We start from the raw sequence: 65,517 nt of genomic DNA, 5'->3' as shown, positions 1-65,517 counted from the left end.
TGTGCCAGTCACTCCTTTCTGTTGTTCAACACACTGTCATTTGTTCTTCAACACCTTCATTAAAGCAACAACAGGAAATATTTGAACAGCTGATTAACTGTCATTACCAATACAGACAAGAAAGGCCAAGATGGTCGACCCAATCATTTTTAACAAAAGAAAGTCGACCACAGTGTTGAACTGATACAGGATCACTATTTAAATGCATTAAACATCATAGTTTGATGAATTTTTCAGCTTAGCTGAGAACTGAATTTTTGACATTGTTTGTTAATGATGACCTAAGCAAATGATAAGTCGGGTAAGGCTAGATTTCTAGGGATATTCTTGGCAATTTTAACATTATGGATGTGACAATTTGAGTTATGTATGCAACATAGAAATGGAGAGAATGTTTTTGTTACCAATATACTGAACCATCTGTTTATATTTTACTAAAGTTTTGTTATTAGTCTAAAAATCTGAAAAATATCAGTCTCGGCTGAAAAGTTTTCTATTTTAAAAAAGAGAAAGAAACGTTATGTATGTGACAAACAATGACGCCGTTTTGAGAGTCGACAAATTGATAAGAGATTTATACAACATTAAATAGCTACATTTCACTTTCATGTGTCCATTTTCATATTGATTGTTATGGATGTGACAATCCTGAAAACGGCACTAACAGTACCTGACTATGGAAAATCATCCACTAAAAATAGAAAGACCTCGTGGCCATCATAACCACCAAATTTTGCCATCTGTGCTATCAGTATAGTAAAAAACCTCTGCTACAGACTTTTTTCATGTTAAGGTTGACATTTGCATGGAATTACCCTCCTGTAAGATATGCTGGAATCAATATTTAGCTTTAATTGGGCCATTTGTTTAGTGATGAGATTCTCCTTTTAAGGTTTTTAAAATATTAATGAGATTACTTGGATTTGTGGGATGTGAATGGAGATATTGCATGCAATCAGGAAGACTGTTTTCGACTTTTTTGTACTGAACATAGAACATCATATCTATTTATTTATTTCATTATTGTCTGTCAGAATTAGTTAAAAAAAGAATGAACAGAAATGTTGGGTAATAAATGATCTTTTCTGGGTTGTTTCAACCCAAAATGCTAGGTTGTTTTAACCCATGGATAGGTCCAATAAGATCATTTTAGATTTTTAACCCAATGGTTGGGTTTGTCCCTTTTGTGACCAAAGGCTGGGTTGAAAATAACCTAGCCTTTTTTTAAGGGTTGCCTATCTGTACTCAAAAATATCTGTCATCATCTACTCACTCTCTTTTCAATTGAAACCTGTATGTATTTTTTCTTCCACAGAACAAAAAAATATATATTTTAAAAAATGTTGTTAACTGGACCCCGTTCACTTGCATTGGGTTTGTGTCCGTACAATACAGGTCAATGGGGGCCAGTGCGGTTACCAACTTTCTTCTAAATATATTTTTTGGTCATAAAGGTTTGAAAATGACAATAGGTGAAGTAAATGATGACAGAATTTTTGGGTGAACTATCCCTTTAATCATGTTAAAGCTAAATTGAATTTGTTAAACAGCAAGAAAACGTAATCAACTATACATAAATCAATCTTCCATGAAATATAGCGTATCTTGAAAGATAAAACAGCGTGCACTGAACAAAGTAAATTAATTGTTAAGTGAGTGGTATTTTTAACATATTTTCTTTGGGGCTCTGGCTGATGGTGTGGGTCTCCATCACACATCTCCAGATGTACTGCCTGACATCCTGGTTTGATAGCGATACATCACACCCTCAGCTTTCAGCGAGGCACTGTTTTCTCAGTGCAGATGGAAAGCATTTGATTATCACATGCTTTTCAACAGCGTTTTCAGAAGCTTCCTAATCAACTCCGCCGTGTTGAAGCGAATTTTAAAAAGGCTGCTTGTCTATGGTACGAATTATGCAGCGATAAAACATTTACTTTGTAACGTATGAGATCATGACTCATTCATTGCTCAAAGTCCCCGAACTGGTATACCATTGTAAAAAGATTGAAAGAAAAATCTCAAAAAATTCTTGCAAGCGTCTTGCAGCGAGCCGATGCGTTTTAGTATAGTATACTCAGTGTTTTGCATCATATTTAGCCAACCTATCCATTATGTATTCTATAAAATGTGGGTTGTATCAACTCATGGTTGCATAAATTTAATTATAACCCAACAATTTTTATGTTGGGTTTTGTCCATTTTTTTAACGTATTGTTTCATCCTTTTTTATCATAAATAGTTTTTGGAAAGACTTGAGTGGCATATCGCTGAAAACTGCATAAATATTTGCAGACAATTTAGAATGAAGTTGTTTTGTCAGCCTTTGTAAAAGTGCGCTGCTGGAACACGCTCTGAGACTCGATGAGCATCTCGTACTGACTTTTAAGTGCTGTTTAGAGATTTGACTGTTACAATGGTCACTTTTATGCTTTAAGATCAGCCTGTTTTTATCACCTTTGTCCATCTAAACATACTGAACAATGACGACATAATGAGATTTTTTAGTAGCTTATTTTTAACCCAGCATTGCATCAAAAAGAGACAAACCAAACCACTGGGTTATAAATGATCATGCTGTGATGGGTTTTTCATCCCACTGTGCTGGGTTATTTTAACCCATTGTTGGGTCTCATACAGAATAAACCTTTTCTTGGATAATATAAGCTTGCTTAAAGTTTTAAGTTAAATTATAATAATTTATAGTGTAGTTCACCCCCCCCCAAAAAATTTTTTTAATTTAGAAATACCACAGAATAACGCTAAAAACAGACTGATTTGAATGAACTGTAAAGATCTAACACCACAGAAGCACAAATGTGGATGGAAGCTGCTCACCTCCATCCAATAATAACATGAACATCAAAGAGCAAACATTATTTCACCAGAACACTTACATCTCTGCTTACTGACCTAAATAAGACCTAGATGTCATTATATTCTACTGGCACTGCAATACACCCACAGGGAACATACAAAATCCATATCCACATTTAAAATCTCTTTCATTTCAATCTTTTTATGTTTTTAGACCAATTTGACTCCACTAACACTGCGCACAGTAAAGAGTGGTCATTGAAAAACATGCCCCAAACCATTTACAAGATACAATTACCCACCCCAAAATGACTGTGCAAAGCCCCATGTTGGGATGTTAAAAGTGTGACTATGTAAAAGCGATTTCAGAACTCCTTGTTAATGATCATTGAGGATATGTAGAAACTGTAGAAATTTGTTTTAGTTTAAGGACGACGAAATAATGCAGTTGTGCAGTTTTACCATGAGATCATAGCAAAACAAACCGACTATGTATTTTGTATGCTTAAGTGAACATGTGATGTGGAAAAATGTGCTTGGCCTGCCTGAATGTCACGCTGCTGTTCCTGATAACACCAGATAATGCAGCCGATCAATATTTAAATTCATGGAAATCATTCAAAAACCTGGAATTATCTTTTCCTCCCCCTCAAAGTATACAAGCCCTACAGCTTATGCACCGGGTTGTATTTGACTGTAAGTAGATTTGATCGATGATCATGATTTGGAACTTTTCTCTGCATAATCTCTTGGCAGGAAATCCAACACTGTCATAAAATCCTTCACAATGTCTTTATCTTTCTCATGACACCTCTGCACTGCCATGCTCAGCACTCCTTGAAAACACCAGCACTGAATATCAAACAGTTTGCAAACACTGAGAAAAATGAGGATGATAAATTTAAACCTGCTGTAACCTACGGCATAAATTTTGATGTCCAGGACTTTTTATATTGAGTTCTATATGTAGGTGAGACGGGAGGCGGGTTCATTTCTTGTAAATACTTGGATGTTGTGACAAAACTGTGAATGTTTGCCCACTTGACCCGACATTCATTGATTGTAGCAATGTTTTTAGATTAAAGTCTGTTGGGGTGAGACAACACTCCCATTCTTCTGTGTCAAAACAACCATTACCCTAGATGAAATGGTATAAACATAATTTAGAGAATGAATTTTTAACATGTCCATGTTAGTTAAAAGTCATGGCAAGCAATTCTATTTGGAAGTCAGTCAGGTGGTATTATTTATGAAACATAGGCTACATTATGAAAACAGTGGAGATGGATGGAACATTGAGTTTATTATAAAAAATTATAAATCTTTACCAGATCTGAATATTTACCTATGCAAAGTCAGACACACTGACTGTACCTAGTCACTGTTCCAGATGTTTAGTAAAAAATGAAAACTTCAACAACCAGTTCCTGTCTTGCAGAGATTTAAGAATACTGCACCACGTTCGACTACATTGCATCTTTTATTTGTACCTGCTAGAACAGGGGTTTTCAACTTTATTTAACAATTTTCAAAGGCACCATCTCACTTTCTCACAATTTGTACTTATATTTGTACTCTCACAATTTTAGAGCTTGACATTAACTGCAAACATGTTAATCATCAGAAAAATGGCAAATAATAAGTATACCCATTGAAAGTCAGCTGGGGACCCCTTTTGGCAACGCCCCCCCCCCCCCCCCCTGTTGAGAAAAACTGTGTCAGAATATCTCTTAATATTAATATATAAAGGTTATAATAATGTGCAGTATAGCAGAGATGATTGAAAATAGTTTAGTTGTCTGAACATCTGTACATCTGGCACTATGGCAATATTTAAACATAGCTTGAAGTCCAATTTGTCTGCAAAATAAATTTTCTGTTTTAATTACTGAGATATGTACATGTAATATGTGAAATAATTAAATATCAAACAGGTAAAGCAAAAGATAACTCCTATGGCTGTCTTTTTTAGAAAATGACAATGTACATTAATTAATTAGACAAGTTGTGCATGATGAAATAACTGTGAGAACTGTGGTTATAAACGGACCCCAATTACCCCATCAACCTCTTATGTAATAGGAACGTATATTCTTTCAGACAAGCTCTACTTTTTCCCATAATTTCTTTTCAAGACAGTCGGGACATTTAGAGAAAATTTTAGTGCTCTAACAAACAACATTATTGCAAAACTGTTGCTTTGTTAGTCTTCGTAAACTGGAAGTCGTGGTCAAAAGCATTGTGACATATGTTTGAGTGAATTGGTATATTGAATGATATTTTGATTTTATGTTAAGGTTAATCTTCTTACCTCATCGACTTCTAATTCTATTGAGGTTAATCGTGCTTCACTTCCTCGCAAGTTGAACTATTTAACCACTAAATAAAAACAAAAAACAGTTACTATAGACTACTTCGGATGACTTGAGCAATGCTGGAACTTCCTGAACGTCCTGTTTCAGTTTTTATAACACTACACAAACATTTAAACAGGACATTTATAACAGAATCAAAATATTAAACAAATATCTTTAGATTTGTATTATATGCATGTATTTAAACTAAAAAACGGAAGTCCTGCTGGACCAGTGTTTACATTTTTCGTCTTGGTCCATAGTAAGGTATCCACAACTTTACCATGGTTTTAGTACAGTAACCATTTATCCATGGTATATGTAGTAGAACAGTGGCTATGCAAATGGAAATCCATCTGCAAAAAAAGATATGATTTCTACACTTTTACTATAGTAAATTCATAGTTAATTTGTACACTTCAAGAAGATTTACATATTAGAAGAAATACATTTTCCTCTCACGTTTCTTACTTGTATAGAATAGATATTGTATTCAACAGTAATGCACAGTTACCAAAATGCATTTGGTATGGCTGATAAAGGTGATTAACAACTGTATGTATTTCCAGCAGCACATCTAGAGCGGTTTGTGCACCTGTAATGGGAGCCAGCCGTGATGAATCAAACAGCTTTAGAAGAAGTGCACTGCAGCAACAGTGCAAACACGAGAGGGTCAGTCGTTTTTTTACAAGCTTGCTGTGTAAAAACAATTTATCCTTCAGAATCAAGTGCTGGCCTTGTGCTGGTTGCTATAAATAACATTGTAATGGGGAAATAAATCAACTCTCTGCTCAAACCCAATACATACATGAGTGGATGTTATTACGGCGTATTTCATTATAACCAATGTATGTGCAATGTCAGAATCCCACGATTAGAATAAAACTGCAAACAGGAAGCAGATTGTGACGTCAAACACCCAATTATATCTGGTTACGTTTTGGTAGATGTCATCTTGAAAAATAACACATTTGTGTGGGTTTTGTTGGTCTGCTTTTGTTTCTGCTTAGTCAGAGATTCTAATAAAGCAATAAGCCACAAGAGGCAGTAGTGATTTCTTATTTGTGATCGTAGGCATGACGTGAGTTAGAAATATTGCTGTATAAAGTGAACTTTTAAAGTTACTTCATATATTTTCTATACTCATCGGAATGAAGTATATTCTTGTCCTTTAGGATATTTGTGGTTGCCAACTTGGCACATTAATATAGAATGCTTGGTCACAGGTGTGCATTTATCACTATTGTATTTTAAATGCAGGAAAGTGCACTGTCAGTGTTTAAGACTGCTATTTACTTAATAGGCCACAACTTTGTACTTGTTATTAATGATGGTAAAATTATTTACAGTCCCAAAAGGTGTGGCATATACACGTAGAGTGTGTTGCACCCTCAACAAGCTACAAGATTTTGCAATTTACAAAATAAATTGAGGACAAAGTGTGTTTTGGGGCATGTTTAATCTTTAACTAATTTACATACATTAATCCCTTTAGTAAATCAGGTGCTAAAACAATATAGACAGCTAATGCGAACAACATTATCAGCAGGTAAAGTTTATGCTTTTTCTTTAGCCCAACACTTATTGGATTGCTGGTCAATGTAGTTTGCACACACTGCTTATGAGCTGCATTTTAATGCGTCTCTGTCCCGCTGCGTGGCTCTTTGGCACCAGCATGTTTCCGCCTATCAAGGTGATTTGTTGTATAATGATCCCTCAGGTGTTAATGTGTGTCACACATAATTCACTCATGTTTATGCAAGTCAGCAGCACTTGCGATGAGCAATCGGCCAATGGGGTGGCTTAAAGTAATGCAGCTAAAAGAATACATTTTTGGCTCATGACAGAGAGCCAGGGAGCACATCAACCTCTCCTAAATGTCTTGTTGACTAAAACGGTTTGGTGTTGAATTGATTTAGTTCTGCTGTCGTAAAGAATCATGACAGAGGTCTTTACCATCTAGGGACACAGAGTTTTTAAATGACATACAGCAAACACAATTGTTTAAATGGGTGAATTTGGAAATTAAGGATTTTTTTTATTGCACAAGTGACATCCAAGAATAAGCTTGCTGGAAAATCGACAAACTGGACCAGGCTGCCTCCATGAGAGAGAAATCCAATAAACACGAGCAAAATTATCGCTTTAATGCATTAACATTATTGAAACACCCACTGCATCATCAAAATACACTTTCAAATGACATCTGACACATTGTTTGTAATTTAGAATGCCTTGTTCGGAAAGTAAAACATCCCATTTCACTGATTAAGATGGTTGTACTTAACTCACTGTTGTCTGTAATAGGGGAGCTGACGGTATCTTCAGCCTGTAATTAGGCAAATGGAGCCGCTGTTAGTGCCCTTATATGGGGTCACGATTCATTATTTCAAATGACACCGACTACCATTTGTGAGATGCATGTCTTTGGCACTGTAGTGCTCAAATATTTAATCAATTTGACTCCTCGCCAAGATACAGCATGAAAACAATGATGGACAGAGATTAACAGGTGATGTAAGCCACCAGTGTACGACAGACCTCTGCAATGATGTCATTCTTTTTAGAGAAAAGGTCACAGGTCTTCATTACGGGCATTGCTGCTCAGACTAAAGCAGGGCCACCTACAGCTTGAGGCTGTCAAAGTAGGCTGAGTCTGCAGAGATGGAAACATGTATTGGCATTTTTGGACTGGTTATGGGAATTTCACAGTGGAAGACAGTAAATGCAATAAGTGCAATAGCTTGGCAGTTTTTTCGGAGCAAAAGACAGACGTTATGGGATACAGATAGGCAGGCCCTTAAAGCCAAGCGATCGATGAGGGCTGTCGAACCCAGTCGAGCCACTGGATTAACATGTTCTTATTAAGCAGTAAAATGAAGTCACGGAATCAAGTGAAGTGAGAGATCGGATTGTGCTGACACAGGAAAGCTGTCCTTGAAAAGATGTCATAGTCTATTTGGAGAACACAAATGATCCTTAACATTTTGATAAAGGCAGTGCATGCTCACGCATGACTAATAAAAAGAAAATTCTGTCATTTTTCATATTTCAGTTTTATTCCTCGGTTGATACTAAAAACATATGTTAAAATGTAAAACATTAAGACAAATGCCTTTTTGTGGGCTGTGGATATTTGGAATGCACATGCTCGTAATATGCGTAGTTTATATGGACTGTAAGTTGCTTTGGGTGAAAGGCCTCCGCTAAACGTTAAAAAAGACTGCGGTTTGAAAGTAAATGTCTGAATGTTCTTGAATGTCATGTCAAAATGCCTTTGAATCAACTATTTGACTCACATGGTTCAAATGAAAGAGCATTTGTGTTCAGTCTAACCAAACAAACTAACATCTGAGAACAGCACATGCTACAAGAGCTTCAGAATTGCCTATTAGACTAAACAACTATAACAACATGTATCAGCCCGTATGCATGTGGATGACCCGTTCCTGCTTGAGGAGGGTAATTCAATGTCCTTAGAAGACTTTGACTGTATCCATATGGTTGGGATGCGGGAAGCTGCTCAATGTCATCCGTGTCAATATGGCATCAGTACATCAAGTATCATTAACATCAGAGGGAAACATGCGGCTCTGTTCTCATCAGCACGAAGAATGTTTCTCACAGCGGTTTCCTCAGACTGGGTGGAGAATGATGTGGAGGACCCTTATATCACATACAATTACAACATCTTTAATGACTACCTATTCTTAGATGCAGTCAAATATATAAGTGTTATAAAATATTTACTTGGATTGCCAAAATAATTTACTAAAATGACTATGTGCAGATAATTATGGCAGCCCCTTCGACCTGCATCATTTTGGTAAAAACATGGTAAACTAACATTTACACTGTGAAGTTCTCAGACATCTTACAGACTGGATAAACACTCCTGATCCAATGTCATGGTGGGCCGATTTGTATATCTGGAATGCCCTTCCTTTTATTGACATCTCTCTTTGAGAACTGTATGAACTCCCATTCCAACCAACGTAAATAATAAAACAAAAGAAAAGCAATTCAAAGGCTCTTACTGGAAAGATAGCCTCTACGATGACATATACCTAAGCTCTCATACTGCCTTGTTGTTTATATGCTGTGCAAATTGCCCCAAAACAGATTTCTTGTCAAAAAATGACAGATTGTATTTATTTTGCACAGCAGGAAATCTTCAGTTTGGAGCAAAACTTTTGCAACTATATTTTGAAAGTTCCATTCAAAAACTAGCACATTTTGAGATCGCATCCATGAGTTTTGCATGGTTGTTTCGTGTCTGTCAAAGCATGTCTGGTGCATTCACAACATACTTAACAAGAGGCAAAAATTCTTCAGCGTTTCAGAATCGAATGGTGTGTTTTTATAGCTTTGTAGCTTTGGCATTGCTAAAGGCAGAGCTAGATGTCGTTTTGGGTCATTCTCCTTTATCATCTATTTTTCCGCACTCTCCAGCACAAGTAGCCTAAAGTCTGGGTTTCCTTTTTGTCTTGTTTCTAACTTTCTTGTGCCTGATCACTCAGTGAGTAGGATCTGTTCCCACAGTTAGCCGACCGACAATGGAAGCGCTGTCTGAGGCCAGTTCTTCTGTTTCCAAGTACATTAGGAGACTTAACATTCCCCTGACCACTCTGGCTGCCTTGTCAAAAAGGCAGTGTTTGTTTAGGAACAATGGCAGGACAAGGGAACAGAAGACGTTTGTTTGCACTGTTGGAAGTCAGTGGGTGATAGCTTCTGAGGTCCCTCAGGGACCGCCTGAGATCGGTGCCCTGTGGTTTATCCTCTGCCAATACCTCAAACATCCATTTGGCCAGTATAATTAGAAGGCTTTTCATCTACTCTTAGACATTTTTATCCTTAATGGGAAAGCAGTGTTGAAAAGACTTTTGTAATGTTCTGGGTTTGTGCCACATGTCCATCTTAATTTCTGTATTTTTTGTAAATTTTATATTTAACATATTTCATTATTTAACAAATTATTTCTACAATGTTGTAATTCAATGGGAACATTGGAACAAACTGTTCTTTTAACCATTATCTAGTTTAATTGCTTAACAGCAGGCCGCTTAACTGTGCATCTTAATGCAGGTGTGCATTTTATTTTATACATTTCCTCATCAAATCCAAATTTACTGTTATTATAAATTCAGATATACAGTTACGCTTTCAAAAATAAATAAATACCTAACCAATGTTACATGAAAAATGGTTTCTAAAGACGAAGAATAAGTAGTATGTTGCAGAGCAACACATGAAAACAGGGGCTTGGTTTACGAGATCTGTGCAATTTCCACTTTTTCTTCTCAATTATTTTATGTCAAGCTCATTTATTTTGAAGCACAAAATCTTCCTTTAAGCATAAAAGCCCATTATTTAGATGCATGATTATTTTGGTACTGTTTGGAGCTGAAGGCCTTTTATACTGCACTAGCTATACAAATGCATTGTTCCCCCTGCATTCAGAATCTCCCAGCTTTTACCACAATGGAATGGGAGTACCTGTAAACTACAACCATACTGTAAGTGTTCCTGCACACTTTATTATAAATTGATACAATCTCATTTGTATGTGTTATGCAAGTTTATAAATCTTTTCATGGCTGTTGTCCTGTTCTTAAATGTATTTCAAATACAATATTGTTGAAAGCTTATTTAAATCATTTATTTCAGTATTTTTAAATTATGTGTCCATTGGTAGACTCTTTTATCCAAAGATTTACAGAACATTCTAGGTACATTTTATCACATCATGTGTGTTTTCCTGGAAATCGATGCCATGAATTCTGTGCTGCTAAATGTAATGCTCTACCAACTGAATGAAGACAATAACAATCTTTGCTAATTAAAATAAACACATCCTCATCTTTAAATTCTTTGTCTATGTCTATGGTCTGGGAAGACACATATACTCCAAAAGAGGCCTGGTATAAGTTTCTTTCAAAGAAGAGTCTGGCTCATTAACAAGCAAATATCTTGGCTGAAGGATTGACAGTTGGCCAGAAATAAAATGGGTTACACAGAGCCCACTCGTTTCTTAATGAATGCTGGAAAAGCGTCTTGTCACAGAACTGCAAAGCAGTTTTAAATCCCATTTTCTCGTAAAAAGAAAACAAAAAGAAAACACGCAGTGTGGTTTCTTCACAGGGTCAAATCAAGTGTTATTCCTTTAAAAAAAGCAGCACAATTGCAAGGTAGAAAAGAGTAAGACAGTTTCACAAGAGTAGGTTATCTGTGATTACCTCATCTGAAAGTCAAACACAATAAATTCCTGACCGGACATTTTAATGTGGGTTGTGAGGAAAAGGTGTAACATCTAGATACTAAAACTGCTTCCAGGCTGAAGTAAGAGGGATTAAATGTTGCGTACATCCCTCTAGCCCCCGAAAGAGCCACATCGGGTGACCCCGACGCCCTCGCGACAAGAGTTGTTAAATGCTGTTAGAAGTTCCTCTGGGACACACAGAATAACGGAGTGGGAGTCCGTGGAGCTGAGACGTACTGAGTTATTACACAGACCACATTATGTTACTACATCTTTGAACTTGACATGCTCCATAAGAAATGCATGGTGCAAATTACATTTCATAGAATGTACAAAGGAGCTGTCTACTTAGAATCTCGCTCAGAGCTACAGAGAGCATGAAAGCGTACCACAGTCAATCGCATTTCACTTCACTACAGAGACAGCACTTTATAGTATGAAAACAGGAGATTTTACATGTAAGGCTTTTATATTGGCAGTAGCTCAAGTCTGGCCAAAGATGCCAAAAAGAAACACAAATCTTTTTATGACACTTCGTTGATTGTTTGTTAAAGCTGGTCAAAAATGCATAAACAGGCTGAATTTACACAGTACACAGTCCTAGATTATTTTACCACTAATAATGTCAAAGTTGGTACTGCAAGTAATGCTCCGCCAAACGCAAATGAGTCTCACAGACTGCCAGATGGCCAGATACAGTGTGAGAACTCTAGGGAACGTGTTTTTCTGTTGTGTCCAATTCAGCAATTACACGGCTCCAGACGACACTTGCTGTGGCACAGGGTGAAATAAGCGTGTGTGGCTTCCAGACCACATGACATCATGAAGCTGAGAGGAAACAGTTTTCATCCTAACTTGCTTTAGAAGCAGTACAGAACTCAATAGTGAGTGAGCCAGATAATATTTACATTCTTTGCACTTCGGCACTTGTACTTGTTGCTTATAGAAGTCTCCACTTCACAACAATATTACTTACAGCTGACAGAGGAACCTCTAGCAATAAAGAAACTTGATATAGGCCAACTGTACATGCGGGTAGTCATAAAAGCCTTTTTCTATAATCTTTCTACTCGCATGTGCAATGCAATCATTTATTCTTGAAAACACCTAAGGAATACATAAAATTGCCTTATTTACTAGATACAATATTATAGTGCATATATACTTTAGTGGTGTCCATGCAAACAATATAGAGTCAGTTGCTTAAGACATTGAAATTCTGATTGAAATTGAAATTAAAGTTCAGCTCCCTTCAGAGGTCCAAAATATGGTTATGTGCTAGAATAGTTCTGCTTAATTTTCCTCTGTGCATATCTAAACAAAATAAGTGGTCATACATAATTCAAATGTGTTTTCAGGCCAAAATGGTTGCATGCATAAGAAGCATATATAATCCCTAAGCAATTTAAAAAGCAACATTCTGGATGCCTGATTATCATTGCGGTGCGCCACATGTATGGTAGGTGTTTTGGCTTGCTGAAAGGTTGCATTTCAAGCCTTGTGCCAGGTCAAGTGGGCGGTGGTTTCATTTGTTACTGGGGCTCACGCCAAAACAAAACACAAAATTGCACATGCTCAGTAAGATACTGCATACATTCCTGTAAATATACAACATAAATAATTTCTTTTTTTTTGCTTAACTATGTGTGAAAAATTATAAACAATCAAAATGTTAATATATCAGTCACAAGGAGGGTCTTGTATCACACTGTACGGGCTTATTTCGCGATAACAGCCGGTTGCTTGAACATTCTCTCGCTTATTACACGGCTACTTGCCACGTGAGAAAAAAGTTTACATGAATTGTGAATTTGAAATATTGTATTAGCTCATTTGTACCGAATGCGGACCTTCCGTGAGGGAGCTGTATACTTTCGGTTTTAAGGTAAGAAACGACTTTCAAATGTCACGAACAGGCAATTTGGTGTAATTATTTGTAAATATAATGTCATATATGTTATCGAAAGACATTTATGTCAAAATGATTTGCTCCTGCAAATGTCGCGACTGTCCAATCAGAATCAAGCAATCCTAAGAGCCTTGTAATAAGCTTAGAAGAGCACAGCCAACAACAAAACATCCCAATTTTGAAATGTGCCATTAAAAACAGACTATTGTTGAGTGACTCAAGGTAGTTTTATTGCAAAAGAATATTGTCACATAGTGTCATGTTTGTTGCTCTTTGCTGGTTTAGAATGGCTCAATTGGTAATTGGTTTGCACTTCTGATGGTTTCCCATTACAAAGTTTCATCATTACAATTGTTTGCAATTTGCAAGGTCATAAAATAACATGTAATGGTTATGACTCAGTCATTGATAACCCAGCAGTTTTTCCCAAATAAGCAAGCTGTTTCTCCAGTAATGCATTACATCACTGATGGAAGTGGAGACTGAAGAGATATTGTATGTTTGCATAGTTAATGTATAACACAGATGACATTTTGTGGAATTTTTCTATTACATGATAGTTTAGATCCGTGATCCCAATCTATATATTGTATATTATGACTTCTAAAAGACATAAACCAAAGCGTGTGCATAGTGCTATACAGTATAATCGCTGTACATTATGTTGAGATTTTCGTAATCCAAGACAAATATTTTAATATATGGTGTGTTTTAATAATGGTCAAACTTTATTGGAGTTTTGGGGTAAAGGGTACTTAGACTGTCATGATTCTGCCTACTCTTGTCTTGATTTTCTGGTCTAGGGGCAGAATCATGACAGACCCACGTGTTTTATGTGGAGAGAGACATATTATTGTCAATCAGGACATAATATGTGTTCTCTCCAGTCTCGTCATTTGACCCCGCCCCTCTCGTTTCTAGTATAGCTTTCCTCCTGTGTCTCATTACCCACACCTGCCCTTCGTTATCTCCTTTGTTAGTCTACCTATATATTGCCCTCTTGTCTATTGTCTTGTGCTCGTTCGTTGTATGTGTTTCCTGCCATGGTCCCTGGTAAAGTACCCTGTTTGTATAGTGCTTAGTGTTACTCCTAGTTGTTTCTTTTTGCCCCCCTTGTGGGAAGTCTTTGTTTTCAGTTTGGGATTTTAGTTTGGTCAGTGTTTTTCCCATCGTGGGTGTTTTTGTTGTGTTATTAAAGTCTTGTGTTAACCCCTTCATCCCTGTGTCTGCCTGCACTTGGGTTCTTCCACCACGTTCACGACAGACATTAAGGTAACCTTTGAAATGCATACCTTTTCATTGGATTAAATAAATACAAAAATATTTAGCAAAGTGATATTGAAGCGATACAACTGAAATGTTTCTCAGAATGTCAAGGTTTGCTAATGAAGTCTGAAGGTCCCTTTTGGTGTATTAAGCCTGTTCACTTTAAATTCAGACAGGTTTCTTAACCACAGGTGCAGTTCATCACCTTAATAATGGACATATTCTACTAACAGTTGACAAACTGAAGATTTCTGAAAACAAACTATTAAACATTAATACCTTTTCTCTCGTATACAGTTTGTTTTGAAGTCCTAACATTATTAAGCTGTTTATTTGGAGTTTGTTAACAAATTTACTGACACTCGTACATCTAAAGATGTAACACATATATATTTATAGGTGCAGTTATATAATATATACTGTACGTATGCAGACTCATTGTGGCCATAAGAGAGCACTGAGCGAGGGTAAGAACACAAGATCTTATCTGTGTGGTGTGTCTTAATCCATTATCACAAGCGCCATGGGACTACAGTGTCGTGCTGGGCATTTAATCTGCTAAGCATCCACTCTATTAGCATCTTGTATAAAATTCATGAAGATTTGCATATAAATTTGATTTAATCACTTGCATAAATTAGAGGCTGGTTATTGTCATTTTTGCATTTGAAGAAAATGCAGTTTGAAGATGTTATTTTAGTCTAATGAGAGACATCCAGTTGGGAAAAAGAAAACCACGGGGAAACAGGAAAGCTGTTGGCGTCATACAAATGGGCTGAATTTTTTAAAATGAGACAATAATCCTTAATTCAGGGATAATGCTGTGAGGTTGCTGGAGGGCAGCCATTGATCAAGCTGATTAGAGGGAGGACATTAAAACCTTCCTTATTTCTGCTCCCAGCATTTCTCAGCACTCTCATATTGAACCCCACACTAACTAATATTGGCAGATGTGCTTGCAAAGAATCAAGTTGGCTTTGGGAGGACTGTAACAGTAAACAGACACATTTGTCATTTTCACATTTTTGACTGGACCTTGCTGCCATGCAGGTGCAATACATTTTAATCTTTTTAAAAACGTATTTATTTTTCATAAAAACATCACTTACATTTTTTATGAAAGTAATATTAATTAAATATCAATTGTGTACTGGATAATTCATATAAGCTTTGTCCCAGGGTTCTTATTTAAAGTTAAGAACAGGGACGTGCACAGGAATTTTGAGGGGCAGTTGCTCTTTCACTTTCGTTGCCCGAATACGGAGGTGAATGAGGCTTTTCGCGTTTTTTTATCTAGACTTATGTGAAATTCTGCATTCATTGTACATGATTTATTTCTTTATTTTCCACCTCGGGAGGGCAACGTAAGTCGAGAAGGGCATATGGGCAGTTGCCTCGGGCAACCTGAGCAACCCCCCTGTGCACGTCCCTGGTTAAGAAGCAATCAGTTTGATAATATCAAAATAATGAACCCATTTTCATCAATTGCGTATAAATAACACACGCTGTTGCAATATTGTGATACGGCAATTTTTGAAAATACTGATGTATTTACGCAAAATGTCACGTTTACGGAAAACAAAAGGACAGATATATAGGGGTTATAAACCCCCTATAGAGTGCCGCAGGGTTGATGCGTTTTTCAAGGCAACCCAGACTGGTTCGCTTGACAAACACCTAACAATTTTGGATGATCGCAAAAGAATTAACTATGTGATTAACAAAGACTTACTCTATGAGACTCACAATACTTTTTCCAAATGAATCTCTAGTAATAATTCTTACATTTTACACGTTCAAGTTGTTCCAAATCTGTATACATTTCTTTGTAAACACAGAGAAAGATATTTGGAAGAATGCTTATAACGGCACACATCTTGGACCGCACTGACTACCATAAGGGGGGAAAATAACTTGATATTTTTGTTCTGTTGAACACAAAAGATATTTTTAACAATGTAGGAAAGCAAACAGTTCTGGGGCACTTTTGACTACCATTTTCATTTTTCTTATCATGGAACAACCAGAGACTAATTCATGACAGAATTTTGTGTGGAATGATACGCCAATTTTAGGGTGTGTGCATGTCTTATTAACCTGTCCCCTAACTCAAACCCTAAACCTAATGTTAGCGTGCGTGCATATTATAACCTCTACCAAACCCTAAACCTATCAGTATTCATTTTATTAATTTAGTTTCCTCTTCATGTTTCAAAATGGCTGCTCTCCACGGAGGTGCTCGCAAAAATAATCAAATAAAGGTAACTTTGGCGTTTGTATTACTCGATATTGTAACAGCGTGTTATTTATATGCAATTGATGAGAACGGGTTGAAATAATACATTCTCTTAGACCCTCACTGCAAAGTCCCCAATATCAGAACATAATACTTCTGTTCGAAATCTGGAAACACACTTACTGCTATTATGTCTGTGTGAATTTCAATTAAATTTTTACACTCACTGCAAAGTTGCCCTTGCGAATGACAGGGTGCTAACAACAAAACGGTTATATTTTAGATGTCTGCTTTAGATCAACACCCTGCTGTGAGACAGATTGCTTGTGACCTTTTCAACCTTCATCCGGGAACATTTCAACCACTTATAGCTGTAGAGAATAATGAGACAGAGTTTGGAAACACACAGTAAGATCTTCTAGACAATCCACAAAGGAAAGGGTGAACCTGATGATAATATTGGTTGATGTGATAGGACTGCCCCATTGTTGTTGTTAACATATTTGGCTAGATGAACTGACATACAGTGGTGTGCAGTGGAGTGCGGGTTGCTCATTAGCAAGCGAAGCTGTTTTCTTTATTTTTTGTTTTAAAGGGATGTATGCTTGAGTCCATTCCAACACTCGCTACTGAACTTTTAATTAGCTTGCACATAGTCTGCACAAAAACTTGTCAAAGTGAATACAGGAACAAGCAGTAATTGGGTTAGCTTATCTAGCATTCCTTTTATTTATTTATTCATTTCTTGCTTCATCTATTGCTAATAAGACAAAGCCCATTAACCTTTCAGTTATTAATCGTATCATTCAGCTGACCCTGCTTACGGTCGACAAGCTACAACCTGAGAAGTAACAACGTGAGGTTGTTGTTCAAGGGCAATGTTTTAGCTAGTATACTTGTTCAAAATATAGCCACTAGTTAGTGGTGTTTGCTTAAAGAACTATTATAACTTTAGCTTTAAGATTTTGTACATTGTTTGTGCTATTATACCTTAAATTGTGGCCTACTGAGAATGATAAAGCAGTTGGTGAAAACACTCATGTATTTACACAAAAAAGAGTCACGTTTACAGAAAACATAAGGACAGATATATAGGGGTTATAAACCCCCTATAGAGAGCCACAGGGTTGATGCGTTTTTCTAGGCAATGGTTCGCTTGACAAACACCTAACAATTTTAGATTATCGCAAAAGAATTAACTTTGTGATAAACAAAGATTTACTCTATGAAACTCACATGTTTTATCAATAAAAATATTTTTCCAAATGAATCTCTAGTAATAATTCTTACATTTTACACACGTTCAAGTTGTTCCAAATCTGTATACATTTCTTTGTAAACACAGAGAAAGATATTTGAAAGAATGCTTATAACGTCACACATCTTGGACCGCACTGACTACCAGAAGGGGGAAAAATAACTTGATATTTTTGTTCTGTTGAACACAAAAGAAGATATTTAGAAAAATGTAGGACAGCAAACATTTCTGGGGCACTTTTGACTACCATTGTCATTTTTCTTATTATGGAACAACTAGAGACTAATTCATGACAGAATTTTTATGTTTGGGTGAACTATCGCTTTAATACAATCGCCCAACAGAAAAGGAACAGAAAAGGCTAACATTAGGCATGGACTCAACACTACCACCACAAAGCCTCCGAAAACTCCTTCAAACTTTTTAAAAAACATGTTATTCACTGTGCTTTTTTAGATTTGTACCCACACTGCAATATTTTTATTTGTGATGACGTCCTAGAATAAAATATCAAAATATTTAGGGCTTTTGTCAACCACATACAGCATTTTAAGCATTTGACCTAAAACCTATTTTGAAAAAAACATTGAATTTGGGATTATAGACTCAGATGTGCCAAAATAATTGATTCTGTGTTTTTGCCTTCAAAAATATATCATCCTTGTAGCACACTAAAGCAACTGCATTAAAAAATGCACTAGAAAGCACCTACAACAACTTTTCTTCATAGCTTTGAGTTTTGTCAAAGCAAACATCTCTCTGTGTTCTTCTAGCTGGTCAAGTTCGATTCCCACTGAACACATAAGCTAATAAAATGTATATTTAATGCACTATACAGTAAGTTCATTTTTATGTTCTTCTGTAAAAAGTGTTGGATTAAGGACACGTGGATGCATTTGAATGAGCATGGTACCTTAAAAACCAGTGAAAGATCAAAAGAAGACAAGAAATGCCCCAGAGACATGAGCAGTTCCACTTCAATGTGATTACTTGCAGCAGCAGCAATCAGACCCCGCAGATTCACTGACATCCGTCCATTCGTGCGGCAGTCAAGCCTGTCAAACGTCAGGTCTAGTTTATCTCAGTCAGCAGCGCATATATCGCTCTCCCGGACAGTTAACATTTGGATCGGCCGGTGTCTCGCTAATGAGCTCTGGGCCATGGGGAGCGATAGGTAACCAGTGTGCATCAGTCTGAGAGTTCACGGAGAGCCACGAGGTTGTGACGCCTGCGTGCAGATCTGTCATACCTGACATCTGCTGTCAAAGAAATCTGTTGGTGTCATACAGAACAGAGATATGTGCTGGAGATCAGAAGTTCATGTTCAAGGAGTTATTCTTTTAAAACGTGTCGTCATCCTTTACCTGTCCTCATGTTGTACCAAGCTGAATCAAGAAAAAATTTAAATGTGATAACATCTTAGTCCTGTGCCAGCCACCCAGGCGTGGCTTAATGCACAGGCTTGCCTAGGCTGCAGGGGCCCCACCCACTTAGGGGCCTCTGATTGGCCAGATCAGGGAGAGCGGTGGAGTTATTTGTTGGTTGCAATTCGTAACCTCACCACTAGATGCCGCTAATTGTCATACACTGGACCTGTAATTTCTTGAAAAATGCCATTCTAGAATAGATTCATATGCACAACTGAGTCATTCTTCCATTCCTCCTTAAGGCATAACAGTATAATTAACATACTGAGTAAAAAGAGCAGTTTTCCACGAAATCTAGAAATAATACAGACCTGAAATGATATGAGGGTGAATAAATGATGACAGATTTCTTATTTCTCTGTGAACCATTAGAAATCTTGCATTCAGTAGGCTGCACTGACTCAAGGCTATGACCGGTCATTATTAGAAAATGCAAGCAAGACATCTTTAGAAAGCACTTTCTAAACATGTCAGCTTACTTCCGGCTCAATAAAGCCATTTCATATAAACTGACTATAGTATGTTCTTCTCTTCCCGATTATTTAAATCATCTCAAATGTGCAGAACATTATTTCCCATCAAATGAAATGCTTCGCTTCTCTTCAGTCAGCACAAAGGTTAGCGCTAATTTGTCTCCTAAAATGATGATATTAAAATCGTGTTATTATTGCTCTTTGAAGATGATGTTTTATTATAATTAGCTGTCATGGTCTGTAAGAATTAGCTTAGGCTTGGTTGGGTTGAGAAACAGCAGACAGGAGTGCTTACAGGAAACTGACAGGAGCTTTAATTAGCACTCTTGTTTGGCTGCTTAAGCAAAACTCCCACAATGTCTTTTTGCCTCACATTGCCTTCATTACCAATGGCATTGAGCTGCTCAAGGCCAAGGGTTTGGTAAATGCTTGTGTTAATATAATATATAATAGGCATATATATATATTTAAGAAATTACATAATATATATTGAAGAAATGTACATAATATAAACTATATTTAAATTTGTATGTATGTACTGTATGGGTAGTTGATGTGTCCAATGATGTGACATAGTAAAATTTTGAAAACAAACTGTTAATATTACGTTGTTTTGTATTATTAAATTATTAAAGATTTTAAAGGTCCTACTTTGGCCTATGGAGTGTCCAACAACAAGTTTACGTACATAAATCGAGTAAAAATCATTTTGTAATAATAGGCGGTTATTCTTACCTTACTTCTTGACTGTCTACTACGTGCAGTGGGACGTCGTGCAAATGGAACGTAGGCGGGCATTACACGGAGTGATGCAAATCTGACACGGAACTAAAATTAGAACGACGTGCACGTGATTCAGAGTTGACTGCTTTCAAGCCAATAACTTTGTTATTTGTTTGCTTTCGGCTTTACAACTTGGCAGACTGCTTACATTCACACACAGCAATATTACACACTATATGACATGTAATTTTAAGGACATATTTATTCTTTAATATTTAAATTGTTTTATATAAAACATCATAAAATCTCAGTTTTTGCCATCACACCATAGGACAAAAGTCTGTCTACTACCCATATATTTGTGTAAATATTTGTTATATATACATGTATTTGTGTGCATTTATATACAATATACTTATACATATACACATTACACACATATAGCCGCGGAAATGAAGAGACCATTCCAAATTTTCATTTAATTATAATTTCTAGATGTATTGTGGTCATTCCAGTCAATATCTTGTTTGAATTTCACTAAAAATCAAACCCCAGGAGTGATAAATTCATCCTACAGCAATGGGAAGATTGACTGCTTGACAAGACACATAAAAACTATGAAAAGAATCAAGGATATCACATAAAAAAAATTTGAGCTCTCCCTAAATACATGTACAAATCCTACTGTTGTATTTCTAAAAAGTGACTATGAACTTGTTTTACTTTGCAGTATTTCAAGTCTGAAATATTCACCTTTTTCTCCAGGTCTCTTTTTCTGCACATATTTGTATTTGAAATTTGGTAAAGAAATATTATTAGTAGTTCACAGAATAAAACAAGAATGATACTGTTTCCTAAACATCTACCTATAAATAGTAAATTCAGAAAAACTGAAATGATGCTTTGAAATGGTCTCTTAATTATTTCTGCGGCTGTATATATTATACAAACACAAAGATTTATTTCGGAATCAATAAAACTACTGCGGCAGCCTTATTTGTTACTAGATTATGACCAAATTATAAACATTATGCATTATGCATACGGAATAGTATAAAATTTTTTAATGACAACCTAATTTCATTAAACTGTGTAAAGTTTTTCTACTTATTTTTTGAGTGTGTATTGGTTGCTTAAAAAATAATGTTGCATAACACATTACTTACACCGAGCACTAAAAAAATGAATATTTCATATTTCTGTATTGACATGTTTGCCCAAACTGTAGTAATCTGTTGGACTGCACATCCTTAATGACCTACAGTGGAATTTGATGATAATAGAAATCACAAATATCAACCAACAAAATGTGGTGAGTTTCTTTCAACTTCCGAAAATCCTGCTGCATTTCTAAACACCCTGTCACAGCACACCATCATTCAAATGTGTTGACACCATGATAAACTAGTATAGTAAACTCAGCATGAGGTACGAGCGCCTATTGAAGAGTGTGGTTCCGATGAGCCTGGAGACTCAGCTGTTACAGTGGGATTGGCATGCAGAGCAGACAGGTTCTCATCCCCATCAGAACGAGGGCTTGAAGGCTCAGCATGAGAAATGGTTTTGGTAGGGGGGAAAGCCCCACTTTCATGTCCGGCAAACTCAAATTCAGTCCAAATGCTTTCATCACCGCGACTGCCACGCCTCAGGGGTCCACTCCTGCTGGACCCAATCAGTACAAACTGTTGGCCATTCATCCTCTCTTACTCTTCCTCATGGGTTATTGCCATCATCACCACCATCTCCAACTCTGCAAAGGAAATGTTGGAAGTTAAAAGTAGCATTTCTCCACAGGTTTTTCTTCAGGGTTCAGATCTGGTTTGGACATGAAGTGCCGTCCTGGAACAGTACTTAATGATTTTTTTTAATAATGCAAAAGTCAACAAAAGTGTCATTAAGGTCTGTAAGTTTGAGGACATTTTTTATTGAAATATAGGAAAAAATATTCTACCATCTTGTTATTGATCCAAAATGATACCATAGTGTTACATTTAGGCATTTGGCAGACGCTTTTATCCAAAGCGACTAACATTGCATTATCCTATACATTTGTTGTTGTTACATCTTGTTCATACACCACTGTCCTTCATACTTAGATGTCAGAGGGGAAGAACAGCAGGCAGAAGACAAAGTGATGTTAATATAAAATTAGTTTATTAGAGAGAGAAAATCATAGTTGCGTTATGATGGCCATTGTAAGTCTGCACATAACTCTGGCTAGAGTTCACTCTATCTTCGTATAACTTTCTCCGACTTCGACTGACTAGAAACACATTGAGCAGGTGTTATTATACTAACACAGACAATGGAAAAATACTGTCTCGTGACGATATTATGAACCTTGAGAGTGAGACCACTGCGAACTCGTGTCTACTTGTGAAGACAATACAAATGTAGCATCCAGCAGAAAGCAGAACACAGCATGAAGAAAAGAAATATAGAATATAGTAACTAGATAGAAATGAACATAATCTTTAACTAATAAACATAGAAAAAATAATAAAGAATTATACAAAAAATTAAGATGAGGAAATAAGAAATGTACATGTACGTCTGTACACTCACGTCAGATTTTCATCATTTTAAGAAAATACGCAAACACAAACAGGTTGCTTTTAAGACATTCAGATCCCACGAGCTAGCAATATACATTGGTGTTTGTTTTCTAAATGATTTTTCCAGCAAGCTTTTATTTTTATGTCATTCAACAACGTTGCAATCATTGATGTAGTAAATCGAATTCCCATTTCTTATTAAGGCCAGTGATTAGGGCTAGATTTAGCAAACTCATGTGGGAGAGAGTTGATTACATAGCAGCCGTCATGCATTAGCACCACTGGATTAGTAGGGAGGTCTGTATGTTCTCATCTACCACTGTCAACCACACAATTATAAACTGAGCACACTAATTACTCATTTATGCTATATGGACTCCCATGAGACCATTGGTTGTACTCAAATATGCAGCTGGGACTTCATCTATTCGCTTTTTGCCACACATGGTAGTTGCACAAAGATTGAGAAAATGCACTTGCAAAAATACTTCTTACCAACCATACACAGTTTATATTGCACATACTGTATAATAATAATAGATCAGAATCAGAATCAGAAATCAGAAATCAGAATCAGAAAGATAAATAGTATAGATAAATAGATAAATAGTATTCTCAAACTGATTTCTGTAGGAAAAAACACACATTGAAGATAAATCTCTACTGGAACGATTCCATCCATGTTAAACCTTGCTTATAAAAACAGCTTACACCAGCCTTAGTTGCTGGTCTCCGAGCCTGGCCAAGCTCGTGTTGAGCTGATCTTCTTTGGATTTTGACATTTAGCCGGGCATCATAAACCACATACAGATCAATAGGAAAAATGTTATGCCATTTATTCATTTGGACCCCTTGTAAACGGTAGTATCAGGATACACAAATGCATTAAAGCGTTTTAAAAAGCTTTTGTTTCATATCTCTGCTCAAAAGCCCCGTTTTGTAGGATTCACTTACAGCATCATTCAAATGTTTCCTGTTTCAAAAGCAAGCCTTTTAAAGACGCAAGTCCCTTTAAGCTTCCTCCGACAAAAGCTGCTTCTCTTTCACTTACCGCTATTATCTCTCCCCCGCTCTATTTTATTAACACATGAGTTCGAATTGATCGTTTTGCTTCCCTTTTTCTCTCCATATCACACTCAAATCCATACTTTGGGTCCGTTTTTTATCTTTTTTTAGATGAATATATTACCATAAATTTATTGAAATCCACGCATGGATGTCGCGTCTAATGAGGCCACATTACCATTTCAGACAGAGCAGGCGCAGGTTTTATCTTCTGTTCGTGGAGACACGCTGCTACAAAGAGAATAGCAGAAGCGAGTGGTGTAGAGGTTCTGTCACTCTTAATGAAGCGTGATGGTGTTCGCTTCACCAATTGTCAGTGTTACAGGTCGAGCCCAGATGCTGCGGTTTCAACGCACGTTGTGGTCGGCTACTTTGGGCTCACTGTGTTAGCATGCAGGTTACAGTGCTTGGTGCTTAAGTATAGAGGAAGCAGAAGGCTTACTGCGACCTGGGTCACAAAACACAGGTTGAATCGACTTTGAATAAACCAGCAAACTTTTTTACTATCCCAAAGTCCATTTTGTTTCAAGGCAATTTTTACAAGGTCACCAATCTGAAGGATCAAATGAGGGAGTAACTGACATGCCCCTAGACTGGGATACAAAACGCCACCGCACGTCTTCAGAGGATCAGTGCTACACAATACCAATTGCTATAGCCGATGTCAACCATATGCCCAGTTTAAAAGACTTCACGCTTCCACAGATGGCAGACAGATGGAGGCGTAGATCAATGAGGTCTGTGACTGGTCTCAGATCAGAGTCTTAAGAAAGGGACACCTGCACCGGTCTCGTTGTTTTCACCCACAGATTAAGACATTTTACACTTTATCACCTTTTAATTATGGGCAGAGAGCCATATTTAAAGTTTAATGGATGAGAAATATGACAGTGAGAGAGGGTGCTTGCTGTGAGAATTTGGCTGCATGTACATTTAAGTGAAGTGCAGGAAATGTCACTTTGAAAGACTTGAAAGATGTGTGTGTAAAAGAGGAAATGTACGGAGCAGTCATAGTGGAGCTCTAAGTGGGTTGAAGGGCCTGGACTATTTCAGGATCAGGTTTAATTTTTCATTAGGTTGGGTCAGAACCTTTCAGAGGGATGAATCGAAACACCAACTGGCTTCTAGCCATGGTCAAAGGCAAAGCGCAGCTTTAAATCAATTTTAAAGGGATGGTATATTCAGCAATGATAAATTCTGTCATGATGACTTGACTAGATTTTCTGCGGAACACAAAAATGATGTGAAGAATTTTCATTTTTCAAGAAAATTTTTGCTTTTATGCTTAAAACATTAAAGCCATACTGTGCATTGGTCTTGCGTGAGGAACACACTTGTGTTATTCAGAATCCCCTTTCATGCAATTATATCTTATTCATGTATAGTCAAATATGTTCATTCAAAACATACAAGCAGTTTGTTACTGAAAGGCAGTTTGTTACTTTTTGCATATCCTGTAATGTGCCATACAGTATTTTAATATTTGGAAACACACGGGAAATACATACTGAGGTTTGACAGTATGTTGAATAGGGGTAATGCAGTCTTTTTTTAAATTAGACATTCTTACACTGTAACTTTTTATTTTGACCGGTGGAAAGTTGCTGTGACTTATAAAGACAAGTTAAAATTGTTTGGTTTATTTTGAGAAGTTGAAGTTATGTGAATTTATTTTATCGACTTATACCGACCGATATTATTGTAAAAATATATAAAACATTTTAATAGTAAGTTGAAATTACTTTGTATAGCCACTTTAAAATCTAGGGCAGCAAAAAGTGTTACAATGTAAAAACATCTCCTTTTGTGTTCCATGTAATTGAGGTAAATAAACCCCAAAAGCTGTTGTAAAATTAACATAAAACTGATGTGTACAGTGTGTGTGCAGTGTTTAATCAAGCATGAAAAATAATCTTCAGACTTTTTCAATGTCCTACTCTTCACTATCCAAGTAGCTTAAATGATTCTTTAAAGTCATGCCAACAAAGCTTTCACAGCCTCTGACTGTGCGAAGAGTCATGAGACACAGATGAGCCAATATAAATAATTGAACGAGGGTTTATCTAAGGCATTTTAGCAAATGCCAAATAGTCCTGCCAGAGAAATGACCACTGTGAAACTGTTGTCCACTGCGCTTTGTGACAGGAAGCATCACTCACCCTGACAGGCAGAATGAAAGAGCAGAAAATATTCTGTCTATATATAACACACTCTCACTTCTCTCTCCACTTCATCTGAGCCTCAGGCGTAATACTCTATAATCTCACTCCCATACACCACCTCAAGAACAAATGACTTTTTGTCACTTGTCGAGCACACATCGCTATACATATAACGATAAACTTCACCCATAATGCCACTGCTTCGCTAAATATACTTTTACCGTAGAAATGTGAGCCGTAATGCCCTTACTACTGTTCACACAGTTACGTCCTCTCTAATTCTCAGTATCTAAATTCGCTTATTCTAGGGCACAGGAACCCCTTAAAGTAGTTTGATTTCCTCTGCAGGAGTGAGCCAAAGCACTGCCACTAAGCTCCTTATCCTGGCTGCCCTGGTCTCACCCCTTGGCTCTCATGATTAGAAGCCATAGAGGAAGTGAAAGCGAGGGTGTGTGTGTGAAAAAGAGAGACTGAGAAGTTTATAAGTGTTGAAGAGAGGTCCATCTGTTAGTGCAGCCGTCACCACATGATACCCCGTTGTGGGAGAATTGCCCTCCTCCTCCCTCACGTGTAGATACTCAGAGGGTTTTGTGCGTCGATGCCCCACATATTGCTTGGCCACACACATGCACAGTATTTGGTGGAGGAAAGTCACCATGCAATTATTGTTCCCGTCCCTCACAAGCAAATCTGCCGAAGGGGGAATTGAGTTAGTGGTAAGTTAGAAAGCTAAGCGGTGACCTTATTAATTCAGCTGCCTACTATCCATTGCTTAAATGCAGGACCTAAGTCTTGATTTGTATACTGTATACAGTTATGGAGAAAAATCACAGACCATTTAAAATTTAATTTCAGTTTTTCCTAATGTGTTTAGGTAAAATTTTTGTTTTATTCTGTAACTATTAGCAACATTTCTACCGAATATGAAATAAAAATAGTGCATTTAATTGCAGAAAATAACAAAAAAGATCCTCAGAATTTTTCAGACCTCAAAGTAAACAAGTTCATATTCACTTTTAAGCAATAGGTACAACACTAATATTTGTACTAGTATTAACATTTTCACACACTCAATTTTTATCAGTTTTCATATGTCTTGTCGGTTTTTCACATTGCTGTTGGATGACTTCGTACTTAGCTGTTGGATTCGACAAAATTCTAAAGCAGGATGAAATATGCCCTTCAAAAACAAGATTATTCCACAATACAGAGATATTTATTTTGACACATTAATGTAATTTGGGACAATGGTGACACTGAAAATCTTGAAAAGCTCAAACTATGATCCTTTCTTAACCAACATTTCCCCATCGTTGAGGTTCATCCTTTAGTACTTGGTTGTTCATGAACTTCTGTAGCATCAAACACTACTGCTCACTTTGGTCTTCGATCTAAATATTTGGTTTGATGGCCAGAACTCACTTGGCTGTCTGGATCTGAACAGAGTCCCATAGGAGGCCACTTTCCGTGGTGTCGCCCAGTTGTCAGCAAATTCCCACCACAGATGTTTTTATACTCAAGCTGACTTCATATGTTTCTGCCTGTATCTCGCATCCTGCTGTTAGGAGCTGGATGTCTTTGAGGATTTCTTTTTTTTGTGCTGTTTGTATCAAACTGGTGCAGAGTTCTTGTTCTGTGCTGCTATGATAAGGCTCTCCGTGCTTTTTCTCACACCTGCAGTTTACAATCACTCAGACTGTAGTATTTCATAGTAAGTCAGACATCTCATGCTATCTGGTGGTGATTGATCCCATAGAGGCCTTACATTACAAATGGCATCTCCTTTTCCATTTCCTCTTCTTTGGTTTGAGATGTTTCTTCACCAGCTGATGCAGGCACTATAGAGTACATACTCCAAAAACTTGGACCACATTTAGCATCCTTCAGGAATGTCTGATAGTGGTTTTGGATTTATGGGTAAATAAGAGATGTAGTATACCTTGCTTGAAGAAATATTTGTTCCACAACATAAATTACAGTCAAAACTCAAGAGTGAACTTTATCGTTGCTGTTTTTGTAAACACGTTGCAAAACTTTTTTATTTGTAATTATTTTTGGGTACATGGTACAAGTATAATAAAACTGTCACACATAAGAAAGTAATTTCAGTGTACATCTAAAAAAAGTTGTAATTGTTGAAATAGTATTTTGATGTGCATTTGAACTCGACAGCTCTGGCAATAGTTTATCAAATGAGTAACTGCTTATTATGCTTGAATTTTAAAAGTGCCATTATTGTAAAATATATTTTAAAATATTTTAGCGCAGAAATTATGGTATTTTTCTGTGTTTATCAGCTCTCATATATTTTCTCTTTTGCTCTACTTGACAATATTTTTACTCATCATCTGCCGTAAAAGTTGTTTTTAGTTTGTATTTGTCACTAAATTCTAAGATGTGTGCCAATTATTGCCAGTGATAATTTCATTCCTGGCAACAGAACACAGCTGGCTGTATTAGCTTGGATGGAGCATCAACATATGCCCAGCGGGAACACGTTGCTTTTTTTGTTTTATTGATCATCTGCTGTCCAATCTGCCACTGAGTTTTTCTCTCTCTTTTTTAGCTTGACTGAGAATAAGAGATTGCTGAAGAATTTCAACAATGAGGTTTACCAGCTCCCCCATTTGTCACCTTATCAGACACCCCACCTGTGTTCCCCATTACCAAGATTACTGAAGCCCATCCACCCTAGATGTTAAAAAACGAAGATGGATTTTCCTAAAAGCATCTATTCAGCGTCTTATAGCTGCAGAATCTCTTGCCTTATGAGTGCTTTGTATTCTTAATAAAGTGGTAAATTGTCTTTATTCCTGTCTAAATAGAACACTGGATTTAAATGACACATTTCCAAGCCTTCACTAGAGGAGCGTTCCGCCAGATGGCTGGCCATAAACACAGCTCAGGTTTTAAAGCAGTGTGTGAGTTTTAATGCTAGCTTTCCAAGTCTCCGAGGAACTTCTAAGTATTTCCGACTGAGGTGGGAGCCGTAGGCAAAGCCTGATAAAGTATAACTGAGTTAGAGGAACATATTGGCATCTCTAGCAGCGTCATATCTTATATGACCTCTGACTTCTTTTAATTTGTCTGTTACAGCTAACCAGACATCACAGGTACGTCTGTAAGTGACTTCTAAAGATCTGGAAACATCTACAGTGTCAAAACATCTGATAAACTTCTTAGAAAAGGCAGTTTAACAATCTATATAATCTTCTAGATGTCTGCATCACATCTGGTAGGAAGCATCTCGGAGACGTATTGCAGATGAGCAAACAATAACAAAATATGTCTTGCAGCTGTATATGTGCTATGAAGGTAGCGAAAATGGATTAAAGTGTCTGCCAAATGCAGAAATGTAAAAAATGGGAAAGCAATTCCTGATCATCTGCCTCGGATTAACAGCATCGTATGTGAATTTACTTTAAATCAGCGTAGCTGGTTGGCATTTGTGGTGGTGCGGCTCTTTGATGAGGCCGAAAAAATAGCCTAGCCTCCTGTCTCCCCTTATCTAAAATGCCATTACACGCTGGCAATGAGTGTTCAACATTTATAAAAAGCCTCCCATGAGGAAACCGCATTCATCTATTTTTCAGCATGGTCCTGGTTTTATAATTAGCAAAAATTAGCATCACCATTTTAGCAGCACACACACACGCATTGTTAGCTAGGGAGCTGGACTGATATGGCGTCAAATATGGGCACCATGGGTGATCTGTCACAATTAGACAGTGTCTGTTACCCCACTATATAAAATAGCCATATCAAATTGCCCTAGAGAGGGCAGCGTTCATGTCAGTCTAACACGTTGACTTTCACTGGGTTTTTCTACCTGCAGGCAGTGGCGGAGCTAGGGGGTGGTCAGTGGTGGGCGCGATTATATTTCGGGTGATGGGTCACGCAAAGCCTTGCTATCATATCCGGGAAATAAGTCCGTTAATTTAAGTAAAATCACAGGCTTCACAACATGCACCACATGAAATACAGACGTGGGGAGGTCATTTCTTAATCACACAAGGTCCCCAGATAATAATCCTGTGCGAAGATGGCTTTAGTCATGTTATCTGTACGTTTTGATATATTCACTGTTATCTTTTTATCTGTTTTTAATGTAAGATGTTTGTTCCAGCTGTCAATGGTTTTTGGAATTGGCTTGACAGTTTGCTGAACTTTTATTGTTTGCACTTGAAATAAAATTCAATAGCCAACATAACCGACATGCTTTTCTGGTCCGTTTCCCCACAGAAATGTGAGCTATGAATTTTGGCTTCAAAGTGATTGTCATACGTTTTATTTGATCAAATAGTTTTGAACAACATAAGGGGGACTATAAATAAAATAAAAAACTGGGTTTATTCAGTTTTCCACACGAGGAATTACATGTGGGGGTGCAGCTCCAGATGCTGTGTCTTTAGTGAGATTCCACTTAGACCTGACATGCTGAGACCACTGAACTGAGTTAATCCCTCCCTGCTCAGACAAGCTGAACTCTCTGTATAAATGCATAGATCCGAGGGCTGTACTACATCAAGCATCTTATTCAGGCACACCTTTCTGTATGTTTGTCTGCAGCTGAAGTCTGTCTTAAAATGTTGTTCAGTGTTCCTAATCTGGTTCCTAATTTTTTATTGATAACTGGCATATGTGCTTCAGTTATATTCAGTACAGAGAAGTCTTTTATATTATTGTAGAGACTCCCCTTACAAAAATAAGGACTGTATTCCTCAAGTGCAATTTATTAAAAAATAAATACTTATTATAAGCTTTTTTTTCATATGTAGTATGTACTATAGTATACTATGTAATATCAAATATAAGAACTGGTCCACTTTTGCATTTATAAGAGTATTCTTTAAAGTATACTTTAAGTGTAAACTTTGAGTACTAAGATCTGTTTTTCTTTTGTACTACAACTATACAGGTCAATGATTGAAACACATTTTTATGAAAGTACACTTTGCATATTTACACATTACACTAGTACACTTAGTATTCTCCAAGTAAATTACTGATATCAGTAAAAACAATTGAAAAAATAGTAGGATACTGAACTTACAATACTTAATAGTTTATTTGAGAAAATTTAAATTGAGTCCAAAGTATAGGTCAAGTATACAGTGGTTCTGTATAATTTTAAATATATAAAAAATACATTGAAAGAAATATACTAATAGCACACTTGAATAAACCTTTTATATCTAGAGACTATACAAAATGTTCTGGGATGGGTTTCCCGAAACCTTCTTAACGCTACGTCATTCTTAAGTTGTACCTTGAAAGCGACTTAGCGATACGAAGGTTTCAGGAAACCCAGCCCTGGCTTGTATATGTGAAACTACAGGTCAAGCCAACCCAGTTAGCTTTTCTAATCCCCCTTAGAAGTGAGTTTACCCGAGGACCTGAGTGTCTTCAACCGCAAGTTTCTCAGTGTTGAATCAAACCATATCTTGATCAGAGCGAAGCGTTGATCTAAGCATCCTATTTTGTCGGCCTGGCACGAGGCTGTTTTGAATCACAGGCTTTCTCTATTGATTCACTTTACAACACTGAAGAATTTCCTGCGTCTCCAAGCATCCTGTTCCTGAGTCAGCACGTCGATGCATTTGATCTGTGGATGCACCTCAGGTCTTTACTCTCCATTCATTTAATAGAGATGAAAAACCTGGTCTGCTCTCAAAGGAGGGAAGTGTCAATTCAGCACAAAAAGGCACAATAGATGTTGTTAAGCTGGAAGGTCTTAGTTGTGCTTTATTACCTAAAAAGTGAAACATGATGAGAGAACACTGTGGAAGGTAAACTGGATATTCATTATTCTTGACACAAACAGAGTCAGATATTTCAATAATTCTAATGCTGATATATTTGGAGGCTTGAATGTTACTGCGCTCAGGATCAATGATATGGATTAGTTCAAACAAAGAAAGTCCTTTTTACTCATCTTCATGTTGTTTCAATATCACAAATTGAGCTCATAATTGTGAAGTCTGCAATTAAAATTATTTAACATTTTTTATGAAACATTTGTGGTCCAAAATTAATCCCCAACCAGATACTTTTGCTATTACACTCTACATTAATTTAAAGAAACCCCCATTTCATTTTAGACCTGTTAAGGTTGTAAGACAATTTATTTTGAGAAATGTCTCAGTAGTTCCATTTAATGGACATTAATGGGGCAAATATTTTTTGGTTACCAACATTCTTCAAAATAACTGTGAAGAAGAAAGTCATACTATTTTCTGAATGATGAAAGTTTTTATATTTTGGACAAACTATCATTATTATACCTATGCATCTTATTTGTATACATTTCTCCTAATAAAGTTTTGGAGAAACATTCAAGCCTAATTTAAAAAAGACTGAGAACTTATATAGTCTTTGCCTTCACTGTCCTTTTTCATTTTTAACGCGAGGCAAAAGAACCCCCAGGAAATTTTTAAAAGCTTCCTCTTGTGCACCATGGAAATGAGATGTAACAAGGGTGACAACATTTTCCTTTGCGCTTGAGCTGCTCCTTTAAATAAAACAGAGACTTCTTGAGTTAGAAGCAATTAAAACAGAGACTTCTTGAGTTAGAAGCAAAGGACAAGAGCAATGAAAAGGACCTAAACAACAGTGTCCTGCAGTGCTGTGTTATTTTTGCCAGTAATAGAGATGGATGGCAGAGAGGTCAGCGCTCTGCTCTCCACACACATACACTCTCAGATCTGTAATCATGAGGCTAGTACAGCTCTAAAAGTCCCCTGGGGGGTGGGGGTATGGATGCTGCTCTTTTTTCCTTTCACACAGGTCAATAGTAATCACATCCTATGTGTGTTCTGTGGGATGGTCACGCGGGCACAGAGCGTAATGGGGGCACAGCTGTTCAGACACCCTGCTGTGTTGGTTTTCCAAGCACTCTGTTTTTCTAACCCTCATGCTTGTGGTCATCTTGTAGAGCCGGGTGGACAGATAAGACTCTGCATGTGTGAGATGATGTTGGCTACAGCTCATCTGTTGGTGTTGATGTTAGCATCAGGTCAGATGCTGGTCATATGGGCCCTCATTATGATATTTTGGTTATTACTCTTTTTATTCTTTTTATGACCAGAGGGTGTGTGCCAATTATAGGGGTATCACACTTCTCAGCCTCCCGGGTAAAGTCTACTCCAAGGTGCTGGAAAGGAGGGTTCGGCCGATAGTCGAACCTCAGATTGAAGAGGAACAATGTGGATTCCGTCCTGGTCGTGGAACAATGGACCAGATATTCACTCTCGCAAGGATACTGGAGGGAGCCTGGGAGTATGCCCAGCCGGTCTACGTGTGTTTCGTGGATTTGGAGAAGGCGTATGACCGAGTTCCTCGGGAGATACTGTGGGAGGTGCTGCGGGAGTATGGGGTGAGGGGGTCTCTTCTCAGGGCCTTCCAATCTCTGTATGACTTAAGTGTGAGCTGTGTCCGGATTCTCGGCAGTAAGTCAGACTTGTTTGGCCTCCGCCAGGGCTGCGCTTTATCACCAACCCTGTTTGTAGTATTTATGGACAGGATATCAAGGCGAAGTCGGGGTGGGGAGGGGTTGCAGTTCGGTGGGCTGGTGATCTCATCACTGCTCTTTGCAGATGATGTGGTCCTGATGGCAGCAACGGCCTGTGATCGTCAGCACTCACTGGATCGGTTCGCAGCCGAGTGTGAAGCGGCTGGGATGAGAATCAGCACCTCTAAATCTGAGGCCATGGTTCTCAGCAGGAAACCGATGGAGTGCCTACTCCAGGTAGGGAATGAGTCCTTACCCCAAGTGAAGGAGTTTAAGTACCTTGGGGTTTTGTTCGTGAGTGAGGGGACAATGGAGCAGGAGATTGGTCGGAGAATTGGCGCAGCGGGTGCGGTATTACATTCAATTAATCGCACCGTTGTGACGAAAAGAGAGTTGAGCCAGAAGGCAAAGCTCTCGATCTACCAGTCAGTTTTCGTTCCTACCTTCAGCTATGGTCATGAAGGCTGGGTCATGACTGAAAGAACGAGATCAGGGTACAAGCGGCCGAAATGGGTTTCCTCAGGAGGGTGGCTGGCGCCCCCCTTAGAGATAGGGTGAGAAGCTCAGTCATCCGTGAGGAGCTCGGAGTAGACCCACTGCTTCTTCGCATCGAAAGGAGCCAGTTGAGGTGGTTCGGGCATCTGGTAAGGATGCCCCCTGCGTGCCTCCCTAGGGAGGTGTTCCAGGCACGTGTAGCTGGGAGGAGGCCTCGGGGAAGACCCAGGACTAGGTGGAGGGATTGTATCTCCAACCTGGCCTGGGAACGCCTCGGGATCCCCCAGTCGGAGCTGGTTAATGTGGCTCAGGAAAGGGAAGTTTGGGGTCCCCTGCTGGAGCTTCTCCCCCGGCGACCCGACACCGAATAAGCGGATGAAGATTTTCTTTTGTGTTCAACCAAACCAATAAATTTGTTCAGGTTTGAAACAACTTGAGGTTGAGTAATTCATGACAGAATGTTAATTTTTGGGTGAACTATCCCTTTAAGAATTTATGGTGTTCGAGCTGAAAATTTGACTGAATGTATTAGATATATTTTTGCTCTGTTAATTTATTTGTGCAGAAATTCGCACCACATACAATAATTTAAGAGATGGTAGACTGTTTTTGGAATATTAGAGATCCCACTCTCAGTCTGGTCACAGTTGTTGAATGAATGAGGCATTTATATAGCGCTTTTATAGTGTATTGCAGTACACCCAAAGCGCTTTACAATCATATGGGGGGTCAAACCCTCAACCACCACCAGTGTAGCATACACCTGGATGATGTGACGGCAACCACAGTACAACGGCGCCAGTGCGCTCACCAGCTATAGGTGGAGAGGAGACACATATAGAGCCAATGCAGAGGGTTGGGATTATTAGGAGGCCATGATTGAGGGAATCTGGGAATCTGGCCAGGACACCGGGTTTACACCATTACGCCATGTTGTCTGCAAAGTTTAACTTGTATTGAATCCAAAACATTGTTTCAGATCAGAAAGATGCAATTCTACATCAAAACTCTATATTATTTCACAGACCTCTGTTCATCTCCTGTGCAGTATCAAACATTTTTAGCATAATAACACCATTGTGTCAGTGTGCAATTCCCATTTTTCCACTCAGTCGATATGCTGCCAAAAGTAACCTGTGATTATTCTTGTCCTGTCACATGGTGTTGGCTCACATCCTGCATCACAAGCTTCTCTCCACCGCCAACAAATTACTCAAATTTGAGTCTCACAAGATTACACAATATTCTGGATGCAGACTGTCCAATGCCTCTGATGTCATGACCTGTCTTAACATGCACATTAAAAGCCAACAAAATAATGCTTCACTGGCTACTATAGTGTTCATGCTATACTTAAAAAACAGGATTGAAGTGCATTCTGGGAAAGTCCCCATTTTCCCTGTGCCTCATCCTGTAACTAAAAACGCACAGCTGAACCTCATCCATCCTAAAAAAGACCTGCTTCAACTACTGGCTGGGTAAACTGATAGTCACACACAATATTGCGGCAATATTTAAATACAGCAGCATTGAGGTACTTTCCTTATTTTCCACAGTCCCCCCAAACTAGACTTTTTGCTTGATTTAGCCTTGATTATATGAACTAAGGGAATGATATGAACACTTTTGGACCATCTGGGATATTGGATGTCTGTTTTTAACTCCGCTTTTTCCCTTGACAAGATTTCGTAGGACCATCAAAGCAGTGCTGACTCTGTACTCTTTAATCCGTACTGTGGATTTTGCAAGCAGGGGAAGAAATCTATATTTAGATGCCATGGGTGAATGTGTTTAACTTTAGCCCAGAGTTGCTCCATTCATCACCAGAAGCCTCTTAAAGGACCGCAGACCTTTCTTCCAGCTCAAAGCTCTGATACTAATCACATCTGTGGTAAACCGAATGGCAAACACTTTCATTATTTTTAGGATTTAGCAAATGAATGTTTTGCAAGACTTCCTGTTGAACGTATCAATGGTAGTTTAAATACCATAAAACAAGCTGAAGGACAAAACTGCAGAAGCTTTAAATGTTTTGTTGGATGCATCTAGCAGTCTTCTCACACTCTTCTATTGCTTCTGCTCAAGATGTTGGATTCATTCCAGACGAAAGCATATGGTGATGTTCAACATGCACAGATATTTATTACCATCAAAATTATGTTGCCAACAATTGAATTTTTACGGTTACATTTTCCAAATGGATTCAAAATGACTAATTCTATTAATACAAATCAGACCAGGTAAGTATAGATGTACTTTATTATACTATTGAGTTCCAGTTGAAAATACAACTTTGAATGAAAGGCACAGTAAGACCAGACTTTTTCTCAGTCTTAAAACAAACATACAAAAAGCAGACTTTTTCGTCTTACATAAAACGAACACATGAATTGTTTTAACATAACCCGAGGATTCCAAAATTGCAAGAAGATAAGAACATCTTCAAACCACATGAATATACAAACTAAAACAAAGGAAAGTTTAAAGCAATAGTTCCTAACACTCCATTGACTCCCAATATTGCTTATTAAGAACGTAACGTTGCACACAAGTCACACTTGCATGGCGAAATAACATTTGAAATACGCACACAAATATTTAAGTCACAAATTTGTTACGAGGGCAAAAAGCAAAGGAATATGAGTTATAATGACAATGTAGTGCAATGTGTTTGTAAACTATAAGTGTTAGTTCATCAAAAAAAAATCATAATTGAATCACCCTCTTGTCATTTAAAACCTTTATGACTTTCTTCTGTAGAACACAAGAGAAGAAATTTTGAAGAAAGTTGGTAACCGAACAGCACTGGCACCCACGCAAGTGAATGGGGTCCAGTTAACAACATTCTCCAAAAAATCTTCTTTTGTGTCCTGCGGAAGAAAGAAAGTCATACAGGTTTGAAACAACAAGTGGGTGAGAAAATGATGCCACAATTAACATTTTTGGGAGAACTATCACTTTAATGTAAAAGTACAGTGCAAGTGAATGGGACAATACTGTATATCACGATAGTCGACTTTAACTGCATTGGTCCAAAAAGAGGAAGGTACAAATAACAGAAGTGTATTTAGACAACAGAAACATAAGACATAAGAGCTTGTGATTTCCTTTTGGATGATATTGGTCAAAGCGTAGCTAAATGAACAAAACATCTAAACATTGATGACATTTGTCTTTGGTATTTTTTATTCTTGCATACTTTATTGTCTGAAATCCCTTTATGGTTTTCTCTTTTTCCCCAAACATCACACCGTCAAGGTACCTAGACTGAAACTGATTGCCACTTTCATAAAGCATCAAAGTCCCGCTGAGCATATTCCTCGTACAGGAAAGACTTGATCAAATTTCCCTCCAATAAGAGTTGTAATTTGGCCAAGCAGGCTTTCAAATTCAGTTAAGACATGACTAAGGTTCCCGTAGCAAAGGAACCAGGTGGTAAATTCAATTTAGAGCTCAGAAATACAATAGTGCTAAGAAGTCAAACAATTTGCTTCTTTTGACATTTTAGTAATAACCCCTGCTCACGGTGTACTCAGTTCACCATTATGAATTAAATAGAAACCGTAGGATCTGAATCCGACTACTAAACAAGATGGATTTTGCAGAAAAAAACACACACACCAGTGTGATGACAGCAGTTTAAGCCTCTAGTCTGCCGTTCACACAACCCTTTTATCCATGTTCATGTGCAAACCTTTTCATTAGCCCCGGACAGATCCAGAACCAAAGGTGTGATTGAGAAACGTAGATTGAGAGCGACTCCTTATAACGAACGGCTACCACATCAGTGTACCTAGGAGACATCGTCCCCTGTTCTTGACACTACCTGTTAGTACTGCTCAGCTGTGTGAGTTGTGTCAGATACTCCCGGAGTTCTTTAGCTGCCTGGAATCGCCCGTAATGTTTCTGAGGCCTGGTGCACTCATCCAGCAGGGCAATGAGGCGGCCTTCTTTGACCACATCGGCGGGGGGGTCGTGGAGGAGACCGCCCGTGGTCCCTCGCCAGGTGGCGAATCTGGAGAGGAGGTTTTGACAGATGGCGTAGTAGTTGTGGTCCACTGTGACTCGGGAGCAGAGGATGTCCTTAGAGAAGGAGAGACAGGCCTCTTTGTCGCATTCTTCGTAACGGCTCTCGTACCAGATGTCGTAGTTCTCTGGTTTATCTGAATGGATAAAATAAAATGGTCAGGAAATGCTTATATATGTGAAATGACTCATAAAAAAGCAACATTTGATAAAAAACCTTTTTTACTTTTACTACTGAACGATCACGTATGAATGATCAGAGCATAAGTAATGCCAAGGTCATGGGTTCCCACCCAGGGGATTGCACATAGTCAGAAACAAATGTATAATACAATGCAATGTACTGTAAGTCTCTTTGGATAAAAGCATTTGCCAAATGCATAAATGTAAAAATTACATAATACGATCAAGAACATACAAGAAACAAAACAAACATAAATAAGGAACATATAATTTTTTCAAGTAACACTTTTGTGAATCAGGTTATATATAAACAACGTTCATTTTCAAAGAGCTTTTTTTCTACTTTATTTCATTTGAATGCATGTTATGTTTTTTTTCGATAAGTTAAAGTGGCTAGCTAGATTCGGCTCTTCACCCTAAAACAAATAAGAAATTCCCCGACGGTAGGTGCAGTAGTTCTTCACCCAGTTAAATGCTGAACAAATCGATAATGCTGAGGAATCCCTACAGAGCTTTTTTGGAGGAGGTGTAGGGGGGGGGGGAGACTAGACTGTGACAACTATTCATCAGCAGAACTATATTGAGTCATAAAGCCCCTTTAAGAGTAAGAGATCTGCTGTCTTGGGCATTTGACTCCGCTCGATTTCTCGCCAATAACTAATTAGAGAAAATGAAGTCACCGTGCTGCCAATCACTTTCAGGAGAGCCAGTTGTGATATCCAGAGGCAATGATGTGTCGCGGCCAATCAGCGCACACACTCACTTCTTCGCTTTTTAGGCTATGTTCAGAATTGAATCCTAGCATGCTAATTACAAACATTGTTTAAAGCTGCAATCTGTAACCTTTTTTTTAAAGCGAACAAAAATCTGTAATTGAGTAAACAAATCAACGTTCAAAACTGTCCGACTACCTTTCCCACGATTTGCAGCTATAAACATATAATTAAGAAGCTTTTGAGTATGATTTCACAAAGTACATTAAGATAAGTATGTAAAGTGATACGCTGTTTTGTTTAAAAGAAAGATGGCAATATAGGCTAAACTTGCAGATTGCAGCTTTGAATTTATTCTACTATATCGTCTATAACAGAGGTTCTCAAACTGTGATACGCGTACAACTAGTGGTACTTGAAGAGACCCCAGTGGTACGTGACACGACAGAAAACTATATATTAATTTACATTTCGTGATTTAAATACAATTTTAAATGTTTAATACATGATTGATAAACATGCAATACATCTCAGCCAATATGCCATTTTAAAATAGTTGTATGAATTGTTAATATGTGGAGTAACAGCTCGTTATTTTGACAGCGCCTAGTGTTTATTGAAAATACATTTTGACAGAAATGTGGTTTTCCTTGTCGTTGTTTAGGTATGTTAAGTCATTCTAGAAATTAAACCGGAAACTGATATCCCGACTTCCGACAACATCGGAGATCGTCACAATGCAAATACCATTAATTTGCATCTTTAATCCCCAATGAAGTTATATTTTTGTAATTAAATGACATGAGATGTTGTAAAAATAAATAGCTAGCCCATGTGTTACATTGGAAATAGAAGGTCAAGTTCAGTTCAACGCATTGTGTTATATGGCATCCCAGGCACAGTGCTCTTTTGAATCTATCTGTAAATACAATAGGTCATTCAGGTATTCTATAGATGGGTGATTCTTCATTACTGCAATCATTTAAAGAACCAACCATGTAAAGAATACCTGAATGACCTTGAAATATAAAGTGTTCTTCTATGGACAAAAATCACACTTGAAGTGCACAAATAATTTCCCATAAATAATTAACATGACTATGATTTGTAACACATTGAAAAGTTGGACCCGAAAATGACTTGAATGCAAAAGATGAATAAAAAGCGCACATCAATTTAAAATGAAATGTGTTACCTAACACTTTATTAAGATCTATCCACAAGCAAACACACACACTCACGGTCCATTCAGACTAACACAGTCACAGACTAGCAAATGGCCATTGTTATGTACCACACATGCTCCAAGTTCATCTGCCAGCCCAGTTTGGCCTCGGTAGACGGCAGGATACACTGGCATACATATTTGCCTCGGCACTACATAAATAAATGCCAACTGGTAACCATTCATATTCTGATGTGCAGCTCTAAACCTAATTCGACTCTTGGTATGCAAATGCAATGACAGAAATACTTAAATGTGAAACAGGAATCTCTAGGCTGGACTGTGGTAGTAGGTCATACACATGACGATGGTGGGCAAGTAATGTAATCGCGTGTTGTTTATAAAATCATTCATTTAAGCAGGACATCAGATGCTAAAGTGCGGTCTATGTGGTTCGTACAGCAGGAGCTGCAGTCGCAGGAGAAAGCAGAAGGAGTCACATGAGAGAGGCGAGATGACTGGCAGGACGATGCCAAAACCAAAACCAAAGCCAAAAAAATATAAAATATAAAGTCGTAACAAAAGTTTGCCTTTATTTTATTGTAGTCAAGCTTTCATTCTAAAATAATGAACCACAAACTAAGCATTTGTTTTGAATAGTGCTGTCCAATCGATTAATGGTTACCAAATAAATGTATGGATGGCATGGTCATGTCACATATTTGCTGAGCTTCATTTTGCTGCGGTGTAGACACGCGAATGTCACAGAGCGGTGTAAGCGTGATTGTCCTACATCTACATTTAGAACAACGAAATTGAGCACGAGCAAGGCTGCCAGTGACGCACTCCGTTTGGAGGAGGAAAGCCCTGTACAATGTGGCCTCAACAACCAGATGAATTGCACGTGATCGGATTTTAATCTGTCTCGAAAATGTTTCGGGGGCATTTATACATGGTGGCACACATCTGCACGCTCCGTGAGTTAACTCTATTAGTAAGCACATATTTGGTTGTGCTCATACGTAACAAACATTAATTTTGGAATCGATTAATCGCGATTAATGGACATGACAGCACTAGTTTGGAAGAAAGGGGAAAATACGAAGATCTTTCATTTGTTTGTTGCAACACGGGAATACCAAGACATCTATCTTATTTGTTTGGTTAACAAAAGTTCTATGTTTAATATACGCAATATACAGTTTATTTTATTGTTATATTTTTCACTAAGAATAATTAACAAACCCACCTTTCATGCATTCTTTTTTGTTAAAGGGGAAAATCAAATCTAGCAGTAAATATAAAAGCGCTACAGATTCTCTTTTTTGTGAAATATGCAGGGTGATCACAATTTTTGAAATGTTTTAAACCAGTTGGAAAATGTCCTCACCATCACAGCCTAGGGGCTCTACTGCGTTTCATTGACTATAGGCGGTTTACTCAGGTGTAGCTTAACATGAGCTTAAAGTATCAGAATAGAAACACTTTAATTAGAAGTCTGGGACGGGTGGAGGCACAACACAGGTTTCTACCTGGTCTGTGAGACTGCGATAATGCTGCCTGAATGTTCTGACATACGTTTATGTTGACAAGATACCATAAGCTTAAGGTTTTCCAGCCCAGCTGAGGAAAACACTGAAAGTGGGTCAGGATATATAAAAGTTGACTGTAAAAAAACATCTAACCTGGATAAATGTTTCCTGAACAATTTATTAACGCTATAAAACAAGCCCCGGGGCACGAAAAAAAATCTAACAAAAGCAAACTTACTCTGTTTTATTAATCTCTTGTCCGCTACTATGACGTTTTCCGCGTCAACGACGATGACTTTTCCGTCACGTGGCCCTACCGCAAAGTTGTCGAAGGTGACGTCCAGCAGATAAAGGGCAAAGTCAAAGTCATTGTTGGTCAGCTGCTCTGCGATGTCCATCAGTTGCTTAGCCAGATCCACTCTCTTTTCCCAGGGTGCATTGTAGAAGCTCCAGAGCTCCTCGCCCACGTAATTCACCGCCACCATCCTGCCGCAGGCCCCCAGGTATTTGGCGAACGGCCAGCCCTCGTCGGAGGGAAAGCTCTACACAGATGAAACACGAGGAAAGAGAGTCAAGGTGAGCGCGAGTTTTCACATGCACATGACAAAGGCTCCATTCCAAACCCTAGAGCCTGTTATCTTCTTATGTAGTATCCTAACCATCATGAAACCCCAGACCATAGTGACCGATTTGACAAATAATGCTTCACATTGGAGACTCAACTATTAATATGTAGCTTTACAATATATCCGCTATTAGCAGCTCAATAGGTTTTTCAACTTTAAGTTTATAAGTTTCAGCAACTTTCTTCTCACACACAGGAGTAAAGATGCACATAACTAATTTTGTCTCTGTAAAGCCCATTGTCAAAGTACAGCAAAACTGCACCATTAACTTTGAGCAAAGCAGTCATAACAAACTTTTCTTAAGTACTGCGGATATTCGATAGCCTCATTTCAAGCTAAAGCATTAAAAATGGATAAGTTACCAATTAAACTTTAATCCCAGACATTCAACTAATTTAAAGGACAAAGCACAGCATTCGGTGCCCAGGAGGAGGTTTCAACATCTGGCCAGGAGAGTCTGAATCATGTAGAGGAGAATCTGCAGCTCACAGCATGCTTTGTGATGGATCTTTGGCAGAGAAAATAAGTTAAAAATAACCTCTTATCGGTTCACAAACCCTTAATAACTGCAAACACATCAAATCGCTAACCTGGGGATTATATGAAGTTAATCTTTGACATTTAGGTTTCAAGATATTATATTTGTAAACCCTGGGTTAATATTCTAATTCACATATTTATATGAATGCCGCTCACAATGTGCATGCGACATGCGTTAAATAGTTGCTTGTCCATCTATGAATTGCTGGCAGGTTGGCTGTTTTATGACATTTGAAACATTAAAAAGATCAAACAAAAATGTATCCATTTAAAGGAATAGTTGACCAGGCATTTTGACCTAAACTGTGTTCCGCTGAAGAAAGTCATAAGATATTCTGAAAAACGTTGGTGAACAAACAACATTGGGTCTTATTGACTTCCATTGTATAGACACAAAACCTCTGAGACGTTTCTCAAAATATCTTCACAGAAAAAACAGCATGAGGATATCAGATTTTTTGGGTGACCTATCCCTTCAAAACATTTTAAGTCACAATTTCTCACATTACTAAATCTACAGTGTGCATACATGATGACATAATCTGAATCGATGATGTAGATGTTTTGAGGATCGGGTTGTTATATCGCCCAACTTCTGACAAGCATTGACCTCAAAGTAAAGAACAGGGTGGCACTCGCCCTCCTCTGAGAACATTTCGTCACTTAAGTTTCTTTCTCTGACAGAATGAAATGTCTGTGAAAGGCCACGTCCTATAAGAGTGAGGTAGAATTGTTCCATCTCCCAAGAAAAATAATGACTGTGCACTGCAAAAACTCAGTGGATGATGCTGCAGAACTTTGTACTTGACCGATGAAAAAACAAAACTTGCGTTCAGACCACATTTCTCATCTTTAACTTTAACATCTTTATCCGGGCAGCACTGGCCCCCAATTCTATTATAAGGACTCGAAACCAATGCAAGTTAATGGGGGCCAGTTAACATTCTTCTTAATATCGTCTTTCGTGTTCTTCTGAAGAAATAAAATGTCATAATGGTTTCAAATGACAAGAGGGGATTCTCCTTTTGCATTAATATGGGTTTGGAACAACATGAGGGCATGATGATAATTTTCAATGTTGAATGTTTTCTCATGATGCGTTAGAAACCTTTCATCCATTTTCTTTACCTGCTGCGTATAATATTCTCGGCTTGGCCTACATATTGCACTGATGTTATCAAACAGCGCCATGACATTCCAGCAGGTTTTACTTTGCTTTCCAATGAAATTGCAAAGTATCTGCATCTTTGAGAGACTCATAAAACAATAGGTATGCAACAAACCACTAACCAACACTAAAGCTGTACATTATAAACACATACATTTACCTATTTAATATGGTAGCTACAAGCAGCATAGCCGAATGTAAAGGAAAAAACATAAATAAAGTACATTTAGCCTAATTGAAGTCAGGCCTCAACATTAAAATAATTTTCTTTAAAAGCTTTTGGTATTTGTATGATCATCATCTATAAACTGTTGGACATTGTAAATGGTTCAGAAACAGCAAGACTAATGCTTTTTTCCCCAATAGGAAGTTTCCTTGCTTTATATGAGACTGGAAAATAACACTGAACATTATTTTCTGTGTCCTTGAGCAAAGTAACAGGATGTGTAAAATATGCATTGGCGTCAAAACCATTTCAGAGTTGGTAATGAGCTTAAACTGATTCATCAAACACACCATTATAACATGTGCAACAACGTGTCATTTTCTTCTCGAGGAGAAACTTAATCATATGTTGAAAAGCTGTGAATATGAGATTAATTAAAATCGGAAGTGAATGTGAACTATTTTCACCTCAAGCCCTGTGGAGTCACAGCTACATGTGCTTTCGACAGTGATATAATGTGACCAATTATATCAAATCCTGATGCAGAAAAACAGACCAGTCAATAATAGAGGTTGGTTGGTTTATATATGTTAAAGGAATAGTTCACTTTCAAAATGAAAATTCTGTCATCATTTAGGTTGGTTTCACATTTTTCGAAATATCTTCTTTTGTGTACTGAATGAAAGCCATACATATTTTAAATTACAAGAGGGTGTGTAAATAATGACAGTATATTCATTTTGACGGTGAACTATCCCTAAAAAGTACAAAGACCACTTTGGAGGATGTAAACAATGCTGATCCAACACACGTTCAGATGAACCTCCTGTTTCTTATCTTATATTCTTTTTAACACTATGTTTTTAACAAACTTATGATCAAAATACAACCATCAGAACATTTATAAAAGAATACAAATGTTAAACGAATATCCTTTGTACTTGCCTGCAAAATGGTCTACATCTTACACATTTTGTTTTTAAAATGGTACAGTTTTTGGCTATTGCACTTCACCTTGCAAGGTTTTTGGACAATCATGCCAAACGTGTTTGGTATTTAAAACATCATAAGACAGCAAGTGAAAAATAGTCGAACCCTTTCATTCTGTTGCACCGTGTCTAGTTGTTTTTGCAACATTGTGTTTTATGTGAACAACCCAAGACTCAATATACTTCCTTAAGAGAGGTCAGTCAACTTGCTGTTCAGGCAATCCACTCTGACTGCCATTATAAGTGTCATTTTGCACATTTCTAAAAAACAAGCCGATGTGAAGAGACAACCGTTAGAGACGTTGCAGGGTTTGTTCTCTCTATCCTGTGGAAAATCCAGACCATCAAGAATAGGAAAACATGTCCGTGAACGTTTGTTCTCCACCCCTTCATAAACAATGGCCAAACCGACTTATGGTATAGCAGGTTTGAAAGCAGGTGAAAGGCTGTTTTGTTTACAGATGGCCAGGTGCTGATCATGTCCAAAAGACACTCTTGTGATCTAACCTGCTGTTAGAGAGGTGGCAGTTAATGGATTAAGATCTTAGCTATAGAATCATGAAGGCGGATGGTTCAAAAAGGAGCCGTCTCACAACCAGACATTGCCTCACAGAATGACTAAACCCCAGGTGGATCCAGATGAGACTGCGCCTGTATACGTACTAAAGTTTCTTCAAATAAGAGCGCATCTGCTTGACAACTAATAAATAACTGCAACTTCCAAAGCTCCCAAGACTACAGTTTGCTAACACTCTCTGCAATTATAGAGCCTGTCAAACTTGTGCTGAAGTGTGAGGAGGGAATATCAACTCTGCACAGATGGCTGTGCTCTAAGTGACAAACAGTCAAAAAAAAACAGTCGTGTTGGAAAAGTGGCGCAGCATGCTGAAACTTAAGCTTTGACGTTTTTGTAGATAACCCTGGTTTGATCCCCAATAATATCCTCACATAATGGTCCTAAAAATAAAATGTGAATTAAGGCATATGGTTTGCCTTATTTCTTAATTTTGTTAAAAGAGTACCACAGGGACGACGTATTCTTGCAAGTCAACCCGGAAGTTAGCGCCACATTGATTCACACAATCAAAAGCCTATGGATTTGTCCCATAGATTTTTGGAAGATAGCAAAAATAAGTTCTGTGATTAACAGAGGTGATACTTCCACATTTTGTCTATTGTCTATAATCATTTAACCTAAATACAATAGAAAAAAGTAATAACCTAGCATAAGGCTATAAACAGACTACACCTTGGTTGCATGACATCAATGTCACTACCACCAAGCCTCCTCTTTACTAACTTTACCAAAAACATGTTCCCTGATAAGTAATAACTCCATGAATGATTCCTATTAAGTAGTCACTTTTGTCAAAAGCGACTACTTAAAGAAGCAAAATGCTTTAAATAACCACAAGTGGGTTATAACAGGTGTGCTTCATGTCATAGAATGAAACTCAAAGTACAGCTTTTGTTAACCGCATACCTCATTTTAGGCATTTATCCAAAAAGTAATTGAAAAAACATATAGACTTTGGCGTCGATGGAACCGGAGGTGCTAAAATGCAAACATGCTTTAGATTTTTGCATACAAAATACATCATCCCTGTGGTACGGACACCCTAAACAGCAGAGTATCTCAAAAAAGCACGTCAAGCTCTCCAATAAACCCGGTGCAAGTCATTAAAAGCAGTTCTAAACGGTGTAATGGTGTTTGAGATTTCAATCTGAATAAATCTCAATCCAACAGTGGCTTTTTTAAGGTCTGCAGGCACATAAGGGAGGCGACCTCCCTGGTTTACAGGTCCTAAATAATAGTTCTTGTCCTTGATAACAACCTTGCTGTGCTCAGTCTTGATTGTGAAAGCCTTACACACAAACAGCAGTTGACTCCTGTCAGCTCTGGGACTGCTTAGAAAGGTGCTGCGGGCACGGCAACCTCATAATAACCTCATTGTCAGGTGAAGGGAGAAGAGGCGCACGCCACACACCGGGCCGCGTGTGAGATTAATGCCGTGATGGACGTGACCCTCGGGGCTCTGCCTGTGCTATTCTCAGCCTCGCCGAACAGATGGGCCACGTTCTCAATGGAAGGAAGGAGGCAAGTGTAATGCAAGGCACAAAGTCGAGCGAAGCAGCTTTTTCCGGAGGACACATATTTCACAACAGCCTGACACAATAGCAGGCTAAGGGGAACAAATTGTGTTTCTGACCTTTTGGGGGTGGGTAAAAATAGCTGTAAAAATGCCAGTGGACAAAAACGAAAAACATGGGCATCCTGGTTCTTGTCACATGCTGATTTTTTAATCCTCTCACTGTCTTGTCTCTGGCTGCAGAGCTTCTTATTCTCCCCTGGGCAAAACATTTGCCCTGTGCTGTCATTAACGCAACTTTAGCCTAAAAATACAGAAGCAAAAAACTCAACTTGAGTGAGTCCAGACCCAGGCTGCAGGGAAAATGGAAAAGAGCATTGCTGCCATATGACGGCATGTAGGCTTGATTTTTCGTGTTACAAAAATATGGCTAATTGCTAAAAATTGTGGTCAAATACTGTGGCCGAGCGAAAATTACGGCAATGAGAAATGTTCATTTCCATTGTTTGTATAACATCCTGTCTATTATGGTGACTCTAGCATGTTTGTAACTTCTGCATCGGACCTACAGCAACAAGCCGGTTCCGGAAGTGGGATATTTCCCACCACAAACGCAGAAGTAACGTCTGAATTTAGTAACATTAAACTTTTTTAGTAACATTAAAACATTAAGCCTGCATTGTATAAAGAAGATGCGTGTCTGCGCAGCTAGCGTTGTATAAAGAAGACGTGCCTCACTTTATAACTCTATAAATCTATAACAACATTAGAATAACTGTGTAGCTCACGCAGAACAGATGACACGCCTGAATTTATAACTGACCAGCTCGTACTGTATAAAAAAGATGCGTCTCTGCGCAGCTCGTACCACACAGGCCTCACTTTATAATGCTGCAGTGCAATGTTGTCGTGCATCAGGATGTTTCACTGTAGCCTTCGTCCGATGCCATTTGGTAGACATTCCCCAACCCTAGCTGGGATTTCAACCACATGACATGAGATTTGAATTTCTTGGCATGTCGATATTTGAAATCTAGTCGCAAAAACTCTTCATTTGTTTCTTATTAATAGTAAGTGAGGTAGAAGTTAGATTTAGGTATTGGGTAGGATTAGGGATGCAGAATGGTCATGCAGAATATGTACTTTATAAGTACTAATAAACCAGCTAATATGCCAAAAATAGGCATGCTAATAACAACTAGTTAATAGTGAGAATTGCCCCCATACTGAAGTGTTACCGATACATATAAGTGCTATTTGGAGCTTCAACATTAATAGTTCCATAAAAGATAATTGTGTTCAGCTTAAGAACAGAACATGTACACACCTGAGATGGCATTTCTGGGTGAACAATTTCTTTAAACTGAAAAAGGTTGCTATACCTTCTGGCACTTTTCCTAGCCTCGGGAAGCGTGATGAATCATTTAAAGCATTCTGAGGGAGAAACACCTGCTAACTTTACCATTATGTTTTCAACATACAGCGAGTGCTCCCAGGTTATCGCATCTATGGATTAGGAGCCAATTCATTAGCGGCACCCACAGCAAACTAATGACATTTCATTATGTTGACAGCTTTGCTGTGGAGGTTGCAGGGCAGACGTGGGCTTAACTGTATTTGGCTAATCAAATTGAATGGCCGCTGCTCCGGAGAGAGATCAGATTGCCTTTATCACCAAGAATGCTTGAGGTGTGGCAGATGGAGTGAATGACGGGAGGTGAGAACGGATATTGGTTGCCCACATAGAGATGTCCTTTTGTTTGCCCAGCCCTTCGACAACCGGGTCAATCGCAAAAGAAATTGGAATAGATTAGACAGAGCCTAAAAATCAATGCGGGACAGAGGAGTGCGAAAAGAGAGCTGACAGGGACTGTCGTTGGTACAAATAATAATGAGAGGTAGAAAATACAGCGGACATAAATATATGGAAAAAAAACTTTGGAGCAATACACAGGCTTCTCACTTTAAATTTCACAGAGTTTGCAATTGGAATAACAAAAAGGCTTAATTCACATCTGCAGGAATTCTTCAGGACAAGTGCGCCGTTGCCCAAAGCGGTGAAATCTCTAAGTGACCACCGACAGCTACAAAGTATCTATTATTTACAAAGTCTTGTGCAGAACTTTAAAATATGCAAAGATGTACAGTTACATTCATGCATCCGACAAACTGCCTCTGGACCAAAAGAAAACAGGTTTGTAGTGTGTGAATACCTGCAACACAAGAGGCTCTGGGTTGAAGGCCAAGGTCATCAGCAGCTGGATTCGTTCCGTGTCTTTAAGATTCTTCAAAAGAAAGCTTCCAGAGTCCTTGGTCTCCGCGTATCTCCTAACCAGTCGATCTAAAAGTCTCTGGGACGGACAGTGGACCAGATCCGACCAGCCCTCCACGACCTCTGGGGTCAACAGTCTCACGTCCCCATTCAGTCGAGAAAACTCAGTTTTGTAAATAGCCTGAATCAGATCACATCGGGGTCGTCCGGTGGCCCTCTTGCATATCTTTTGATCAATCTCCGCCAGCTCTTGATTAGAGCCCAGGCGTTTGAGCACGACCCTGCGGCTTCCTTCCCTGGGCTCTCCGTACTGGGCGAAAAAAACATTCTTTACGTTGAAAAAGTCTAGAAAGCGCAGGCGACCCCACGTCTCGAAGGTCACCTGGCCGTTCATGAACTTCCGACACCAGCTGGTGCCAAAACAGGCCGGACACTTGTTGAGGCCGATGAAGCGTCGATCGGTGAGCTCGTTCCTCTGGAAAGAGGCTAAAAGGTTGTGAGTGTTCATCAGCAGGATAACGAAAAGCGCTACGATGAAGAGGAATTTGCCGCACCGGTAGACGCGGACGAATTTGAGCGGAAGTATCCGCAGCATGCTGATGGGCAGCAGCGAGAGGAGGGGGTGTGCGGATGATCTTCGTCAATGTGGCTGTTCCATTATTATCATATTCATTCCCATTATTCAGGTCAGCTAGAGCGGTCTGTGCTCCCATCCGTTTCAAGGGCCCTTCTCATCATGTTTTACACGAGGGCTTTCTGATTTCACGTCGGGCATTAAGCTGCCACACCAGAATTCCCCTTCACCTGAAACAGATCAATTAAATCAGATTAATAAAGAACCCGAGCGGTTTATTTTTGGTGGTGAAGTAGAGACGTGTTAATGCCAACACTGTCAACAAAGTCATTACATGCTTATTTCTTTCACATATTCACACAAAACGGCATTTCAGAACTTTTTAAGAGAACAGATTGTTCCAGGCTAAAAAAACAGGTGGATTTAATTATGGAGAAACAGATGCCCAATCAATCTTCATGTTCAGATTGTTACTTCAGTTTATGTGCCAACTTACCATAGCAGTCAAACCACCATAAACAGCTTTGTGGGGAGGGCAACAGGAAGTGGGAGATGAAATGAATGTCAACACTCATTCCACAGCCAATGTGTGAGGTTTAAACAAAACTACATGTGGTCTGAATTAATTTGCAAAGAAATACTTTGCATAATTCAAATTGTTTGACAGGGTAGAATAGATGATGACAGAATTACACAGGGATTTATAAATGAAAGTGTTAGCAATTGAATAGTTCAGACATAAATATAGTTGATAGAAGTGAAAAAGTAATTTGCAAAACAAGGATTTGGGTAATTAGCTTTAAACTCATAAAAGCAGCAAACTAGACTGTGTATCAACTGATCTCTTTCTGTTTGTGTCATAATTGAAAATGTCCCAAATTGTTCCTACTTGAATATTTAAAGAGAAAGAATGTGCCGTGTATTCCTTTTTTTGCAACTCAAAATGACTGAAGAGGATATTTTACATTTACATTTATTCATTAAGCAGACGCTTTTATGCAAAGCGACTTACAAAGAGTTCAGGGAGCAAAAAGCGATATGTCGTACAGGACCAATAATACAATAGGTGCTAATATCAAGTTACTAGTTTCAACAAAAGCTAGACCACTACCTGTTGAGAGAAGAGAGAGGGTTAGTGTACATTACAAATTGTGTCAATTTGAAGTTGTAGTTGATGATTCAGACATGATCAGACTATTCAAATGTATCATAGTTAAACGAGATACGATTTTACGAGATAGATACACGATTACATCATCGGACTGAACTCAAAGGCTGATTCAAACAAGGCTGTAGCATGGGTACTTTGAATACAATATTTGCCTAAAAGTGGGAGGGTAGAGCCACCTTATGTTACATCTTCCTTACTATGAAGGTCATTATATATTACATTTTATGTTTGACACATAAAAAATACTATTTATGTCCTAAATTATTTAATAATACCTTTTTAAATTACTATTAAAGTACTTGTTTTCAGTATGGTGAAAGAAAAATATGCTAAACATGTGTTAACTCCGAGAGCGTGCAGACGCATGCGACCATGTGTAAATGCCAGATTAGAGACTGATTAAAATCTGATCACGCAAGTCACTTGACTAAAATCGACAAGTGTAATTCATCTGATTTGTGAGGCCACATTTGTCAGGGCTTTACTCCTCCAAGTGCACTGGCAGCCTTGCTCAAGCTTAAGTTCGTTGTTTTCAAATGTAGACACGCAACAATCGCACTCACAAAGCGCTGTGACATTCTCTGTCTTCCAGAAATAAAGCTCAACAAAGCAAAGCAAATAGGAGAGCTACTGCAAAGGGAATTTCGGTGCTAGCCATCAATTTACATAAACTTATCTCATGGATGCTTAGCATCAGCAGCCTGTGCTTTGGAAAGGAGAAGAAAACGTTGCGACCCGTGGTTTTCCTGCCTTCTTTTACAAGTGATATTAATCATGGCTGGTGGAAAGCAAATGAAACGTGCTTCCAAAGGTGTTATATCTGCATTACTGGGACATCCGTGCCATCTGAAAGGCCACGGGTCTGTCCAGACTGTCACCACAACATGTAAATGTTACTTGATTAAATCAAATCTCCAAATTTTGGATTGAGGTAAACCTGCTATTTTTATTTGATGGTCAAACTTACTGACGGAAATAAACTTTGCAGGTCCTTCTGTGTTTTCGTTGTGTCAAATTTGTTAATAATTTAAGTTATTTTCTTGCATGTTTATTTTATACTTTGGATTTAAATTATTTTAGTTTTTCTCCATTGTCCAAAACGCTGCAGGTTCGTGAAAGTGTGATAATATGTGAATAATGGTGCTGTTGTTGATCTATTCGTTATGCTGCTGTTTGCATTTTAAAATAAATCTGTGAAAATTTGTTTTTCTTCTACCGTGTCACAGACCCCTGTCATCAACTGTAGCTGTGTCTCATTTCGAGTCTGCGTCCTCTGGATGTTGCAAGCGAAGGCGTATGTGGCATACAAACAACACCTCTGGAGGACGCCTTCGAATTTATTATCAAAATCTTATCGGTTAACAATGAATGTTTGGATAACCAGTGTCGGTTCTTGGTTAGGGAAATTAACCGAAATGAGAATCCCTATACTAAACAAAATGATCATCTTCACTGATTTGAAAGAACAGATCACCCAAAAATGAAAATGATTTCCTCATTTATTCACCCTCATGTTATTTCAAACATGTATGATTTACTTTCTTCTGCAGAACACACACAAAATATATTTTGCAGAACACTGGCAACTAAAACACAACTGGACCCCTCGACTTTCATTGTGTGAACACAAAACCACTCAGACATTTCTGATAATAATTTCTTGTGTTTCAAAAAGTAATTGAAAGGTTTTGAACAACATGAAGTGAAACAATTTTTTTATTATGGTTGAACTATCCAAAATTAACCGGGTAAACTTTGAACACGTTTGAGCGTAAACTAATCTTTAAATTTCCAACAGTATCAACATAGTACTTTGCCCTAGTAAACATGACTTCTTGTAAACCCCAGCTCCTTCTATATCAGCCTGGAAATAAACAATTTCAAGCCACTCTTTCTACTGTGCAAAAGGCCTCAGACGTTCAGTGAACAAACTGTGGGCCTGTCATGTGAAGTGGAAACTATTGTATCATAAGCTGGCATCTTTGAATACATAAAATAGAGTAAAAATTGCACAAGCGTTAGTAAGTGAAAATTACATTATTTTAATATTTTTACAATGATGGTGGTTGGATTCTTTTTGAGGGTCGTGTGAGTAACATTTTCTGCCTCGCATGTAGCGTTTTAGAGCAGGGGAACTTAATAGACTACAATAAAAACCAAAAATAACCGAACAGCCCTCTCGCCAGACATCTTTCCACAGTTATGGCAAAACAAAAACTTAAACTTAAGACCAAGTATAATGCGCTTCAAGATACAGAACACAAAACATGAACTGAAGGGACAAGGCACGTCAGCAAGGGGTAAACAGCCTCGAAAAACATCTGCCAGATGGTGACTGCGTTCAACATGATTCATCAGGACCAGCCTCAAAGTTCCACAGCAAACCTGTGTGCCAGCACTTCGCAACAAATTCACTTTTAACCTCACTGCAAACTTTTAAACAGATCATGATAAATTCAACCATGTTTGAAAACTCTACACGAATGTGAAAACTTTCTTCTGAAACTATTAAACTAACATCAATCTAACTTAAAATATATCAAAAGGATTTCATTAATATCACAGATGCTAGACTGTGAAAATGAGCCAACGCAGACAAAGTCCAAAAGGATAACACGATCTGAAAGCACGGGTCATTTTTAAGGAATAACATAATGTGATTGATAGTTGTATGTCCTTAAAAATTCACAAATGCTTTAAAAATGTGTGGTGGGTCATTTATCGTGTTGCATACTGCTTGAACTTGCACTGCTCTGTGGCATTGAAGTGGAAACCCACAGTTGTCACAGTTATTGACTGCTTAGGTCAATAATGTTTGATCACACAAGCATTTGGCCAACCCATCATGCTGCAAGCCAACAGTCACTAACCTAACCAGATAAAGAGCTGTAAATTATCCATGCGGTGCACGCATGAAGCCATACATAAAAGCAAGTGTGTCTGCGTGCGTGTGGCAGGAGTGGATAATGTCAGCTTGCACTTACACCCTTGTGATTGATGTTTGTACTGTACTGTAAGAAGGCAAGTGTACGTGACCTACATATGCCATCTTAACACGTCAACTCTTTCCGTGCAATATGCAATATGCTAAACATCTATATTACGCTTTCATTAAAAAACACCCACAAAGTTATTATAAGGCCAATAAAAGCCCACTTAAGTACTTGTGAAACCTCAACACTCTTTTAGCATTTCTTCATGTCTTTGTATGTATGCTCAGATTATATACAACATGCCTCAGGTTCACGTGGACTGCAGCCGGGGGATAACGGAAGTTAGAAATTAACGTTTATAGCAAAATATGGATATTTCTCTTAAACAAACGCATTGAATCGTTTCGTGTGGAGCAGTTCTTTGATCGTTGGGATGCACTTTTTGGAGCTTCAAAAAATGCCCCCCATTCACTCCCATTTTACCGCTTGGAAGAAGCATTATATGTAGTATTATAACTGCGACTGCATTATTCTTCAAGAAGAAAGTCATATTCAGTCAGGATGCCTTGAGGGCGAGTAAAACATGGGAAAACTGTGTTTTGCCTCTCATCCCTTTAAATCCCTCGCTACCTAGTAAAAGCTTTGGGAATAATACTAGCCTAAAACACTCAAAGCAAGTATTGTTTAACCAGTAAAACAATAGTAACCACAAATTGACCCTGGTCTCATTATATAAATAGTTTGATCGTGATATTTGTAGGAAAACTGTGGTAATACATAAAATCGTAAAACAATGCTTACTACAGTTTTAATAGAACAACTTTAATAAAACCATTGTTGTCCTAAGCACGCGTTCTGTCAATCCGTTACCGTACATAATCGGCTGACCGCGGGAGTCAGCGGTCAAATCGCCACGTCAATCAGGTGCGCGCTCACTTTGATCCGAGTTTCTCCACGGGGCTGCGAATGGACACATCGTGGTCTAACGTTATTGCAGACAGATACAATATACAGCAAGACCTTTCCCTCTATCTGAGCAATGCACTAGAAGCCGCCTTCTAGCTGAAGCGTCCGTATGATACACGTTGAAATAAAGAATCACAAAACTAGTTCATCGAAAAAGTATGTTGTTCCCATTCTCATCTGTTGATCGATGCGCGTAATGCTTATTTGCGGAACGGATATCCTATCTCGTCACAGAAAAGGGACTTGTTAACCACAAGCTCAAATAAAGAAATAAAGTTTCTCGATGTATTTGCTTTGTTATGTTATGTTCGTCAAGTTACTTTTGCCGTCTATGCTAAATTCTCCGAACAGAATACATATAAATGTAATGACAGGAAATTGAAATTTCGCAACCTACCGAAAGCAACTAAGAAGGAGAAAGTGCGGGGTTATCCGCTCGCTGCAGAAGGGAAGCGTTCGTTGTCTATTTATGAACTCCTGTCTCTTATTACCAGTCTTCCACTTCCATGCATTCCCACGTTGTCCGTATGTAGCGCGCCCGCTGCTATTCCCTTTTCTTTATTGCTTTCAGATTCGCCGCGGTTGCTGAAACATCCTTCCTTCTCAATCTTGAAACAAGTTCAATTACTCTGCGAGCGTTGAAGCAGCTGCACAAAAGACCAGACTTCGCGGATCGTGTTTCTTATTTACGACCCTTCTGGTCAGTTTACGTTACTGGTTACTAGGTGATAGTGTTTGAACTCCTCCCCCAATCTCTAGAGCGCGTCTCTCTCTCTCTCTCTCTCTCTCTCTCTCTCTCTCTCTCTCTCCCTCTCTCTCTCTCTCTCTCTCTTTAAGCAATTAATGAAAACGTAGAGGGGAGCACTACATTCTTTTTCTATAAGTACTCAACAAGTTTGTAATAAACAGATGATCAAAATGATTCCTTTCCAAAATGTTTGTAAAGATTCTTGGGTGCCTCAAAAGAAGTAAATCTGACATTTTGTACCGTTCTTTTCTTTAACTGTAAAGTCCTATAGAACAGAATATTAGAATCATATTCATTTATTGTCATAACTGTTCTGTTTATTTCCAAGGTCCGATTTGTAATGTGGACTCAGACCTCTAACCCACAATACATGGCCTTGTTGTAGCAAGGCATAAGATGTTTTAGGAGAAAATTACATTTAATTGAGGAATCCTGCCATCCACGGGGAGCATTTTTTAATACACCATTTACCATTGAATTCTAAAGTAAAAGTCCCTGATTTCAGTCCACACTGAATGTCGACATACACTTACAATTGTATCCACGTTCTGTATACTGTGTAAATAACACAAAATTGCAATTATAGAATTTTAAGCTAGAGATTTAAAGCCACTTCTAACTGTCAGATTTTGCGTTCATATGAGAAATTGAGTATGTAACACTTTTTCAGTTATGTAAACCAAGATAACCAGATTTTTTTTAAATCACATTATAATAACTACATTTCAGAAAACATATTTTAGAACATTTCTAATTTTGAACAGATTTATATCACATTAAATAATAACTTACTTAACCAAATATGTTTTTTTTACAAATTCCCTATAGCTAACATTACATCAGAATATTTGGTTGAATTAAAGTGTAATGTAAGTACAATGCAATGCTATTTTGAAAATATGTTTATTTAGTAGAAACAATGTCTTGACTTGTGACGTTGAGGGATAGTGTGAAGTGTTTCCCATAACATAGAGCTCTTAATCAAGAACCGGACTTTAACGACCCCTGGTGGCTGTAGTTGATCTTAACGGGATTGAAGAACTGAGCCACATACAAAATGTTATGCATGACAAAATATGGGTGTAAATAATAAATTGGTTGATTGACAGAGAACAAATGATGCCAAACATTTTCTAACTATCCTAACAATATAGGGTGTTTCTGTCTAGCAACTTGTCCCAATGTCATTTGTAGTTAATATATGTAGTCAGTTCCCTTTCATTTACATAGGTGTTCTAGCACAGTAACCAAAAGTATTTTTTTAGAATACATCACATTATAAGAATTAGTTTTGTAAAATGTTTTGCTTAATTTCTTAATCTGTATTTTTTAAACGTGCCCACAGTTCACCATTAAGATCATTAATTTAGTTAATGTATGTACATTTTTGTTTATTTTACCTACAGTACATTCAAGCTACAGATTTTGTTACAGTATTAGTAGATGTGTTCCCTGAGATATTTACAGTATTCTATCATTTGTAGGTTATCGATGTTGAATAAACACAGAGTCAAACAAGAAAATGTTGCCAGAAATGTTGTTTCTGCTTTGAAGTTAAAATAAAGATTTTTTTATATAATCATATTATATAGGGATAAAAGCACCCCAGAGCTCTGCAAAGGCAATATGTAGGAAAAACTCTGTGGCCAAGACTCAATCAGAGTCCTTAGCTTGATGTTCCAGATGAGCAGAGACCCAAATGATAAGAATATCATCCCATTACTGAGTCCATTAAGAGAGCGCAGGAGGGAGCAGATCCATGCCGTCTGCAGTCAAATTTCATTCACAGCCAGAGAATAATTAGTCAACAGACGAGACAAACCACACATCAGAAATAACAAGCGCACACATCCAACCGCCTGCAGAGCTCCATCAGATGACTTTTCTTGTTAAGTATAGTCATTCCCTTGTATTATATCTGTTGACCTCAGGCTATTTATTAGGACCTTCCCTTTACGCATTACTATTGTTTGGTAGATTAACTCCCAAAACAATTAGAAAACAAAACACTCTCTAATAATAATTTATTTTAAAAATGTTCTCATTATGTCTAATTGTCAAAAAAAGGGAGTCTCTATTATTAGTTTTATTATGTTATGTTAAACGTTTGGTTTAGAGTAGTTTAATACCTTTCTAAGCAAGACATAGGGTCTTATTTATTGAAGAGTATATTGATTGTTTTAAGACTTGTTTTAAGAATGTGTAAGGAAATTTCCAATGTTCCTGAAATAAATAAATAAATAAATAAATAATCTCACTCAAAAATGGAGCGTAATGCACTTATGTGCACTAGATGGTGCTGCACTTCCAGAATTGGCGGAATTTCACATTTTTATGTCCTATATTAGAAACTATAGTCTGAAGTGGCATGTAACAAACAAAAACAATGGAGGGAAAAAAACGTACACTAACCCTCTTCTCTCAACAGGTAGTGGTCTAGCTTTTGTTGAACTAGTAACTTTGTATTAGCACCTATTTTACAATTGCTCTTTGTATGACATATCGCTTATTGGCACGGCAAGGCAAGTTTATTTGTATAGCACATTTCATACACAATGGCAATTCAAAGTGCTTTACATAGAAGAAATTAAAAATATCCATTTGATAAAACAGTTAAGAAATAAGAAAAATAAAAGTAACCAGTTAAGAATAAAAAAAAATAACATAGTTTAGAAGAAATAAGAAAAATAAAAATTAACCAGTTAAGAATAAAAATAAAATAAAATATAGTTTAGAACAGATAATAAATAAAATAAAGTACAGCACAGCACAAACAGTCGGACGGTCAGAGGCACAGTGGCACATTAATCAAATGCAAAGTTAAACAGATATGTTTTGAGTCTGGATTTGAATGTGGCTACTGTGGCAGCACATCTGATCTCTTCTGGAAGCTGGTTCCAGCTGCGGCTCACATAATAGCTAAATGCAGACTCTCCTTGCTTAGAGTGAACCCTTGGTATTTCTAGCTGATGCGATCCTAATGACCTGAGTGTTCTTTTGGGTCTGTTTTCAATGAGCATATCTGCAATGTATTGAGGTCCTAGGCCATTGAACGATTTATATACCAGTAATAAAACTTTAAAATCTATCCTATATGTAACTGGTAGCCAGTGTAAAGACCTGAGGACTGGTGTGACATGATCATATTTTCTGGTTCTGCTCAGAATCCTTGCCGCAGCGTTCTGTATGAGGAGTCCATTACAATAATCCACCCTGCTGGTGATGAAAGCATGCACAAGTTTCTCTAAGTCTTGGCTGGAAACAAAGCATCTAATTCTTGCAATATTTTTCAGATGATAGTATGCTGATTTAGTTATTGCTTTGACATGACTACTGAAGCTAAGGTCTGACTCTAGAGACAGACCGAGATTCCTGACTTGATTTTTTGTTGTTTGACCTTTAGAGTGAAGGTACGCGTTCACCTTGAGAACTTCATCTTTATTGCTCCCTGAACTCCTTGTAAGTCGCTTTGGATAAAAGCGTCTGCCAAATGACTAAATGTAAATGTAAACAGAAACAAAATCCTAAACATGTAAACATAATAAGCACTCCTAAAATAACAAAAGATTAGGGGAATAGCTGCCCTAACCTGAGAGATCATATAGGGAGGACGCTGTAAAACCTCCCACATTCTAAGTTAATTAAAGACTGCCATCTCACCGCTATTGTGTTGCATTCTTGGCCCTCCACAGAATAGAGAGGTACAACGATATACAGAGGGTGCGGTAAGAAGTGAAAAGCCATTCTTACTTTGCACAAATTTGTTAAGGGCATGTAGTTCTCGAAGTTCAATGACCTGCAGCGTGTTTGAGAAGTATACTAAACAGACTGCTGACACCCCACCACAATGCAGCACTCAAAGGCATCTTTTATTTACATTTGCTCTGATCCGCTGTAGCTTTTAGGCATATGCTTGACGCCACCTAAAACAGGCGGTATCATAAAGAACAGATCGACAACAACAGAGAACATTCTGTAGTATGGAGGGATTTTTCAGTCATAATATAAACTAAAAGTCTAAAACTGAAAGTTTTAAACCAAAACTAAAAGTCTAAATTTGAACTAAAAGTCCAAGTTGAAAATGAATTTGGTATATGGGATTGGGCATTTGGTATATTGGGCATTTGGTATATAGGATTGGGTATTTTGTATGTAGGATTGGGCATTTAATCATTTAGCCATTTAGGTTTGAGGTTTTGGGGATTGAGGATTGGGCATTTGAGGCTTGAGGAGTGTATGCAAATTAGAAGGCGTGGCCCAAATACTGGAGGATGGGTTTGAAATGGCTGACGCGCAGAGGCACTTTATGGACAGCAGCTCCCAGTGCTAAGGAGCAAACTAATGAAACCAGAGCGAGTGAGTGAGTGGAGCGAGGATATGAGGCGCCGTATAGGGTTTAAAGCAAACTGCGCTTATGAATACATATATAAAAGCGTCCATACACATATACATTGCTCACATATACATGTATAGTATTGGATGTTCAAGCAAACACATATGAAAAACATGTGCGCACTAATGTGAAATCCATACCAATACATATTATGTTAGTAATGCATGCACACTTTTTCACGCATACATATAAACTCGATGCATACAAACAAACTCCGCACACACACGTCTATAAAATTATCGCACATACATATACACTCGATGCGCGCAAAACATCTAACACTGAGAGCGATAATAGCATTGACGTCCATTAGTCCTTTACTTGCTTGTGCAAGTTGCAATGAAGATGATATAGCCGATTTCTTTAATAGCGTTTTACACTGCCTTACACGTATACAGGATTTGGGAAATGTGCCATTGTCTCCGGCTTCTGTTTAACTGGCACATTTACTCATATGAGATGTCATAACGTGGACGGCCTCTATGGCCTATTCTAGATGTCGGTGTTGGGACTAGTTGTCCAGCAGCTCTCCCACCATCAAACTTGGCGCAGCGTGGTACAACGTCTCGAGAACAACGAGTTCTCTGGTTTCGACATTTTGACAACGAACCACAGACAGAAGACTGTCAATGTTCTGGCAATTGTTCTAAATCTCTATAGTGTCTCCCTGGGATCCTGCTGTATACGTGTACGGCAGTGTAAAACGCTATTAAAGAAATCGGCAACTTGCACAAGCAAGTAAAGGACTAATGAAAGTCAATGCTATTATCGCTCTCAGTGTTTTGCGCGCATCGAGTGTATATGTATGTGCGAGAGTTTTATAGACTTGTGTGTGTGCAGAGTTTATATGTATGTGCGAGTGTTTTATAGACTTGTGTGTGTGCAGAGTTTATATGTATGTGCGAGTGTTTTATAGAAGTTTTTTGCACGCATCGAGTTTATATGCATGCATTACTAACATAATTCTCATTTGTTGCCCCTCAACTTTGGAACTCACTGCCAATTACAATAAAAAATGCTCCATCTGTGTCTTCTTTTAAGACTAGGCTAAAGACCTTGCTCTTTGATAAGGCTTTTGATAGTTAATTTCTTTTAATCTTTATTTTTTATATCTTCTGCATTATGCCTTTCTTTCCTATTACACTGTATAATATTGTCTCTTTTTTGTTAAAGCACATTGGTCAACCTCTGGTTGAAATTAATAGTGCTATATAAATAAAATGCCATTGCCATTGCCATAATATGTATTGGTATGGATTTCCTCCTAATTTGCATACACTCCTCAACCCTCAAATGCCCAATCCTACATCCCCAAAACCTCAAACCTAAATGGCTAAATGATTAAATGCCCAATCCTACATACAAAATACCCAATCCTATATACCAAATGCCTAATCCCAAATACCAAATTCATTTTCAATTGGACTTTTAGTTTGAAATTTTGACTTTTAGTTTAGGTTTAAAACTTTCAGTTTTAGACTTTTAGTTTATATTGTGACTGAAATATCCCTCCATAATTCTGTGCTCATTGAAAAGAGACTTTGCTTGGGTAGATGATGAAAAGGGCTGACCACATAAAACTGTCACAGGAAATATAGCAAAATGGCAAGTGGTTACTCCTGCTCTCCAGCAATAAAAAGACGTGGTAGAGAACAGAGTCATTTTGTGTGACAGAATTGCTAGCTGTAATTTTCCCTTTTTGATTTTAGAAAAAATTACTATCATTATCCTAAATATATCACACCCATCTAGTTGCCTCTATTGGACTGTAAATAGATTTTTGTTGTTTCAACTTAAAAAAAATGTGTTACCCAGCTGCCTTAAGCGTTTGAGTTAATTCAACATAAAAATATTAGTTATTAGATGAATTTAACTAATAATTTTAAAATGAATTAACATAAGAATGTAAGGCAGCTTGGTAACTACTTTTTTGAGTTAAAACAACACATCAATTTTACAGGATGTGATATCCATCGTGTTAAAAATGCCACAATCAGAGGCTTTGAACCAGATCTGAGTACTAGTTTTCATATGCTTTCCTTTCTGCTTAATTTAAAGTCATTCGGAACATTTGGAGACTGATGGGGTCCGTCATAAAAAATTTCACCCAGCTCATGTAATATGCATGGTGTTTTGCTGCGCTTGTTCTCTTCCTCCTAAATATACGTATTTAGCTCATGCCTTGGAAATGTTGCGTACAGACAGAAATAGATTGAAAGTCTTTCATCAAGTCATTAGCATTTGTTAAATAAAACCCTCAGCATTTAGAGTAAAATGAAAGAATGCGGTAGACCTATATAATTTTATGTCCTGTTTTTTGTCCAAGTGGCTAATGGTCACAAATAAACATAAATATTACTGTACTTATACAATTAACATAAGGGATGCTGAATACATTTCTGAGGTTGGTGTAAATGCATGCATTAAAATATCACTACATCAGAAAAAAAACATCATATTTGCAGTAGTTATTGTTTAAATCTATACATTCATATACATAAAGTATAATATTACACATATGTTTCGAAAATGCACTACGAACATTAAAAGCTGTGATTTTCGTGTGGAATATTCCACAGCCAATTCCACAATTGATACATTAAGGCTTATAAAGTATTGAAGATCAACTGCATACCCAAGGGTTGAGCGCTGTTGACAGCTTAATGGCACATCATTTAAATGAGTGCATAAAATGTGCTGTAGTTGCTTTGTTGACTGTAGATCGAGTCAATTACCAAGAGATTTCAATTATAGCTAAGTACCCCTTTCCTTAGCCTCTCTTCAAACTCTCCCACAGCTTTCTGTATTGTTGTGCATTTGCCACCATTGTGTATGCTGTTAAAGGCTTCAAATCCACTCTGCTCTTCATTTTATGCTTTTATCATAAGCTACTTGTTATGAGAGAATCCTAAAAAAGAGCAATTATGAAATGACCAGTTCTGGCTCTAAAGCTTGCAGGTTGTTGTGCTTATGGGGGCTCTGCAAGAAAAGCATCTGATCTGACTAGTGTGGAAAGTTGGACTATGTTGTTTGTGCGCTCTACTTACCCGTCAAAAGCCAGGATTTATTCTCTGCATCTCTCCACAGTAAGGCAATTAAGGAGAGAGCCGGTTCGGATCGTCTTCCCGTTCGGCTGCCTTTTCCATCACTACCTTTGCGGATACTGGCACATGCTCGCCCAGCTTGAGTGAACTATTCTTTTGCTTTTTGTGCCATGTGCCAGGAGTACCCTGTCGCCCTGTGTGTTTATTGGATTAATTTTTGCACATTTTTTGAATAAACTCTGTTTCCCGAATTCTGCATCTGAGTCCTTCATGTTTCCTGACAGAACATCGGCAACAAAAATTGATTCAGCAGGAGATCACGACATCCGCCACGCTGCGACGCTGTCACGGAGCAGGGAGTACTTCTGGGTCGTCAGCAGCAGGAGGTAGAAGAGATCTGGCAGGACGTTACTGTCATGTCCCAGCAACTTGCTGCCATCTCCCAACATCTCGACCAGACTCAAACCAACCAGGAGACCGCCTCAGCCAGTGCAGCTTCGAGTGGAAGATTCCTGTCACTCCACTAGCTCACACCATTATGGCCAAGACGCTCTGTGGCACCATTCTCACCAACAGTACGTCCATCACTGAACTTTTGTCGATTGCCACGTCTGGTATCCAGTTTCTCCTCACGCGTGGCTCTCCAAGCACAACCCTCACATTGACTGGAAGAACAATATTGTGTCTGAATGGAGTGTGTTCTGTGCATCTAATTGTTTATCTTCTGCCTTGTCTCCTCTGATCTCTGTCCCTCCGTTGCAGGAGGACCCTGTCGTTCTCACTGGGGTGCCCACCATTTATCAAGACCTGAGAGTGGTATTCAGTAGGTCTCGAGCAACATCTCTTCCCCTGCACCACCTGTACGACTGTGCGATCGACCTGTTACTTAGCACTTCTCCACCTAAGGGTCGTCTTTACTCACTCTCTGGCCCCGAGAGGGAGGCTATGGAAAGGTAAATGGCTAATTGGTCTGGCATTATTCGTCCCTCATCCTCTTCGGCTGGAGCGGAGGTTTTCTTCTTGGAGAAGAAAGATGGTTCCCTCCGTCCCTGCATTGATTATCAGAGGCTGGATGACATCATGGTCAAGAATAGCCATCCCTTGCCTTTGATGTTGTCAGCGTTCAAATTCTTGCAGTGCATGACGATCTTTAAAAAGTTAGACCTACGCAATGCGTATCACCTAGTCATGATTAGAGAGGGGGACAAATGGAAAACCCTCCCTTCGTCTATCTCGACGACGTTCTGATTTTATCATGTAATGAATGGGACCATGTCCAGCACGTCCGACGAGTCTTACGCCGGCTACTTGAGAATCGCCTGTTCGTCAAGGTGGGTTCGTTAACCCTGACCCGTCGCGTCAGTTCATTGTGGAGGTAGGTGCTTTGGAGGAAGGGCTGGGAGCGATCCTGTCCCAACGTGCCTCCCCAGACGACAAGGTGCACCCCTGCTCATTCTTCCCTCGCCAGCTTACCTCCTCTGAGTGGAATTACGACATCGATAATGAGGAGTTGTTGGCAGTGAAGCTCGCGTTGGAGGAGTGGTGCCACTGGTTGGAGCGACCATAAGAACTTAGAATACATCCGCTCGGTCAAGCGACTAAATTTTCGACAGGCTTGCTGGGCTCTTTCTTTTGGCCGTTTTGACTTTATCATTGCCAATGACAATTCGAGGTCCAGACAGCTCCCACTCCCCGGGTGTCCGTCATTT

The 65,517-nt window shown here is 38.2% G+C and overlaps 1 protein-coding gene across 1 annotated transcript; it reads right to left on the bottom strand.

Moving 5' to 3' along the window:
- Nucleotides 1-36,627: 36,627 nt before the first annotated feature.
- Nucleotides 36,628-56,326, bottom strand: dipk2aa (divergent protein kinase domain 2Aa). Its single transcript, XM_079453098.1, has 4 exons — nt 56,021-56,326; nt 49,921-50,783; nt 42,367-42,670; nt 36,628-38,672 (listed from the first exon to the last, which is right to left on the bottom strand). The coding sequence occupies exons 2-4, from the start codon at nt 50,572-50,574 to the stop codon at nt 38,332-38,334; spliced, it is 1,299 nt and encodes a 432-aa protein (XP_079309224.1). The 5' UTR covers nt 50,575-50,783; nt 56,021-56,326; the 3' UTR covers nt 36,628-38,331.
- Nucleotides 56,327-65,517: the final 9,191 nt, after the last annotated feature.

The sequence above is a fragment of the Barbatula barbatula genome, assembly GCF_947034865.1.
Source record: "Barbatula barbatula genome assembly, chromosome: 3".
In the NCBI taxonomy this organism is placed as follows: Eukaryota; Metazoa; Chordata; class Actinopteri; order Cypriniformes; family Nemacheilidae; genus Barbatula; species Barbatula barbatula.
This window is presented reverse-complemented; position numbering and strand designations above follow the sequence as displayed.

What these genes read in the sequence shown, in the direction of transcription:
- dipk2aa (XM_079453098.1), bottom strand. Translation starts at nt 50,574, where the DNA reads ATGCTGCGGATACTTCCGCTCAAATTCGTCCGCGTCTACCGGTGCGGC. An exon ending in CAGAGCCTCTTGTGTTGCAG is followed by an intron (nt 42,671 to 49,920) that starts GTATTCACACAC and finishes TCATCTGTGTAG; the next exon opens with AGCTTTCCCTCCGACGAGGG. An exon ending in CAAGAGATTAATAAAACAGA is followed by an intron (nt 38,673 to 42,366) that starts GTAAGTTTGCTT and finishes TTATCCATTCAG; the next exon opens with ATAAACCAGAGAACTACGAC.